The following is a 65,382-nucleotide window of genomic DNA, read 5'->3' as shown; positions in this document are numbered from 1 at the left end:
TGTATGGCAGTAATGGCCTCAACTTCACGGTCTCCTATGCTGTTATTTGGACTCAATATGGGTAGTGGAGTTCGCACCAACATAACTCTACAATCTTTGAGTGGGACGGGCGTACTCCGGTTAGACATCTCGCCTCCGTCCCTTGTATTATCCTTCACATCACCACATCCTACCACTCTTCTCTCCTCATCCTTCTCTTCCTCATGAGTTTTGCCCCCCCCCAGAGTACGGTGGGGCTGAGCCATGGCATCGCCATGGGTGGGATTTAACCCACCTGGGGTAGTTAAACGTGTATTGGAACTCATGCTTGCTTTTATTTGACCAGGGGCCGCTCCCCTGTGGCCCTCTTTAAGACCCATGTACCGCAGCCGAGTGCCCGAGCTGTAGCGAGTCCTCGCCGTCACTCCGGAGGGAACCGGGGACGCGTTTTTTTTTTATTTTTTGGCGCTAGGCATTGACCTGCCCGTCAACGACCTCAATTCCTCATAGAGGGGATTAGGTGTCCGACGCCACGCTCATCAGCGCCGAACCTTAGGGGATTTTTGTATCAAGGTTTCCTTCCTCTTGTTGCCCAATAAGGCCTCTCCTTCAATTGAACACAGAACAATCACAAGCTGAAGAGTATTCGAGCGTTCGCCGCCATACGCTGACTATATCGCCAAAAGGTATATCCAATAATTGCCGGTTCCGCCGGCTATCCATCGTTCCACTGCACTTTGGCCCAAGAACACAACAACAACACCAGATTTAATATTGGTTCTCCCGAGATTATTGTTTGCACCCCGTAAGTTCGCATGGCATGAAGCTACACCGCATCTAGCACGTTTCTTAGAAAAGAAAGAGTCGAGAGCAGATGAGGCCCGGAGTCAAGTACGCAGTAGCGCTATGAAGCAGACCCCTTCCCTGGCCGCCTCCGGCACACTCAAAAGAACACCAGTCGGGAACGTCGAATAAGTAAAAGTCCCTCAGTTTCACCTTTGAGATCAAATGATCTCTCCAGCTTGCTAAGGGCTCACGGAAATCTTTTCCGCTGGGCGCTGATGCCCTCTCCAGAGACTAGCCTTCGAAGTGAAGGCCAGCCTATACCTCCTTATTCGCTTCCCCTTTACGACGGCATTGCTGCAGTCGTTCCAGGTACTAAGCCCCCCCGGCACGGCAAGCCTAGGAGCCGCGGGTAAATTCATCCGCGGAGGGGGGGAACCTAACCTAACCTAACCTAACCTAACCTAACCTTTTTTTTTTTTTTTTAACCTGGGGAAACCCGATTACGGGCGCCCGCGCCTGGCAAGTTGTTAAGTGGCGCGGGGAGTGTGGGGGTCAAGGCCGTAAAATACGATGACCCCATACCCACTAAAACCACCAGGGCCCACTGTTCGCTATGAGACGAGGGCGGGTAACAGCTAGGCCTTTTCACCGCGCCCCGTCTAGCGACTGCCGCTTTCGCGACTCTCTGTTACTCTCTCGACACCACACTAGTAATAAGCCCTTTTTTTTTTTTTTTTATTTTTTTTTTTTTTTTTTTTTTTTTTTTTTTTTTTTTTTTTTTTTTTTTTTCTTAATTTTTCTTTTTCTTTTTTTTTTTTTATTATTTTTTTTTTTTTATTATTATTATTATTATTATTTTTTTTATCATTCTCGGGCTCTCTCCGCTTCCTCCTTCAGCCGCATCACCACGCCACAGAATCTTGTTAGGACGGTCCACTTGTCAAGGTCGTCCACCGCCTTCTTAATAACTTCAGGCAAGCCCAGGTCCGTCCCGAAGGCCGCAACCAGGTGGCGCCTCTCCTCCGCCCACGCCGGACAAGCCGCTAGAGTGTGCGCGGCATCATCGTTATCCCCTTGGCAGTGGTGGCACGCAGGGGTCGGTTCCCGTCTGATGCGGTGGAGGTATTTGCCAAAACAGCCATGGCCTGTTATGACCTGCACCAGACGAAAGGATAACGGGCCGCGCTTCTTCTCCAGCCACTTGGTTAGGACGGGCAATATGGCACTTATTGTATATCCGCCCATCTCTGCCCTGTCTAAGTCGGTTCTCCAGTCTTGTATCACGCGCTGGCAGGCATCCAGGCGCCAGGAGCGTATGGTCTCTGTGTCCGGTTCTCTCCCTGCTTCACGCGTATCAGCCCTGCGCCAATAGACGTCTGCCAGAGCGGTAGCCTCGAGGTGCCAGGGCGCGGAACCTGCGATCAAACACACGGCATCGTATGACACCGTGCGGTACGCTCGCGCAACCTTAATCGTCATTAGTTTTTGATAACGCCTCAGAAGCTGCTTGTTCTTGCGGGACAGCTTATCAGCCCATATTGGGCACCCGTACATAGCTTGCGACTTGACGACGCCGGAGTAGAGTCGACGACACCCCTCGCTCGGCCCGCCTAGATTTGGCATAATCCGGCTAAGAGCCATTGCAGTGGCGGTGAGCTTCGGGGCAAGTGCCGCAAAATGTGCTCTAAACGTCCACCGGGAATCTAGTACTAGGCCCAGATATTTCAGGGATTTTCCTACCTCGATGGACACTCCCGCAACGACGATGTGCGCACCCGCTGGAGGCGCTCGCCCCGGGCCGTGAAAACAGATCGCTTCGGACTTCTCCAGCGCGACACGCAGCCCGAGGTGTCTTATCTGCGCTACGACTTGAGCTACCCCAGCAGTTACGCGACGGCTCGCCTCGACGTAGGAACTGCCAGATGCCACAACCAAGGTATCGTCGGCGTAACAAATGACCCTAACACCTATAGATAGAGATGTCTTAATGATGCAATTGTAGCCTATATTCCAAAGCAGGGGCCCCAGAACGGACCCTTGAGGTACACCACATGTGACTCGGTAGCTTCTCCAAGAATCCCTACCCGGGAACACAATTTTACGATCGCACAGGTACGATTCTACTAGCCTCTGGAGATATAACGGTATCCCATGATGTACTAAGCCTCGCAGAACAGCCTCGTGAGGAATGGTGTTGAAGGCGTTGGCGATGTCAAGGGACACCGCCAGTGCAACTCCACCCTGCTCCGTGGTCTCCTCGCTGATTTCTCGCACCTCTGCGATTGCGTCCACAGTAGACCGCGACCGCCGGAAGCCAAACTGAGCACTGTGCAGATCTGGTCCGATGGTTTCTAGATGTCTATTTATTCTTTTAGCCATGATCCGCTCCAAGATTTTGCCACCCTCATCCAACAATACGATTGGGCGGTAAGCAGAAGGGGATGTTTCGATTTTTCCGGGCTTCTTTAGCAGCACTAATTTCCCAGTCTTCCAGGCGGAGGGAAACTCTCCCTTCTGCATGATTTACGTCAACAAACTGCAGAACCTCCACGCCAATTCTTCGTCCTTAAGGGCGAGAGCCCACACCTTGCCATGAATGCCATCAGGGCCTGGAGCTGTGTTTTTAGCGGCGACCTTTGCCAGTGCTGCTTCTAATTCTTCAGGCGTCACGCGTATTGACTCTTCGCTTGGAATCGAGTACGGATGCGCTGGGGTAGGTGTACGCCCATTCCCACGTGGAAACAGGGTGGATACCACCGAGTCAAGAAGCGAAGGTTGCATGGTGGACGTCAGTGGCGGCGCCCGGGGTCGCAATTTGCTCATTACAAGTCGAAAGGGGCGGCCCCAGGGATCTTGTTGCAACGTGTTAAGAAACTCATTCCAAGCATTTTCTTTGGACCTTGCTATTGCTACCCTTAGATCCTTTTTTGCAGCTTGATAGTCTACGTATAGCCGTTCCTCTTCATCTTGACTGCGACGTGCTAGCGGTCGGCGCCTGTACCGCGTAAACATCCTCCGCGATCTCACACAGATTGATCGAAGACCAGCTAGTTCGTCAGACCACCAGTAAACTTTATCCCTCGGCCTCAAAATTCGTACGCGTCTCATTGACGCCTCTGATAGGTCTGCTAACGCTTTTGCATGCCACCGAACTTCACTTTCTATATCAGCATTAGTGCGGCTGGAACACCAGGACTTAACTATTGTCGCCTCTTCGAACACGACTCTATCCAACGACCTCAGCGACCATTTAGGGCCGATTTCAGACGGAATGAGGCTCTGCTCAGACGATCTAGCAGACGACAATGGAGGGATACGGAATTGGATGTATCTATGGTCCGACAGTGTTTCTACCTTTGTCATAACCTCCCAATCTTCAACGCGACGAGCAAGACAGGAACTCGCAAAAGTGACATCAACGATGGAGCCTCCCGCTCTGCGTACGCACGTGTGCTCGGAGCCTTTATTTAATACTGTCAAATTGTACATTGCGGCCCATCGTAACAAGGCCTGTCCTCGTCCACGGTCATCCAGCGTCCCCCACGCAGTCGACTTTGCGTTGAAGTCACCGGCGACAATTACCTCGTGGGGTCGGGCCCAATCTACCAGTGAGCCTATCTCGACTAAAAACCGCTCGAACTCGGCGAGTGTCTTGTTGGGTGAAAAGTAGGCACTTATTACTACCAGATTCTCCGAGACTCGGACGGCGACACACCCGCGACCCTTTAGGTGCGGTCCCGCAAGTGCCATCTGGTCCCCGTCGAGTATAACGGCTGCGAGGCCTTCCGTATCCACAATCCAATTTGAAGCGGTCCTCAGCTCTGAGATATATGGTTCTGACACCATTGCAACATTAATGGACCACTGTGCCATGCTTTGTGTCAGAAGATCCTGGGCATTGGCACAGTGGTTGAGGTTACATTGGAGGAACCGTACCGTGCTAGGCATTTACGATTTTATCTGTAAGCATTGCTGCCCCGTCCGGTGGGGCGGACCCGGTCGGAACCATGTTGTGCCGCGGCGTCTCTCTTCTAGCAACTTTGGCGCTAGGGGCCGGACATTTAGCGCTCCCTAGCCGATGGTCTGCTTTTCGGCCCGCTTCCGTGCAAAGGACGCACACGGGTTTGCCCTCGCAAGTCGCGGCCCGGTGGCCTGGTTGTGCGCAGCGGTAGCAGAGATTGCTACGATCAGCGCCAAACGTGCACCGGCTGGCTACGTGCCCGCTTTGAAGGCACCGGTAGCACCTAATTTCCTTGCGTTCCAGTAAGGTTACCCTTGCTGCGACCCAGCCTATGAGTAGTCGTCCCTCGGTGATTTTCTTGGCCGCAAGAATTGGACACCGAACCCAGGCTCCAAACAATCCAGTTCTGTCTGGCCGAACCTCACTCACTATTACTTGTTCGCGGTTGCAGCCCCCAATCTCCGCTATCGCCTTTTTGATATCGTCCGACGTTACAGAGTCATCGAGGCCAGCCACTCGTACCTCGGCACACTTCTCCGGCCTCGACACGCTCACCCCGCTAGCATAGATTTCTTTCAGTTTACTAGCAAGGGCATCGGCCTTGTCTCCACTGCGTGATCCGGGTAGCTCTAGTATCACCGCTCCCGTCGCCGCCCGCTTAAATTTGACGGCTTCTATGCCCAGATCACTTAGTTTAATTTTTTCCTTTGCCTCCCGTAGTACAGAGGCGTAGGTCTGTTCTTTTTCGGTGATTGTAAGCACAACGGCCGTGGATTTCGGGGCTCTCAGCTTTGCTCGTGGCCGTTGAGTAGTCGTAGCCGCGGGCTTTACGATGGCAGCGGTTGGGGTATTCTTGGCCTGTTTACGCTTACTTTGCACTGTTATCCACTCTTGCTCGCAGTTTGCCTCTGGGTTGCTCTGGGTTGGTGGAATCTGCGCACTTACTGCATCGGGTGCATTGTTAGCATCAGGTGCCCGCAGCTTCTTTCCTTTCCTAGATTTTCTCTTCTCCCCTATCGAGTGTTCTTCTATGCTCTTTGTCGTAGAGTCCTCAATTGGAATCGGATCCGCGGCTAATGGTGGCCGAATTTTCGGTTCCGCATTTAATCGAGGCTCCAGGTTTGCGAGTCTCGCGCTAAGACATTCGCCCATTTGCCTCATTAAACGACCTTCCAGCTCGGCTAAGAGTTGTGGTAGCTGCGAAGATGGTGAAGAAGTCCGTAATGGCTCTTTATGCACCGGTTTCCTTGAGCACTCTTGTATCAGGGTTCTCAACTCAGCCATTTCTTTTTGAAGTGCTTCCACCTGTCCACGAAGTCTCTCATTTTCGTTCCGGAGCGCCCTCGTTTCCTCGCTGACTGTACGGTCAGCTAGCTCTTCGGCGTCTCTACGGATCGAGGTTACCGCCTGTTTTAGCGCTGAGACAAAAGTGCCCTTCAGGTTACTCGAGTGTCGGGCGACTTTTTCCACTGCAGCGAGACTGGCCTCAATCCTCACCTTTGGATCAGCGTGACGTTCGGTTTGCGCTGTGCTTCCAGTTTTTGTTGGGGGACTGGGGGTCGCCTCTAGTAGTTCTGCTTCAACCCTCTTCTCCCGTTCTACTCGTTGGAGTTTACTTAATGCAGCCCGCGACTTTCTCGTCGAGTGAGGGGTTCCAGCGTCGCTAGAGCTGCATTCTTCCTTCCTTCTTTTCCGACGAAAAAATCGCGCCGGTCGCCCTTGTACATGTGGTGAGTCGATGGAGGTAAACGATACGTCAGCGCTGAGCATCTCACAGCTCGTCTCCAGGCTGGCCTCCATCACTTGTCGTCCGACATTTTTTCCTATGGCAGTAATGGCCTCAACTTCACGGTCTCCTGTGCTGTTATTTGGACTCAATATGGGTAGTGGAGTTCGCACCAACATAACTCTACAATCTTTGAGTGGGACGGGCGTACTCCGGTTAGACATCTCGCCTCCGTCCCTTGTATTCTCCTTCACATCACCACATCCTACCACTCTTCTCTCCTCATCCTTCTCTTCCTCATGAGTTTTGCCCCCCCCCAGAGTACGGTGGGGCTGAGCCATGGCATCGCCATGGGTGGGATTTAACCCACCTGGGGTAGTTAAACGTGTATTCGAACTCATGCTTGCTTTTATTTGACCAGGGGCCGCTCCCCTGTGGCCCTCTTTAAGACCCATGTACCGCAGCCGAGTGCCCGAGCTGTAGCGAGTCCTCGCCGTCACTCCGGAGGGAACCGGGGACGCGTTTTTTTTTTTTTTTTTTTTTTTTTTTTTTTTTTTTTTTTTTTTTTGTTTTTTGGCGCTAGGCATTGACCTGCCCGTCAACGACCTCAATTCCTCATAGAGGGGATTAGGTGTCCGACGCCACGCTCATCAGCGCCGAACGTTAGGGGATTTTTGTATCAAGGTTTCCTTCCTCTTGTTGCCCAATAAGGCCTCTCCTTCAATTGAACACAGAACAATCACAAGCTGAAGAGTATTCGAGCGTTCGCCGCTATACGCTGACTATATCGCCAAAAGGTATATCCAATAATTGCCGGTTCCGCCGGCTATCCATCGTTCCACTGCACTTTGGCCCAAGAACACAACAACAACACCAGATTTAATATTGGTTCTCCCGAGATTATTGTTGCACCCCGTAAGTTCGCGTGGCATGAAGCTACACCGCATCTAGCACGTTTCTTAGAAAAGAAAGAGTCGAGAGCAGATGAGGCCCGGAGTCAAGTACGCAGTAGCGCTATGAAGCAGACCCCTTCCCTGGCCGTCTCCGGCACACTCAAAAGAACACCAGTCGGGAACGTCAAATAAGTAAAAGTCCCTCAGTTTCACCTTTGAGATCAAATGATCTCTCCAGCTTGCTAAGGGCTCACGGAAATCTTTCCTCTGGGCGCTGATGCCCTCTCCAGAGACTAGCCTTCGAAGTGAAGGCCAGCCTATACCTCCTTATTTGCTTCCCCTTAACGACGGCATTGCTGCAGTCGTTCCAGGTACTAAGCCCCCCCGGCACGACAAGCCTAGGAGCCGCGGGTAAATTCGTCCGCGGAGGGGGGGAACCTAACCTAACCTTTTTTTTTTTTTTTTTTTTTTCCTGGGGAAACCCGATTACGGGCGCCCGCGCCTGGGCAAGTTGTTAAGTGGCGCGGGGAGTGTGGGGGTCAAGGCCGTAAAATACGATGACCCCATACCCACTAAAACCACCAGGGCCCACTGTTCGCTATTAGACGAGGGCGGGTAACAGCTAGGCCTAACCTAACCTAACCTTTTTTTTTTTTTTTTTTTACCTGGGGAAACCCGATTACGGGCGCCCGCGCCTGGGCAAGTTGTTAATTGGCGCGGGGAGTGTGGGGGTCAAGGCCGTAAAATACGATGACCCCATACCCACTAAAACCACCAGGGCCCACTGTTCGCTATTAGACGAGGGCGGGTAACAGCTAGGCCTTTTCACCGCGCCCCGTCTAGCGACTGCCGCTTTCGCGACTCTCTGTTACTCTCTCGACACCACACTAGTAATAAGCCCTTTTTTTTTTTTTTTTTTTTTTTTTTTTTTTTTTTTTTTTCCCTCTCCCTTTTTCTCCCTTTTGTTTTTTTTTTTTTTTTGTTAATTTTTTTTTTTTTTTACTTTTTTTTTTTTTTTTGATTTTTTTCTTTTTTTTTAACATTCTCGGGCTCTCTCCGCTTCCTCCTTGAGCCGCATCACCACGCCACAGAATCTTGTTAGGACGGTCCACTTGTCAAGGTCGTCCACCGCCTTCTTAATAACTTCAGGCAAGCCCAGGTCCGTCCCGAAGGCCGCAACCAGGTGGCGCCTCTCCTCCGCCCACGCCGGACAAGCCGCTAGAGTGTGCGCGGCATCATCGTTGTCCCCTTGGCAGTGGTGGCACGCAGGGGTCGATTCCCGTCTGATGCGGTGGAGGTATTTGCCAAAACAGCCATGGCCTGTTATGACCTGCACCAGACGAAAGGATAACGGGCCGCGCTTCTTCTCCAGCCACTTGGTTAGGACGGGCAATATGGCACTTATTGTATATCCGCCCATCTCTGCCCTGTCTAAGTTGGTTCTCCAGTCTTGTATCACGCGCTGGCAGGCATCCAGGCGCCAGGAGCGTATGGTCTCTGTGTCCGGTTCTCTCCCTGCTTCACGCGTATCAGCCCTGCGCCAATAGACGTCTGCCAGAGCGGTAGCCTCGAGGTGCCAGGGCGCGGAACCTGCGATCAAACACACGGCATCGTATGACACCGTGCGGTACGCTCGCGCAACCTTAATCGTCATTAGTTTTTGATAACGCCTCAGAAGCTGCTTGTTCTTGCGGGACAGCTTATCAGCCCATATTGGGCACCCGTACATAGCTTGCGACTTGACGACGCCGGAGTAGAGTCGACGACACCCCTCGCTCGGCCCGCCTAGATTTGGCATAATCCGGCTAAGAGCCATTGCAGTGGCGGTGAGCTTCGGGGCAAGTGCCGCAAAATGTGCTCTAAACGTCCACCGGGAATCTAGTACTAGGCCCAGATATTTCAGGGATTTTCCTACCTCGATGGACACTCCCGCAACGACGATGTGCGCACCAGTAAAGGAACGGCAACGGACTTTTCTTTTAAAAATAATTTATTAAAATGCACAGAGTGACAGCACTTAATTAAGAACTAAACAATAATCAACTTAACTTCTATATGCTTACCAATTTATACATTAAAAATTACTTACTAGGTATTCGCTGTTGCTGACACACAACCTACATTTGGTTTAGTGCTAGCAAAGCTTATATGGGTAGGGTTAGCACACTTAACTCCTCCCTCCCTAAGAGAGAAATTATCCGAAGGGGCTGAAGGTGACTTCGGAGAATTTCTTTTATTGCAAATATAATATAATTTAAACTTTAATACAATAACAAGTACTATTACTACCACTATTAAATAGAGAACTAATGTCCATACACTTATGTTATGTGTCACTACACTTTTCACAACTATTTCACTGTTAATGTTTCTAACATTATTTAAGATTTCTTTTACATCACTAAAATCCACGTTTGTTAAATCTATCCTTTTATCTAATGTTGCTATATCCTGTTGAAGTTCAGGAATCACTGCTAGTGACAACTGCATATTTACATCAGACACATTGCTTGATTCACCGAAAATCATTCTGCCAATTTGCATGCTGCAGCGCTGACTTGGCGTCACGATGTATGTCCCCAGTAGACTGAATCGATGTATGTCGTTTCTGCAGTGTTCCGTCAAAATTATTTTGTCTGCTGTGAATATCAGCCAGCTATTGTTCATAATCTTCTGGATTTTTAGCTTCTCAATTCGTATTTGATGTTGAAAACATAAACTGTAATTATTCTTTATTAACATTAATTCTTCTACACATGTTTCACTTCGTTACTAAAAGTTAACGGTAAATGTTCACAATAAAAAATATCTTTATACTCTTTACAAATTTTCTCAATCATATTCCTTTCTTCATCATTCATATGCTCCAATCTTAACTTCTTTAAATTATCATCTAATAATTTGTCAACCTGACAATGATTTAAAAAATTTAAATTTGTTCCTCGATCTGTATTTAAACAAGCCACATCAAACGGTTCTACTCTGAACGGTGCCGTCACAACTAATTTTTGTTCAGCCTCTGTAACATTTTGTATAATGGTTGATGCAAAACCATTTATACAGTTTACCAAAGCTGTAGGCATCCTAATCCCTTTTTGGAATTCTATGAAGTTCAAAATGGCATATCCATTTGTTAAATTAACTGGTAATGAAACTCTATACTCACAACGAGGCGGCAAAATATACGTTTCCCTCATAGGAGGTGAATAATTTATTGGTATTCGCGTATTTTTTGTAGACAAGACTAAGTTTTCCATGTCAACTGAAGCGCCTAAAGTTTGTAATAATTCGCTACCTATTAACCCGTCATACCTACTATCCACGCTGTATACATAAAATTTATGTTTTATCTGACTTTTAAAAATCTTAGGTAAATTTATATAAACCACTTCACTATGAACACTCGATGCGTGAGTACTAATTACTTCGAATGGCTCAACATGTTTATCTTTTTGAAAAAAAATATTAGCTAGGTCTGGGCTAATAAAAGACCTAGTGCTCCCCGTATCTATCATAAAAACGGCATTTAATTCAGGTATAACTATATGAGGTAAATTTAATTTTGTACAATTTATTTTTATTTTTTCGGTATCATTGAGGCTATCATAAAAAAATTTCCGATCTGTTCATGATTCGAACTAGTCGGGTTCGATTCAAAATTATATGAACATGATGGTTGCATATTATCTGTATCGGTAAAATTAACACGTCTTGAACTGGCTGTTCTCATTGTAACATCAGTATTAGAGGTCGATGGCATGGGTGACGTTTGATATTGCGATGCATTGTTCGTAGAATGCTGACGCTGCTGTGTCGACGACTGTCGAACTGGCGACCTTGATACTGTGTTATAATTATTGTAATGATTTTGATTATTTCTAGATTGCAATGAGTTATTAGTGGAATTTACTGGATTATTTCTATAATTTGAAACATTGGAATTCATCTGTACATCATTATTTGAAAAATTAAAATAACCTGATCGTCTCGGCTGAGAATTTCTATTTTGAAATGAATTAAAATTATTAAAATTAGGTCTAAAATTTTGATTCGACCTAGAATTTTTATTATCATAAACTGTTTGGAAATTTTCTTCTTCTAAAACAGTTTTTAAAGCATCTTCTAAAGTATTCACATTACGCAACCTTACCAACCTCACAAGATAAGCGGGTAAATTGAATAAGAAGACATTCAAAGCTACATTATTATATATTACTTGTTTAGCCTGTCTTATTTCCGAGTTAGTTACGGTACCATTTATCTTTGAGAATAAAATACTCCTTAAATGTTGAATACGGTGACAAAAATCTAAATAACTTTCGTTCCTATTCTTTTTTAAAGAATCTAGTTCCATAGCTAGACAATCTTCTGACCTTGGATCGCCAAAGTGTTGGCTTAATAACAATTTCAGATCTTCCCAAGTATCTATTTGTTCCCTCTCTCCAACTAAATTCGCGGCGTCCCCGGATAATCTACTAGTAATTACATGAAACAGATATTCATTTTGCAAATTGCCACCTTGAAATGTCTGTAAAATGTATTCGCATTTCTTAATGAATAATGGTAATAATCTAGAATCACCATCAAAAACAGGAATAATTTTTACCATTTCTACAGGTACTCTTACTATATTTTCCATTTTGAGGTAAAAAAAAAAAATACGTATATTTTAATAATAATAATAATAAAAAAATAAATAATAATAATTGTTTAATCCTAACTTCTAAAAATTTATTAACAAAATTTAGATTGTTTAATAAAAATATTTTTCCGGCGTTTTCTAATCCGAAATATTTACGTATAATTAATACAAGAGGAAAACAAAGAAAGTCACGGGAAGTGAAAAGTTTTACTCACAGTCCTGTAATCTTGCCCATGCTCCTCCGGGATACTGCTAGTTCTTGGCTGCTCCTCCACCGATGCCTTGATGTCCTTGACTTATTTATTTGTTCGGCGATCTCCGTTAAAACGTTAAAACGTACGTTACCCGGCAAATATTAACACTATTTCACAATGAAACACGTATAAGTTATTCCCGGCAACTATGGAGATCCTACCGGCTGCGCCAGTAAAGGAACGGCAACGGACTTTTCTTTTAAAAATAATTTATTAAAATGCACAGAGTGACAGCACTTAATTAAGAACTAAACAATAATCAACTTAACTTCTATATGCTTACCAATTTATACATTAAAAATTACTTACTAGGTATTCGCTGTTGCTGACACACAACCTACATTTGGTTTAGTGCTAGCAAAGCTTATATGGGTAGGGTTAGCACACTTAACTCACCCGCTGGAGGCGCTCGCCCCGGGCCGTGAAAACAGATCGCTTCGGACTTCTCCAGCGCGACACGCAGCCCGAGGTGTCTTATCTGCGCTACGACTTGAGCTACCCCAGCAGTTACGCGACGGCTCGCCTCGACGTAGGAACTGCCAGATGCCACAACCAAGGTATCGTCGGCGTAACAAATGACCCTAACACCTATAGACAGAGATGTCTTAATGATGCAATTGTAGCCTATATTCCAAAGCAGGGGCCCCAGAACGGACCCTTGAGGTACACCACATGTGACTCGGTAGCTTCTCCAAGAATCCCTACCCGGGAACACAATTTTACGATCGCACAGGTACGATTCTACTAGCCTCTGGAGATATAACGGTATCCCATGATGTACTAAGCCTCGCAGAACAGCCTCGTGAGGAATGGTGTTGAAGGCGTTGGCGATGTCAAGGGACACCGCCAGTACAACTCCACCCTGCTCCGTGGTCTCCTCGCTGATTTCTCGCACCTCTGCGATTGCGTCCACAGTAGACCGCGACCGCCGGAAGCCAAACTGAGCACTGTGCAGATCTGGTCCGATGGTTTCTAGATGTCTATTTATTCTTTTAGCCATGATCCGCTCCAAGATTTTGCCACCCTCATCCAACAATACGATTGGGCGGTAAGCAGAAGGGGATGTTTCGATTTTTCCGGGCTTCTTTAGCAGCACTAATTTCCCAGTCTTCCAGGCGGAGGGAAACTCTCCCTTCTGCATGATTTGCGTCAACAAACTGCAGAACCTCCACGCCAATTCTTCGTCCTTAAGGGCGAGAGCCCACACCTTGCCATGAATGCCATCAGGGCCTGGAGCTGTGTTTTTAGCGGCGACCTTTGCCAATGCTGCTTCTAATTCTTCAGGCGTCACGCGTATTGACTCTTCGCTTGGAATCGAGTACGGATGCGCTGGGGTAGGTGTACGCCCATTCCCACGTGGAAACAGGGTGGATACCACCGAGTCAAGAAGCGAAGGTTGCATGGTGGACGTCAGTGGCGGCGCCCGGGGTCGCAATTTGCTCATTACAAGTCGAAAGGGGCGACCCCAGGGATCTTGTTGCAACGTGTTAAGAAACTCATTCCAAGCATTTTCTTTGGACCTTGCTATTGCTACCCTTAGATCCTTTTTTGCAGCTTGATAGTCTACGTATAGCCGTTCCTCTTCATCTTGACTGCGACGTGCTAGCGGTCGGCGCCTGTACCGCGTAAACATCCTCCGCGATCTCACACAGATTGATCGAAGACCAGCTAGTTCGTCAGACCACCAGTAAACTTTATCCCTCGGCCTCAAAATTCGTACGCGTCTCATTGACGCCTCTGATAGGTCTGCTAACGCTTTTGCATGCCACCGAACTTCACTTTCTATATCAGCATTAGTGCGGCTGGAACACCAGGACTTAACTATTGTCGCCTCTTCGAACACGACTCTATCCAACGACCTCAGCGACCATTTAGGGCCGATTTCAGACGGAATGAGACTCTGCTCAGCCGATCTAGCAGACGACAATGGAGGGATACGGAATTGGATGTATCTATGGTCCGACAGTGTTTCTACCTTTGTCATAACCTCCCAATCTTCAACGCGACGAGCAAGACAGGAACTCGCAAAAGTGACATCAACGATAGAGCCTCCCGCTCTGCGTACGCACGTGTGCTCGGAGCCTTTATTTAATACTGTCAAATTGTACATTGCGGCCCATCGTAACAAGGCCTGTCCTCGTCCACGGTCATCCAGCGTCCCCCACGCAGTCGACTTTGCGTTGAAGTCACCGGCGACAATTACCTCGTGGGGTCGGGCCCAATCTACCAGTGAGCCTATCTCGACTAAAAACCGCTCGAACTCGGCGAGTGTCTTGTTGGGTGAAAAGTAGGCGCTTATTACTACCAGATTCTCCGAGACTCGGACGGCGACACACCCGCGACCCTTTAGGTGCGGTCCCGCAAGTGCCATCTGGTCCCCGTCGAGTATAACGGCTGCGAGGCCTTCCGTATCCACAATCCAATTTGAAGCGGTCCTCAGCTCTGAGATATATGGTTCTGACACCATTGCAACATTAATGGACCACTGTGCCATGCTTTGTGTCAGAAGATCCTGGGCATTGGCACAGTGGTTGAGGTTACATTGGAGGAACCGTACCGTGCTAGGCATTTACGATTTTATCTGTAAGCATTGCTGCCCCGTCCGGTGGGGCGGACCCGGTCGGAACCATGTTGTGCCGCGGCGTCTCTCTTCTAGCAACTTTGGCGCTAGGGGCCGGACATTTAGCGCTCCCTAGCCGATGGTCTGCCTTTCGGCCCGCTTCCGTGCAAAGGACGCACACGGGTTTGCCCTCGCAAGTCGCGGCCCGGTGGCCTGGTTGTGCGCAGCGGTAGCAGAGATTGCTACGATCAGCGCCAAACGTGCACCGGCTGGCTACGTGCCCACTTTGAAGGCACCGGTAGCACCTTATTTCCTTGCGTTCCAGTAAGGTTACCCTTGCTGCGACCCAGCCTATGAGTAGTCGTCCCTCGGTGATTTTCTTGGCCGCAAGAATTGGACACCGAACCCAGGCTCCAAACAATCCAGTTCTGTCTGGCCGAACCTCACTCACTATTACTTGTTCGCGGTTGCAGCCCCCAATCTCCGCTATCGCCTTTTTGATATCGTCCGACGTTACAGAGTCATCGAGGCCGGCCACTCGTACCTCGGCACACTTCTCCGGCCTCGACACGCTCACCCCGCTAGCATAGATTTCTTTCAGTTTACTAGCAAGGGCATCGGCCTTGTCTCCACTGCGTGATCCGGGTAGCTCTAGTATCACCGCTCCCGTCGCCGCCCGCTTAAATTTGACGGCTTCTATGCCCAAATCACTTAGTTTAATTTTTTCCTTTGCCTCCCGTAATACAGAGGCGTAGGTCTGTTCTTTTTCGGTGATTGTAAGCACAACGGCCGTGGATCTCGGGGCTCTCAGCTTTGCTCGTGGCCGTTGAGTAGTCGTAGCCGCGGGCTTTACGATGGCAGCGGTTGGGGTATTCTTGGCCTGTTTACGCTTACTTTGCACTGTTATCCACTCTTGCTCGCAGTTTGCCTCTGGGTTGCTCTGGGTTGGTGGGATCTGCGCACTTACTGCATCGGGTGCATTGTTAGCATCAGGTGCCCGCAGCTTCTTTCCTTTCCTAGATTTTCTCTTCTCCCCTATCGAGTGTTCTTCTATGCTCTTTGTCGTAGAGTCCTCAATTGGAATCGGATCCGCGGCTAATGGTGGCCGAATTTTCGGTTCCGCATTTAATCGAGGCTCCAGGTTTGCGAGTCTCGCGCTAAGACATTCGCCCATTTGCCTCATTAAACGACCTTCCAGCTCGGCTAAGAGTTGTGGTAGCTGCGAAGATGGTGAAGAAGTCCGTAATGGCTCTTTATGCACCGGTTTCCTTGAGCACTCTTGTATCAGGGTTCTCAACTCAGCCATTTCTTTTTGAAGTGCTTCCACCTGTCCACGAAGTCTCTCATTTTCGTTCCGGAGCGCCCTCGTTTCCTCGCTGACTGTACGGTCAGCTAGCTCTTCGGCGTCTCTACGGATCGAGGTTACCGCCTGTTTTAGCGCTGAGACAAAAGTGCCCTTCAGGTTACTCGAGTGTCGGGCGACTTTTTCCACTGCAGCGAGACTGGCCTCAATCCTCACCTTTGGATCAGCGTGACGTTCGGTTTGCGCTGTGCTTCCAGTTTTTGTTGGGGGACTGGGGGTCGCCTCTAGTAGTTCTGCTTCAACCCTCTTCTCCCGTTCTACTCGTTGGAGTTTACTTAATGCAGCCCGCGACTTTCTCGTCGAGTGAGGGGTTCCAGCGTCGCTAGAGCTGCATTCTTCCTTCCTTCTTTTCCGACGAAAAAATCGCGCCGGTCGCCCTTGTACATGTGGTGAGTTGATGGAGGTAAACGATACGTCAGCGCTGAGCATCTCACAGCTCGTCTCCAGGCTGGCCTCCATCACTTGTCGTCCGACATTTTTTCCTATGGCAGTAATGGCCTCAACTTCACGGTCTCCTGTGCTGTTATTTGGACTCAATATGGGTAGTGGAGTTCGCACCAGCATAACTCTACAATCTTTGAGTGGGACGGGCGTACTCCGGTTAGACATCTCGCCTCCGTCCCTTGTGTTCTCCTTCACATCACCACATCCTACCACTCTTCTCTCCTCATCCTTCTCTTCCTCATGAGTTTTGCCCCCCCCCAGAGTACGGTGGGGCTGAGCCATGGCATCGCCATGGGTGGGATTTAACCCACCTGGGGTAGTTAAACGTGTATTCGAACTCATGCTTGCTTTTATTTGACCAGGGGCCGCTCCCCTGTGGCCCTCTTTAAGACCCATGTACCGCAGCCGAGTGCCCGAGCTGTAGCGAGTCCTCGCCGTCACTCCGGAGGGAACCGGGGACGCGTTTTTTTTTTTTTTTTTTTTTTGTTTTTTGGCGCTAGGCATTGACCTGCCCGTCAACGACCTCAATTCCTCATAGAGGGGATTAGGTGTCCGACGCCACGCTCATCAGCGCCGAACGTTAGGGGATTTTTGTATCAAGGTTTCCTTCCTCTTGTTGCCCAATAAGGCCTCTCCTTCAATTGAACACAGAACAATCACAAGCTGAAGAGTATTCGAGCGTTCGCCGCTATACGCTGACTATATCGCCAAAAGGTATATCCAATAATTGCCGGTTCCGCTGGCTATCCATCGTTCCACTGCACTTTGGCCCAAGAAGACAACAACAACACCAGATTTAATATTGGTTCTCCCGAGATTATTGTTTGCACCCCGCAAGTTCGCGTGGCATGTAGCTACACCGCATCTAGCACGTTTCTTAGAAAAGAAAGAGTCGAGAGCAGATGAGGCCCAGAGTCAAGAACGCAGTAGCGCTATGAAGCAGACCCCCTCCCTGGCCGCCTCCGGCACACTCCAAAGAACACCAATCGGGAACGTCGAATAAGTAAAAGTCCCTCAGTTTCACCTTTGAGATCAAATGATCTCTCCAGCTTGCTAAGGGCTCACGGAAATCTTTTCCGCTGGGCGCTGATGCCCTCTCCAGAGACTAGCCTTCGAAGTGAAGGCCAGCCTATACCTCCTTATTTGCTTCCCCTTTACGACGGCATTGCTGCAATCGTTCCAGGTACTAAGCCCCCCCGGCACGACAAGCCTAGGAGCCGCGGGTAAATTCGTCCGCGGAGGGGGGGAACCTAACCTAACCTAACCTAACCTAACCTAACCTCGTCGTATTCGTACATTTTATAATTGACACGGCTACTACCCTATTGGGAGTAGCCTTAGATTAAGTATAGTTTAAGATAATTATTGTTTAAAAGAATATTACTAAAATTGACACGGCTACTACCCTATTGGGAGTAGACCTTAGGCTAAATTATTTAATTTCACGTGACAATCCTAATAGGCGAAATGTTGGGCATTCGCACTCCACCCAAATGCAAACAAACGGCACCTGCTATCAGGCGCAGTATAGATAAGTGGGAGGCGGCCTCCAGCCGGGCCCCTGAGGCAGCAAAAGAAGATCCTCTGGCTGGGGCGGGAGGAGCAGGTAAGTCTCCTGCTCCCGCTCAAGCCAGGGAAAGAGAAGCAAAAAATTGCTACCTCAAGGCAATGGCCCACTTGGCGGAGTCCCGCAATATCAAAACAGAAATAAAGATAGGGGTACAGTCAGCTGTGAAGCGGCTGTACCAACTCATAAAGGAAGCCGAAGTGGAGCTGGCGGGAGGCCCAACAAAAACTTCAACAAAAACTTCAACAAAAATGACAGAAGGAAAAGACAAAGAAACCGAAATATACAACAGATTAGAAACGCAAATTGAAAGACTGGAGGCAGAAAATAGTAAGTTGGAGAAATTTAGGAAAGACATAGAGGATTTGGCAAAAAAGAAAGATGAAGGTATCCTGACTGAGATTAGAAAAGAGTTCGAGGAGAAAGAAATGAAAGAAAAAGAAAGGCAAAACATATGGGAAATGCAAATGAAGTCATACGCAGAAGCGACAAAAGAAAATCTCAGTCAGGGAAAAAACAGCACAGAGGGCCCGGGTCACAAACCTGCACTGCACTCTGTCGTGGTGGCGCCGAAAAACGCGACCGACACGGCAGAGGAAACGGTGCAGAACATCCGGCACTTGCTCAACGCGAAGGAGGAAGGTTGGCAAGTGCAAAAAATAAGAAAAGCGAGAGATGGAAAGGTAGTGGTGGGTTGCAGGACAGAGGAAGAGAGAAGAAAACTTAAAGAAAAACTGAGTAGAGAGATGGAGGTAAAAGACACATCAAACAAAAACCCTCTCGTGAAAATAACAAATTTACTGACCTGCAACACCACCGAGGATATTGCCCGGGCCCTAAAGAACCAGAACAAACACGTGACTGCGCACCTGGAGGAACGAGAACTAAACATAGTGGAAAAGTACAGAAGGAAGGCAAGAAACCCTCTGGAGAGCCACGTGGTCCTGCAGGTCACGCCTAAACTCTGGCAAGCTCTGACATCGGCTGGCAGAATACACGTGGACCTGCAGAGGGTTTGGGTAGAGGACCAATCCCCTCTGGTCCAATGTACGATGTGCCTGGGGTATGGGCATACCCGCAGACTCTGTAAAAAAGAGACAGAGGTGTGCAGTCACTGTGGAGGAGCCCACATGAGGGCCGATTGCCAGATCCTCGGGGAAGGGAAGCCTCCCAGCTGCGTTAACTGCAAAGATATCAAGGGAAGAGACGCAGAGCACGGAGCCTTCAGCCAGAGCTGCCCAACCCGACAGGGGTGGGACAAAGCGGCGAGGCTGAGCTACGCGTATTGTTAAAAAGCCGAGGGCGCAAACAATATCAGAGACGACAAAGCGACCCGCAAAACAAAAAACGCAGACTGGGAGGAATCCACGCGTACAGAAAAGGGCAGTGCATGGAACTTCAAAGAACCGGTGCAGCTGCTGACACAGAAATTCCTCCCGCCTAAAAATCTTGAGTTCGATGATGACATCAACCAAATATTAAGGAGAGCGGAAGAGGAAAAGACTTGCAGCTCACGGGGTAAAAGCCCTGATGAAGTGCCAATAACAAGGGCGGAGCTCATCAGTGCCGCTGGAAGATCCAAACCGAGGAAGGTCCCGGGTGCCGAAGGACTCGCTGTGAATACCTGCTGCGTAGCTATTACGGCGAACCCGGAGGTTGCCCTGGCCATCTATACACACCTAATTAGAGAATGCCTCATCTTTGACTCCTCCAGGTGCGACCTGGAGCGGATTACAGGCGTGGCAATCAATCTTGGGGGACTGCCCGACACGCTGACTTGCAACGGATCGCAGCTGGAGGACTGTAGTTCAAAAATTACAGAAAGGAAATTAATGAAAGAAAGGCCGGGGCGGGGACCGCGAGGCGGCCGGCGCCCACTTGCTAATGGGTATTATGATGATACTTACGGAGAAGTAAAGGCCGCCCGCCTCGCGGGCCACGTCTCAGGATAGAAATGAGAAGAAAATTAGATAAGTTGAAATATTGTAAAGAAATAAAGTTGTAATTGAATCTTGATCTGTGCAAAACCTAATAAAAATTACTACTGTGTTGTCAATTATTAAGAGGACGGATGCGAGAAAGGAAGGAAGTTTAGCTTAGCCAACGGCCCCGGCGATAAATTAGCCGGGGGAGGTAGGCCTATTAGGTGCAAAAAAAAAAAAAAAAAAAAAAAAAAAAAAAAAACTAACCTAACCTAACCTAACCGTCGAAGACGTAATAGATAATCATCGACGTCTTACGTCGTTGTTGCCATGTAACAATATCGCGTTTGTATAACATCTATTTTCCATCTGGCGCCATCTATTATCATGACCCCAAAACATTTTAACTATATCCTATATCTATATTGACTACCGTTCTATTGGCGTACCAATTAGTTTTAGTTCGTATTGGCTATTAGAATTTCAGTTTTATAAATTGACCCGTATATTGTTGCAATCAAGCTAGCTTTAATCTTAAGTATATCACTGACCTAATTATTGACTGTCCTCTTTCTTTTGGGTGAAGGCACTAGTTGTAAGCACTGTTGTAAGCACTTATTAAGTTTGACACGGCTATCACCCTATTGGGGATAGACCCTAGCATAGCATAGTATAAGTAACTGACCGCTTTTAGAACCAAAATATCTTAATCTTATAAAAATAACTTATGACCAACGTATATTAATTAATTTATTACCCTTTTGGGAATAGATTATAGTTTTAAGTATATTCAATTGATTTTATTATATTGACGACCTACGGCCTACGAGACCCCAACCGATAATAAATAGGACGCGCAGGGTATGTTCGGCATACGAACACCAGTCAAGATGCCAGCCACCGCCCCAAGCTCTGCGGAGAGAGAGAGTCAGCCGGATGCGGCCCCTGTACAGCCGCCCGCCCTCGCTTCGATCTCCGTGGTCAGAAAAAGTATTGGAGAGATAGAGGCGTCTATGACGCAAGCTGGGGAAAGTGGGAAAAGGGGCAGAATCTATAAGACAAGGGCCACAGAAGCATTAGCCCTTCAACAGAGCGCGCTACCGCAGCTTGATGCTGCGAGGAATCTAAAGGGCGAAATTAAGGCAGCTGTAACGACCTCAGTCAAGAGGCTGTGCGAGTTGGTTCGCGAAGGGGAGAATCAGGACAGGCAAGGAAAGGAGAAAAGAAAAGAGGAACAACCCGTGTATATATCAAACACCCAGGAACCCTTCAATTCGGATAAGCTTGGGGAACAGCTCAAGAAAATGGAGAAGGGAATATTAAAGACAATGGAGGCAAACGCAAAAAAGTTAGAAGAGTTGAGAGAGGAAATTAGTAAGAACAGTGATGTAAGTCAGGAGGGGACGAGGAAGAGTAAAAGGCAATCAAAAGAAATTAAGGAAATAAAGCTGATGATGGAGTAACAGATAGAAAAAGCAGATGATCCTTGGAGTCACGATCGACAACAAACTCACGTTCTGTCAACATGTGAACCAAGTGACAAAAAAGGCTATCGGTATCTACAAACAGGTCGTAAAAGCAACAAAGGTCGGGTGGGGACTAGGCCCCGAGGTAGTGAGAACGATATACGTAGCAGTGGTGGAGCCGGTCATTTTGTACGCGGCCAGCGTCTGGGCGTCCGCCGCGGACAAAGTTCATATTAAAAAGCGACTCAACTCTGTCCAGCGAGGGTTCGCGGCCAAAATATGTAGGGCATATCGCACCGCATCGTTGAACTCGGTGATACTGCTTGCGGGGCTGCTCCCAATCGACCTGCGTGTAAAGGAGAATGCAAGACTATACGAGATAAAGAGAGGTCTTGCAGTACCTGACGACCTGAAAGGAGTTAAATCACGGCAAACGCGGAAACCGTCGCACAAATATTCACCGACGGAAGCAAAATGGAGGACTTGGTCGGTGCTGCTTTTTCCTGTTGGAAGAGCGGTACCGAAACTAAATGCCAAAAACTGAGGCTTTCGTCGTACTGCACGGCTTTCCAAGCAGAGGCGTTGGCTATGGCAGCAGCCACAAGGCATATAAGGGGTAGCACTGAACGAGATTACGCTATCTACTCCGACTCCAGGTCGGTGCTGGAGTCGGTGGTAAGCGGGAGGTCGTTGCACCCCTTGATCGTGGAGACCAGGCGGTTCAAATAAATAAAAAAATAGTCAAGCTATACTGGATCAAGGCGCACTGCGGCCTTCAAGGCAATGAGAGGGCAGATGAGTTGGCCAGGGAGGCTGCACTGCGACTTAAAACTAGACCTCAATATGATAATATAATAGCGAAAATATAATAGCGAAAACTCCGTGTAAACTCAATAAGAATGTGGCAGACTAGATATGCTGAGGGTACCCAAGCATCTGTAACAAAACTTTTCTTTCCACACGTGGATTTAGCATATAGGTTTGTTAAATATAGGAGGCCTGTTCCGGGACTCGTGCAGGTGGTGACGGGTCACGCACCATTTGCTAGCTACCTAAATAGGTTTAATCTTAAACCAGATCCGACATGCGCCTGTGACGGGATCACGGATCAGACCTCTTTACGACATTATATATACGTACTTATATTCTTAATTTTACACTTCCTCATACCTAAGGACATCCAACTGGCGAGACGCATTCGCGGCGAGCGTACTTTTAATTTTGCGTAGCCGCTACTAAATAATAATATTATATTATTATTACAACAAAAGGCCCTTTTCAGGGCCGCATATAATTCAAATGATGTGCTTCACAGACAGACATCACGTATCGAACGAATAAAACGAACGTTATACAAAATCAAAAAGCTTTTAAAGCATTACTGGAATTAACGTAACGTATATCAAAAATATAAAATAAAAATCATTAATTTATTGAATTTATTAAATAAATAATTATTTTCGCGAACGATAAAACGTAAATTAGGCAGGCGCCTATCGCTCTGTGTCTCTATGATATTTTCTATTATGGCGTCAGCATATTACATTTTCGACTTCAAAGGCAAATGCTGACAACAATATTTGCGAGCCACCTGTTTCACTGTTTCTTAGAAAACAATTGCACAATAATGACTTTCTATTATATGTATTTATGGCACCACTTCAGGAATTTATGACTCTTGTTGACGCGTGCTGTAGCTCGGTGTGTGTACCAGGTGTAAATTTTTTTTTGTTGAGTTAATTGTTAAATGTGTTAAATATTTGCGGAGATTTGTTTTTTTCTGTTATTGCGTATTGTTTTCAATTCATGCGTATCGAATTATTGGAGGTTTTACTTTGCTGGTTTTTATTTTGCTTCTTTATGTACATAGTTATTATAGTTATTTATTTATTTATACATAGGTACATAAAAAAAATTAAGAACTAATCTCTCCCCGCCTCCTCACCCCTCTGCCCCTTAATATACATGGGCCTAGCTGTCCGAAGTCTAAATAATAATATATTTCTATAATCTTGAATTATATTATAATAATATAATTCAAGATTTTACCAGGAAGTGACGGCATAGTAAGAGTGAGTAACTTCAGATGTAAAGGCAACACATTGAAAAGAACAGTATCAGGTATTGATTTTACCAAAGGAGAAAGGAATAACAACAGTCCACTATTCGAAAGGTATATTTCTGTTTCTTATTTATTATAAGCCACTCGTCGTGTATTGGGAAATAAGAAAGTGGCCAAGTTGAGGTCTATTTACAGATTAAAATTATTAGCCTAGTCTTCCTCGTGCAACGAGAACAATTTCGCCACCTCGAACAAGTCTTCGAACTCGCCCCGCGCCAGAACCTGTCGCGCGACGTGCATTCTGTTGAAGAGATTCCACAGAAGGACGCCCACGACGCGGCTCTCGCGGAGATAGAACACCACGCCGCGCTCGTACCGCACGCCGCCGTCCGCTCCCGCCGCCGCGCCCTCCGCTCGCGCCTCCGCGCCGTCCGCCGTCGTCGCCGCTCCCTTCGCTTCGCGCACGGCGTCCTCGCAGAACACCGCGACGGTCGGCAGCTTCGAATCGATCTCACCTATCGCCTGAAAACGAAACCTCGATGAGCCGGCGGCCGAAACGCGAGCGGGGCCGTCGCGTCCGCCGAGCGTCACCTCGTATCCGAGCTCGGGGCCGAGGTCGCTCCAGAACATGCTCCGGTGCTCGTAGGCGCGCGGCCGGCGCCCGCCCGCCATGTTCTCGCCGGCGAGGCGGCCCGACGCCACCGCGTGATCGTGGCGGTCGAGACGCCGCCGGCCCAGAGCCGCGTCGTAGTAGCAGGCCGAGTCGCCGGCCGCCCAGAGGCCCGACCGCGCCGCCAACTCCGCGTTCACCACGAGGCCGCCGAGCGTCGGATGCGTCTCGAGCCGAGAGGCGCTCGCCAGGCGCTCCACGTCGGGCTCCGTGCCCGCGCACTCGACCACCGCGTCCACCTCGAGGGAGCCGCCGGCCGCCGTCGCCAGGCGCACTCGGTCGCCCGACGCCGTCGCGCCGACGACCTCCAGGCCCGGCGCCGCCTCCACGCCGAGCGCCGCCAGCGCCCGCGCCGCCTCCGCCGCGAGATTCGGCGGCAGCGACGTCTGCAGCGGCGCACTCTCGCGGTACACGTGCACGACTCGCGCGCGCTCGGCCAGCGCCGCCGCCAACTCGGCGCCCGGCGGCCCGCCGCCGATCACCGCCACCGTGCGCCGGCCGCCGTCGAGGAGGCGCGCGAGGGCCGCGACGTCGTCGACGGAGCCGAGCGCGAGGGAGCGACCGGCGGCGGCGGCGTCCCGCAGCGCGCCGATCCGCTTCGGGCGGCCGCCGCTCGCCACCAGGCACTCGTCGTACGTGAGCTCGGCGCGCTCGCCGGCGGCGCTCTCCAGCACGGCGGTCCGTTCGGCGGGGTCGAGGGCGACGACCCGCCAGCCCAGAGCGAGGCCGGCGCCCGGCGCCGCGTCGCGGAGGCGCTCCGGCGGCGTGTAGAAAGCGAGCGGCTCGTAGAGGAGGGATCGCCGTCTGCCGTTCCACTGGCGGAAGGTGAGACGCTCGGGGGTCAGCGCGCGCTCGGCGAGGTCGGGCTCGCGCCATATCTCCTTGGTGAGCGGCGGGCGCATGTAGGGCGGCGCCCGCTCGGGCGACACGAGCAGCACCTGCGCGTCGGGACGAGCGCTGCGAAGGGCGCGCATGGCGGCGAAGGCGGCCGTGCCGCCGCCCACGAGCAGGAACTGCGCGTGCGCCGGCAGCTGATCACCGCGCTCCGGCGAACACGAAGGTCGCGCTTCCGACTCGCCACTTTCTGAAAACGAGACCGAAGAAAAAGGCATATCACTTTTGTAAACAACTTCCTTCCTCTCCTTCACCTTCACCTTTATCTCACGGACTGACCTGTACTCGTCTGCGACAACTTATCTTCTCTATCGTGTGTTCTCTTCCGATACAAATAAATCTGTGAATTAGAAAAATTACTTTAAAAGGAAATGCAAATGGCAATTTATAGAAAAAGTACTTAAATATTATAAAGTGACTCACTCCAGCGAGAGAGGCGGTGAAGGTGATGGCCGTGATGAACGTGAAGGCGCGGTTGGAGCGCGAGGGAGGAGGCGGCGGCGTCGGAGGGGGTGGGGCGTGTCTAACGTCTTCTGTCCCCGGTCTCACATTCTTTGTACTCGCATCGCTGACTACTGTCTAAAAAGATTGAAGACAACAAATATAACCCATCCAAAAATTTATGTCTTATAATATATTTTTAAACATTATAAATGGCTGCAAATACCGTTCTATATTTCTTCAATTTCCTCGTAGGCTTGTAATAAAAATTCAATCGACAATAATAAATAACAAATATATAAAACACACTACAATAGCAAAATTTGTTGTTAACTTTACTTACCGTGTCAGACTTTACACTTGAGTGAACCGATAGTTGTGAACCTGCCAAATGAAATACATACATTTTAGATCATACAAGACATTCAGTTCAGAGTAATTTAATTATTACAGTTTCCACATGCTATTTTGCTCAATGACTTGGTTGAAATGACAATTTTCTCTTATTCTTAACCTGACACTGCCTAAAGCATTTTGAAAAGACAGAGGCAGATGAAAACAAGATGTGCAACATTTTCTTTCAACCAAACCAGCCAAACTTGCTTAATTATGGAGTGATTATAAGCATTATTTTGATGAAAGACCACATCCATTTATTAATCAATTCCAACAAAGCAAAAGGTAGCCAATATAGCCAAAGAGATATAACTATGATCTCTAAAGCAAAAAAGCTTTCTTCCTGACCATATATTTCATATATGGTCGTTTCGTATATTATTAGTTATGGATAGGTAGATTTGGGAATATAACTTTAATTTTTTAATGTTTTTATCTAGAATAATTGGTGTGGGAGTTATTTGGAATTCTATTGTATTAGTAATTACTGTTAAGATAGAAAAATGTAGTGAAATAAATAATAATAATAAATATTAAAACTTACTAGATACATAATAATAGCATTGCACTATATTATAATATTCTAAGGTTGCCAGAATGTTTTCCTGTGATAAATGATCTGGTAGTTTTTTTTTTCATAGGACATTATTTGTCTGATACTCATATCATAAATAAATTATAATAAGTATTGATACTTATAGACAGATTTTTTCAAAACAATTTAATCTAAAAAATGATTTCCTTCTGTAATTAAATATCTAGATATCTAGGAAATATTCTGAACTGCCCTAAAAGTTTTTTAATCTTTAAACAATGTTTGGTTAGTAACAAAAGTATTATTTAAAAATTATACTTACCAAAAAGTTTTAAAAAATCATTACGTCGCAGCATTTTACCCTCAACACAAATTAAAGATATTGCTCTTAACATTTTGATTTAATATTTAACAAGACACTAATTTGTGCTAAAATTACAGGTTGGAATTATTACAGTATACTACATCGATGTACAGATAATAACTTAATGAAATCGTATACAGTTCAAGATTTTATTAATATAACTTAGACGGAGATAAGATCGATAAAGTATTTTACAAATTACATGTTAAACTACAAGCAATTGTATATTGTGATTGTCAATATTCCAAAACCCAATTTAAGTATTCAATATTTTTAAATTTTACACAGATTACGCGGAAGTAATAAATGGTCACAATAACTATTCACAGGTAATAAAAAAACAAAGAGTATACTATTCTAGTAGCCGTATTTAGAGCCAGATAGTAACAAAAAGTACAGTACAGAACCGTGTTAAAAATAATATATCATTCTCTTATTTTTTCCGTTAATGCGACATGTAATTTCCACGTATTTTTTAATGAGGGTCGTAAATACGTGACGGCAGGTGGGAAATCCTCAAAAGATTCTGCAAAGCCGTGATGCGCCATAAAGAAGAGGCGGCCTCTCCGCCTCTTCTTTATCAGGGAAGTCGATCCCGCAGCTCATCCACGTCTCCATAGGAGGCCACCTCCTACGGCGGCTTCGCCATTGCACTGTGCAACCCCGTGTGTAATCCTGGGCACGCAGTCGCTTCAGCGGGTAACAGGGGCTCATGCGTCTAAAAGAAGGTATGCGTAAGAAGGTATCCCTGCAAGCATTGTACCCTGCCTCCCCAGCCTCATTAAACAAGGCGAATTGGCCGATGTGAATGGTCCTTAGTGAGCCAAGGTCCATTCGACATCATTCATGACCGAGTACAGAGAGGACCATCAGAGGACCGTGAGTTTTAACAGCTGATCGCGTGACTGGATGCACACAAGGCTAAGCTGTCACCGTGTCCTGCCTCGGGCGATTGTTGGTGGCGGCGTGGGGTTCTAGTGGGTATGCACATTGGTGAGTACCGCCTTCACCACCAAGCAACCGTGCCGTGGGAGGGTATGCGTAACGCATTTCCCCTCGAAAAAAAAAAGTTTGTCCATCGCTGTCGCCGGGGGATGTAACCGAGAATAAAAAGTTATTGAAGGACGAGTTTGAGACGTCACCGAGACACTCTTGTTGTATAACTGGCACATCGGCCAGTCATAAAATGCTGTAGCTTTGAAATAGATAGAAAAAAATAGCTTTGAAAGTACCTTCTGTGACCCCATAAGAAGAGATTTCAAAGCGATTGAGAGATAAAAAAAACTAAATTTATATAGGTGCAATATTAAAATAAAAATTCATAAAAATCTCTAATATGTATACATATAATACCTATAAAAGTTAAGACCTAATATTAGTTCGCATAACTGCCACGCAGTGTCTTATCTAAAGACATTGGCCTACCCTTTAGGAAAAAAAAACATCCGTCATGTTAACAATATGTCTGATGTCAAAATGAAAAAAAAATCGAAATGACTAAATAAAAATTGGAAAAGGCGATAAATATTATAAAGTTTTATATTTTCTTATAAATTGGTTCACCCATTTCTGTTAAAATAATTTGAAAATTTTCTTCGGCCTTTTTGGCTTTAAGGACTTAAAACAGCGAAAACGGTGGATATTTCTTTTTCAATTTTGACGTTAAAGCAATTAGCTCAAAATTCCTCCGGCTGCGATAAACGGAGGTTCACCACTCCGAAAATTTGATCGGTGAGTATCAGTACTTATAAATCTTCACTGTATGTAATAGTGTAGAAAAACAAATATTGCTGAAACACAATAATTTTTTATACGTATCAATAAAGACGTATAAAATATTAATTATTATATGTATATTGCGTATATACATAGATTGCAAGAAAAAATATTCATAGAAACGATTTAGAACTGCTTAAAATCATAAGTTTTTTTTATACTACTAGTACTACAGCTTTAGCTTTACAGCAACTCTATATAAAATTAGTTTAAATATTTCAAACTTTGAAACATGTAAAATCTATTGTTATGGGAATAGTGTGGCAAAGATAAAGCTAAAAAAATTAAACATTTCCTTATAGCAGATTAAAAAGGACAAGTAACAATCACCTATAAGCAGTGCATGACTTAATCATATAAAGAAACTATAGATGGTGTATTCAGGGATTAAAAAATTGAATAGTTGACACAAACACCATATTAATTGTCAAATATTTTATTTAAAGGTTAATGCAGTACTCAAAATGTGATTATAAAGAGTTGTGGTTAAAAGGTTTATTTAATTAACACAGGAATTATTTAACTAGATAAGCCATAATGTTGATTATAAGATGCCAAAAAATATGAAGGGTGTCAAGGAAGAAAGAAAAAGTTTATAGTCTCTCTTTTAGTAAAATGCTTGTATGTAATTATTTTCCTAATGTTTGATGACGTCTCTGTTAATGTAAATTATGTGTTAAGAGCAATACTTACATCTAAAAAATAAAAGGTTTATGATTTTAAAGATATTAAATATATAAATGATTAATTATGTACCTATGGAAATGGTTACAACTACATGCCTGGTGTACAGCATGCCAGCCAGTGGACTGTGAAATATGTGTACAAGAGACCTAAGGTAACAGATGGAGCCCTACAGGTGGAATCAAAGGTTCGAGATGGTGGGATTATTTTAAAACTATCAAGCAAGCTCACAATGATAATTAAGCTCTTGTCGTCTGTCGCATCTTTATCATCGTTGTCACTATTAATGTATAGAATAGCCACGCTTAGCAAATGAGACCTCTCGACATAACACAAATTCCTAAATGAACCTCTCCCAAATCGGGTAGTGGCCAACTGAAATAGGCTTTGGGAAAGTCTAATCAGTGCATCATTGAACTCTTAAAAATAGATTAGATATTTTCTCCATATCTCAAAATACGCGCGCAATAGCTTTTTAAGCTGCTAGCGTGTTTATAATATAAATAATAATAATTATAAAATTTTGTAATAGTCTGAGGGAGTGAAAAAACATTATAATTATTTAAATATTATTTTTAGACATTTAGAATATCATTTTTAAATTTTTGACTCAACTTGTTGTGTTCCCCTTTATTTTTAATTGAGATTAAGAGAGCCTCACAAAGATACGGCAACCTGGCCACTAATTTTTCCAATGTTGCATTTCTTCTTGCAGGTTATTCCACAAGTTTCTGATTTGTGGAATAAACTGCACCTGTCTATTCAGCTAATCCCACAATAGTTCAATATAGTTGAAGTCAGGGGACTGTGCGGGCCATATCATGAGTTTCAACACCTGTTTTTGTTCTTTTCGTTATAAAGTCCTTGCATAATCTTGAGATGTGCTCATCATCCTGTTGACCACTAGCAACTCCCCATCTATAATGGGGAGGTGCTAGTGGTTAGTTTGAGCATAGCGAAAGCCTTCGATCGGGTGTGGCACTGCTCTCGAAGCTTCCAGCATATGGGCTTCGCGATATATTATGCGATTGGATCTCCAGCTATTAATGTATACGAACACGAGCCGTGTCAGCAGCAGTTGGTCAATGTTATAGCGAAACTGATCTTTACTTAAATGATTCTGTTTTTCCCATCAGGTGGTGGGAGATGTTGACGGCATATGAAGCAGACGAGGTGATCGCGCTTCTGGAGGGCCGCGAAGCGCCCGAAGTGGTCGGCGCGCTCTTTGCGGCCGTCCGGGAGTCTTGGCTCGTGCGCGGTCTGCTGAACTATCACGCTCGCACTGGATCCACGCGCGCCCTCGACCTTCTCGCCCGCGCGCCCGAACCCCACGCGCGCTTCCTGCTCGACGCGCTCATCGACCATCTGCGTGCCGACCGCTCGGCCCGCCACCAGGCCCTCGCCGCCATAGCGCCGCTGGTGGCGCGACGTCCCGCCTGGCTGCACCGCCTGCCGGCGCACCCCGTGGCCCGAGAGCTGATGCGCGCCGCGCGTCAGGAGCGTTCCCCGCTGGCTTCGCTCCACGCGCTGCTCTCGCTCGCCGCCCTGCTGCCCGCGGAACCCGCCCTGGCCGCGGCCCACCTGCCCGAGTTGGCGGACGCGCTGCTGCGACCTCCGGCGCTCGAGTCGCCTCCCCCGCCGCCGCCCGTCCGGGACCATCTGCTGCTCGCCCGCCTCGCTCTCTTCCACGCCCTGTACGCCACCCACCCCTGCACGTTGCTCGACACGTTGCGCGCCGAGTGCGCCGCGGCGCCCGCCCGAGACTCCTTCGAACGCGCCCTCGCGCCCCTCCTGCGGTCCGTGCGACTGCACCCGCACCTCGTCACCGGCTCGCGGCAGCGAGAGGCCGACCCGGCGCGGTGGGCTCGCGTCGAACTTCACGACGTGCTGGTGGAGGCGCGGCGTCTCTCGCTGCTCGCTCGCGACCCGCCCGAGGACCGCGCTCCCGCGACGTTCGCTCCGGCGCCCCTCCGATCTCCGGCGCCCGCCTCCCCGGCGCCCGGATCCGGCGCGCACGCCGCGCGAGCCGCCTCGGCGCTCCGGCCCGGCGCCGAGCCCTGGTTTCCGCTCGCCGACCGGTGCGGGGCCGAGTCGGCGCCGAACACACCGCTGCCGGCCGAACCCGAGAGTGCCGAGCCGCCCGAGGCGGCCGTCGAGGCGACCCCGGAGAACACGCCCGCCAAAGACGCGCGCACCCAGTTCCGCTTCCCGAACGACTCGGCGGTCGTGCGCGCGATCGGTCGACGGCCGTCGCCGCCGCGCAAGGAGACGTCGCCGACGGCCGGCGGCGAGGCGTACGCGGGGCGCTTGGCCCGCGTGGCGCTCGAGAGGCGCGCCGCCGAGTCGCCCGTGCCGTTCGGCGGAGGGCCGCCGCCGGCCGGCGCCGTGCCGCGGCCGGAGCCCAGTCGCGGCGTGGCCGCGGCGTGCGACGCGGAGCCGCTCAACGTCGAGGACCGCGAGGTGTTGGAGCTGACGGAGCGGGCGGCCGGCGAAGCCACGTGGGACTCGGGCGACGGCGGAACGCCCGCTTGGCGGGACCCTCGCGCGAAGGCGCCCCGCAGCGAGGGCCCGCGTCGGGCGAAGCCCGCGAGACGCGCCTCGTCCTGCTCGCCGGCTCTGCGCTCGCGCACGTCGGAGGCGGCCGCGCAGACGGTGGACACCTGGCCGGCTCCTTACGAGTTCCTCATCGCGGACTTCTTCCGTTCGCTGCCGGACGCCGAGCAGACTCAAGTGGGTGCGACTCAACGTAGATTTATATTCATCACATACTCTGTCCCTTCCCTACTAAATCCTAGCAAAACAAAGTTTTTTTTATTTGGACCTCAAAATTAGGACAATCACGTGTCAAAATTAACATACAAAAAATAAAAAAACGGTTTCCAGTTTTTGTTTCCGCCACACGACTTTTTTTCTATTTAATATAATGTATACAATAAAAATTAAAAATTAAATTAACACGGCTTTCGTAGAGCGAGAGAGGGGCCGAGTCGGCGTCGCCCTGCGAGCGCCTCGACGCCTATCTGGCCGATCTGTACTCGGGCAAGAGGTCGGCCGGCGCCGGCGAACTCGCCGAGCAGCTCGCGTTGGTTCACGCGCAGCTCATGTACGAAAGGTGGCGCCGCGAGGCACACGCCGAACGCAACCGACGCCTCCTGGGCCGCTGCCGCCGAACGCGCATGCTGGAGCTGCAGAACGCCGCGTTGCGAGAGCGCCTTCGCGCTTCGCAACGAGAGAGGGACGAGCTCGCCTCGCGTCCGCCGCGCGACCCGCCGCCCGCCACGCTCGCGCCCCCCGACCGCCGCCTGGAGGACGCGCTGGCCGACGAGACCGCCGCCAGGCTGCGCGCCGAGGCCGCGCTAGAGGAGGCGGAGGCTCAGAGGGCGATCGACGCCGCCGAGCTGCGGCGCACGCGCGGCGAGGCGTTCGAGACCGCGCGCCGCGTCGAGGCGCTCGCGCGGGCCGCCCTCGCCGCCGAACGGCGCGCGGAGCGGGCGAGGCGTCTGCGCCGCGAGCTGGTCGCGGTCGGGGAGGACGACGCGCGCCGAGGCCGCTCGGCGGCCGGGCCCGGCGACGACGCGAAGAACGCGGCGGAAGCGGAGCGGCTGAGCGGCGAGCTCCGAGCGGCGCGGGCGGCGTTGGCGCGCGCCGAGGCCGAGGCCGAATCGGCGGCCGCCCGCGGCGAGGCGGCGGCGACGCGCGCGCACGAACTCGAGGCGGCGCTGGCGGCGCGCGAGGCGGGCGTCGTGGAGCTGAAGCGCGTGTCGCGGGCCGCGGCGGAGGAGCACGCGGCTCGCGTCCGCGCCCTGCAGGACAAGTACGCGGCGCTGGTGCGGGTGGCGCGCGCCGCGGAGGCGCACTCGCTGGAGCGGAAGGCGCGCGAGCAGCTGCGGCCCGCGGCCGTCGAGTGATTGCGTCGATGGAAACACAGCAATGGGCCCGACGATGCGTTCTCGCTCTTAGATTTTTACACGTTTATCGACAAATATACGTAATCGCTTGTTAGACGAGAGATTTTCATTATTACGATATGGTTTTATTTTACGCTTCCAAAGCTCCTCGACGAAAATATGCCAATATCGTACAAATATTGATGAAAGAAATACATTGTCAAAAAATAGTAAAATAAAATAAAGTATCAAGTGAGATTAAAAAAAAATAATCCACAAAATATATAAAACTTCTTTCATTAGCCAGACTATCCGCGATTAAAAGACACCATCTATAGATGATCTATAGAGTGTGAAAATATTTGTTTCATCTTAATATTGGGTTACAGAGGCATGGTAAGTGGTAACAGAACGATACCTTTTATCGGTAATTCTTTAAGTACTTATTCATAGATTTTTAAATTCTGGCAATGTAACAAGTTATAGTGGTGCAGACATTTGCTGATCAATATTTATGATTTTGATTTCATTTAATTCGTCTTCGGTTTGCATTATGTCCGGTTCGTTATGTTTGAATACATCCGTGAGTGTATATGTCAATGAAATGTGCAATACCAAAAAACAATAAAGGCATCATCACTTGTCATGCTGATGACATGGCACTAACTTTTTCAGTCAGGTAACTATTAATCCACCTAAAAATAACTTCATTACTTTTGCTATATGTAATAAGAGCCAAAAAAGCTGGATTTTTCAGTCAATATTAAGCAGTCATAAAGCGGAACCAAACAACATAATACATAATATATACCGTTTGTACGAGCCAAGGCTGTACATTTTGTTTATTTAGGTTTCTTAGTCTTGTAAGCGTTGTTTGCGATGTTTCTCTATATACGTGCCAAGGCTCATACATCATGCTCGGCTACAAACGTGAAGATTTCCATTGTATGTACGTGCTATGGTATACACTTGAATCACTTATAAGCAGGACGATTTCCTAAATCGTCGGAGTCACGCCCCGAGAGTATAACCGACCGCAGGCACTCTCTTCATCTGCATTAAACTAAGTCATGGGAGTTACACCCCGAGATCATAGCCAGACGTCGGCACTCTCTTCAATTGTTTAATTATAATTTCATTATAATTCTATTATATCGCTCATAGTCTATTGTTATACGGAAGTGGTGAATATAAGGTAATCTACAAATCTTCTATTATTTCTACCACCTGATGACCCAGGATTCGTACACCGTTAATAAAACATTACTTCAATCTGTTATCACCTATTGTATCAAGTGTGGGGTGGTTGTGCAAAACTGTGTTTATTTCCAATCTTCATGGAACTAACAAGAGAGCTGGTGCGGCTTGTGATGCGGCTGAAAAAGCTAAAGTCTGCAAATACAGGGGTCTAGGCTCTGAATATGATTTTGTCCCATTCGGTGTCGAGACCCTAGGTCCGTGGGGTCCTAGCGCATTAAAGCTTTTTAGGGAATTATCAAAAAGGTTAGTCGACATCACAGGAGAACGAAGAGCTGGCAGCTACCTCGCACAAAGAATTAGTCTAGCTATTCAAAGGGGGAACGCTGCCAGTATTTATCGGAACCTTGCCTAAAGGGACTCCTTTTAATAATATTTTTTAATAATTAAATTTTAAGGTTAGTTATTAGATATATTTTTATGTATTATGTTATTTCTGTATTAAATATGAATTATTGTGTTTAATATATGAAATATGATAATAATAATATCTTAAAATAAAATTTATTGATATAATAAATTATTATTATTATTATAAAAATAAATGTTGATGAACAACAAAACAAAGAATAAATGGAAAAATTATCCAATAGAAATGGTCCGATTCAAGGAGAAATGAGTATTAATCTTCCTCAATCTCACATTCGACGACTCGTCGCTCGTAAGTTGAGTTTGCCGGGACGTAAAGCATACTCGTTAACATAACGGAGTTGAAACTGAAAACTCGAAATTCAAACGGCGAGTAATTTTGACCGACATCAAAGCTCTGACCATACTGGCAGACCGCGCGAACCATCAGCACCTTCAAAAAGTAAAAAAAAATATTATTATATTAAGTTCCAAGCGGAACACAGTGACATGAGGAAACCACAGAGAAAACTCACGCCAGTACAATCGGTGATAGGCAAATTTTCATTAATCACTAAAATTCTGCAGGGTAGTGATCAATGAGACTTTAACTTATACCTAACAACAATGATGTTCATGCAGGCCAATCGTATTCTTAAGAAGATCACCCATCAAAGTACTAACCACTCTAAAAGCTGCATAGATTGGGTGATCAACCGAATCATATGCCAGCTGCATAGCTATCACTGCCGCACTTATATTAAATAATCTTATTATCCCCGCAATCCCTATTAGAAATAGAACTTCGTTAAATCCTATTTGAGATGATTTCTGCATGACAAATAAAAGATTACTACCAAATTTAAAGTCTATAGAGCTTACAGTTTGGAAATAGAAATTTCACATTTTAACACCCATTACCGCAATCTTTTTCGGCGGTGGGTTGTTGTAAAATCCGCTCTTAAATCATTTCTGCATCACATATAGACGACTCTAGCTAAATTTGGAGTCTGTAGGATCTACGCCTTAAAAAATAAAAATTTTAATTGTTAAACCACCCCCGTAACCCCCTGTGGGATGAGCTACCATAAAATTCGTTCATAGACTATTTCTACATCTCTTACAGAAGATTCCTACCAAATTTGAAATTTATAGGAGCTATACCTTAAAAACGGGAATTGTTCATTGTTAACGCCCCCGCAATCCCCTTGGGGGAATGAATTTCTTAAAATCCGTTTTTGTTGACCTCTACATAACGAAAGTAATATTCCTACCAAGTTTCACATTTCTAAGTCCTATAGTTCCCGAGATTTCATGATGAGTAACTATAGAAATTGGAATTCTTAGCTAAATGTAAAAGAACATTATCCGTTTAGTAAACTCCGTTGCCATGGAAACAAAAGAATCAAGAGAAAACGCTTGCAATTAGCGGGATAAATGTTCATAAAAGTAAAACAGCAATAAAAAATGAAGGAACGTTAGAATTAGGCATAAATAGCCATAAACCATCTAGGAAAAATTTCGCATCGAATGGTGGTAGTTTCATGTCGATACGATCAGTGGTTTAGGCGTGATTGAGCCTCAAACGAGGACCATTTTCATTATATTATATATATAGATTACATATATATAATAATGGTTTGTATTTTTTAATTTCTATTTTTTGTAAAACTTATGTTTACTTTTATTGTCATACAGTTTATATGAACGATTTTGTAAAATATTTACTACTATGTATGATGTCGTTAGCTAAATGGTAAATATAATACATTACTTTGCAGTTTGCAGACACCGCCCTCTGTTGGTGCCTCTATTATTGTTATTTAGAATTAAAAGTTAAACATTGATTTAGTTAATAAATGATCAAAAATCTGAAAATTTTGTACACTACTGAGATTTAAACTCGATTCTTATGAGTGAGTCGCCGGTAAATGTCTTCAAGGGCGATTCTTCATACGTCACAGTCACGGACTGCGTCAGAGTTTTAGCAGTTTCTTGACACGTGTACCGATACTTTTATGCATTAATTAGTTCACATCACATTACTTCACTATTTGTCTTGATGGTTGTTCTTTGTTTTTGTCTTGAACCCTGCACAATTCTAGGACCAAACTAAACATGGCACTGTCAAAATTCAGAGTTCGTAAAAAATGGTTAACAGCCCTGTCTACCATCTTACCCCGTAAAAGGATACCATAGCGCAAAATATAGTAATGTATAGTTCGTAAGTCATCTGGCATAGTACCAGGTAACAGAGTCAAATGAATTAACTTCAAAGCATCCGTATTATGCATGACCTGGGCATTGTTGACTGCCGATTGGTAAGTTTTCTGTCAGTTATATCATTTCCTAGAGATATTACGAGTCTATTTTTTTAAACTTAGTTACATCAAAATAAAACCAAAATCATAAATAATTAAAAATGTAACGGGCGAGCTAATCGCTAACAATCGATCTTTTCCAGGCAACTCTAGTTACTAAGGGTAAAGAGTAAAAAGTGCAAATCAAATCAACAAAAATAAAATTAATTAAATTTTAATTAAAAAAACACTTAAAAAATATTAATTGCCATATTTAATCTAAAAATAATTTATCGTATTTTGATTTTTCCTTTATTGTAACTTAGTCATCTTCCATTATCAGAAAGAAAACCTCTCGCACCGAAGAGATTCGAATCGGGTAGTTTACAGTTCAGCGCTTCGTTTGACGATGGCACGATGTGATGATGGTGATATCATTAAAAGATAGAATACGTTAATAAAATTGTATATATTAATAATATCTTATCATACAATATCCACAGTATAAACGTTCACAAAAAGTATTTGGTACAAAGTCACAACGTACAATAAATAGGGAATAAAATAGTAACAAGTGGTATGTATAGAGGACGAAACATACAAAACGTAGAAAAACATCAACGAGTATGGCTGGCTGGAGTACGCTATGATATTTGGCGGCGAAGGTCGCTTCGCGGGATGCGCGGAGACTCGGGCTCGGCCCGTCCAAGGTCGTCGAAGGTCGCCGGTCGGGCGACGGAGTCCGGGCTCTCACGGCAGAGGCTCCACGTAGTTCTCGGGCACGAGCCCGCTCTTGCCGTCCAGCGAGCCTCGCAGCCAGCCCGGCTCCCCGGAGGGGACCACGTCGGTGATGATCTGGTTGGGTTCGAAGGACAGTTCGCCGTCGCTCTCGCCTAGGCAGGCGTACAGCGTTCGCACGCGCGAAGCTCCAGACCTCGACACCGGCGGCCCACCGCAGCTCGACACCGACTCGGAGCTGGCCACGCGTCCCAACTGCTGCAGCAGCTGCAGGTGCTGCGGCGAGTAAACACCTGCGCCCGCCTGTCACACAAGCGAAAGAGATGAGCGATAACTATAACATATAAGTGCGGTCTTCGTACATCGAGTGCATTGGGAGAATTATGAACGTACCATATCAGTCCTCGCGTAGGTGGACATGGCGCCGGGGCTGCTTCTGTGAAGGCAAAGATTTTTCGATAAAATTACGATCGGTCAACTGCGCTCGCGACGGGCTCGTCGTTTGTCTGACGGGAAATAATATTCGTATGAAATATAAAACGAGTGTGGTTAGATTTAGATGACACAAGTAAATATTCAAAATTTAAACTAGGCGCTACAGATACAAATCACGCTCGAAGACTTCTAATATAGGCATAGTAATGTTAATTTAAATAAAATTTTAATACAAAAGTGGCTTTCTTCAGTTATTAGTACTAACCCGGCGATAACAAATCCAGAAAGGCAAATGATCATATTGAATATCGTCACAATCACTGCACAGAACTACTGCCGGTGACCGACGAGCGTTCGCCGGAACGTCTCAACTCGGAATGCGCGAACGGTGCCTAGCGGCGCATTATATGTGGCACGTGCGCACCTGCCCTCTGCCCGCTGCCGTCATGAGGCTTCGTAGGCGCAGATGGCCAACCTTATCGTGATTACTTTTTTTGCGGCGGTGCATTTTGCACAGTCTTTCCTTTACGCTACGCACCTAGTTTCGATATCTCACTATTGTTACACATACGTAGAATATAATAAATGAATTGCTCCAGTTTAAACAATTTGTATGATTAATAACAGTGTCGGAAAGTTTCTTGCCCGCTCTACCTACGCCCTTGAGTTGTGGTAGTTTTTTTTGACGTTCATAAATACACTTGTTTACCTATATGAATAAAGTTATTTTGAGATTGACTTTGCATCAATTAATAAATAATTGGGAAAATCAAATCATTCACGGGGTCATCAGTAAACGTTACATAATCGCCTAATCCGGTTAGGATTCTTCCTCTCTTAACGATCTCTTAGGACATTATTTTGCTAATATCAATATTAAAGTAAACCATAATTTTGGAAGGTTCAAGTGTAGAGATGAATAGATAGAAAGTGGTTGCAGCGAGTGAGCATCTGTCGCGGAACACGCAGCTGCCGCTAAGGAATGCACACCTGCGCCTCACCGCGCATCCTCCGCGTCTTATCTTTTGCCCTGCTTTACGACCACGCTATTAAATACAGTAAGTAATTCAATTGGCACACGCGCGACGTTCAATCCACTGAGATGTGTTATTGGCAATCTCGAATGGATGTTTGCATAAAATATGTAAGTTTCTATAAGGTACCTATACAAAGAAGAAAAAATCCCCGACATTCTATAATAATATTATCATGATTGCAAATTAGGATACTATAATTATATTTACGGATAAAACAATCGTTTAATCGCTTTCGTCGAAGAAAAATCTATGCGTTGTACATTAAGTTTGCATAATGAGGGGCCAGATGTTCGCCCCTCGGCGGCCGCAGGTAGAGGCCTTACGAGGACGACAAAAGCACCTCACACAGATGCGACAGATGTTTCGCCCGACACGCTCACAATACCGTCTTATCACTTCCTGCATACGAAGCGAGTATGCATCGTAGTAGGACAATCGCTTTAATAACATTTAGCGGATTTTGGTTTCATTAGTTTTAGTTTATTTTTATGCTCAATGTCATGGTGTTGTATGTTCAAGTCCGTCCGCTCCGTCTTTCATTGTCATAGAACAATATATTTTTATTGTAAAAATATGACGCTAGGTTACATGAATTAGAATTTGAAATGTAAGGCCCTCAAAAATAATTAGTTTTAGTTTAATGAGAGTTTTTGCGCAAGAGAACAAAAATACGAGGTGGCCCAAAAGTCGAGGATTTTCTTCAATCTAAAATTAATCTATCATAAGTCCGAATCGTTCTTTGTTTTTTTTTCGTTCTAGAAAGAAATTATCGCGCCTCATGGCCATGTTTAATACCTTTTCAGAATCCCTATTAACTGCGCTACAACTTGTTTTTCACAGTGGTAAATGTGTGTAAGTGGTTAATAACATAGCATTACCCATCTAGTAAACAATTTAAAAAAGATATACGGGATGTAGATTTTTTCGAATTTTAATAAGAATTAGTAAATAAAGTCAATATTTTAAGTTATAAGTCTGCAAGGGTTCAGCTGACGGGCTACCCGTAGAACAATTTTTTGCAGCTATAAATAATAATAAATAATAAATAAAATTTTTATTGTTTCTCAAATTTTTAACATCATTAAATGAGTATGAGACAACCCCCGTAAGTAGTCAAGAGACACTTGTGTTGGGGTTGGCTCGCTACTTCCCTTAACTAAACAAACTTTAACTAAATCTAAATCTAAATTAACTTAATCTATGAATGTGTGAATGTGTGTGTATGTGTGCATGTGTGTGAATGTGTGTGTATGTGTGCATGTGTGTGCTGTGTGTGAGCGAGTGTGCACGCTGTCAAGTTCATAATACGGCCCGTCTCAAACTAGCGAACTCGCACCAAAATGTGCTCAGTTTCCTCGTATGTTAGAGTTCTCAGCCACCCTACTACAACCTTTTTACAATCATACAAAACTCTATGATGAAGTCGGAGTTTAGAGTTCAATTGGTTGTAAATATATGCAGACTGACTCGCGTACTGACGATCCCCATCCCCCCTGATGTACTGCAGCTGATCCCCTAGTTGCGTTTGATCCACGACTTTTTGCCCATTCTTATTCTTTAATTCTGTATAGACACTAATTATTGTTCCCTCATCTCTACGAAAACTTTATACGTTTCAATTGCGGATTGCGATATAAAAAAATTATGTTCATATATTATATCGCCTGCAAACGAACCGTTCTTTAAAAGATAATTGTTTGGTTGATCTACGACATGTTGTTTGTAGGTATAAATATAACAGTATTGTTGATACTCCGGTCAATTTAGACATCCAAGGTTACAAAAATTCGCACTTGGCTGAATATTGGTAGGATTGCTCAATACACTATTATAAAGGAAATGTAAAAAGTCCTCATCGATCCGGCACGTGCAAAAAAATTTACTCGGGTTCAAAGGTCACAAAAACGGGTTTTTCGCGATTTTCAGCAAAATGGTAAGTTTTATCATAAAATTAGCTCCGACAAAAATTGTATATCAGATAATTATATATAAAAAATGTCTAAATACTTTTTTCCTAAGAGCCACCGTTTTTGAGATATAACGATTCAAAAAGTTGAAAGAGTTGTAATCGTCATAATATGCACACGTTTCCACGCCACCTTTGAGGTGTACTTAGCGCGTTTTTTTAATGTGGTTTCCCCGGTAGGCCTATTCCACTGATCTTTTATGATTCTGTTTAATTTGAAACTATTGAATAACTGTAGAAAGGGGTGTAAATTACAAAAAAAAAGAAAATTTATCCGTCTGAATCTAAATCATAATTAACTTCTGCTTTCTCTTGTTCTTGTTCTTGTTCTTCTTCTCTTCCTTCTCCTTCTTCTTCATCTTCTTAATTCTGGGTGTTAATAAATTGTTCCAATAATGACACATCGCATGTCTCTTCGTCAACATCAAATGAATCTTTAATTGCTGGCAATTCAACATTGGAGCATGACTGGCCTTGACAGTTTGTACATGCTACAGAACAAAACAGTCCAACTTTTTTGCAACCACATTTTGCACTACATCCTTTTTTACAGTTCCAAAAAATGGTGTTGAGTAGTTTTTCTGGTGCAGGTGGAAGTAAAGTTTGAACTGGCTCTAATGAATTGTCGACCAACTTCCAACCCCAGTCTTTTGGGTCTAACTGATTACCAAGCCACACTTGAACTTGGTAATATACCCGAAAAAGATGTTGATGAGCAGCCGCTAAGGTTGGAGGAAGACATGCTAACTGCACTAGTTTTTTATTTCGAGTATTTTTAACGAAACATGCATATCTGAATTTATCTAAGCACGTAATTTTTTTAGGAGCTCCATACATAGCAAGAAGAATTTTCATATTTTATATGTGTAAGTCACACTGACCGATAGAACGATATTTTTGCTTGTATTACGGCTTCAGTGATGTATATACGTGGTGTACTTATACATATTATGACGATTACAACTCTTTCAACTTTTTAAATCGTTATATCTCAAAAACGGTGGCTCTTAGGAAAAAAAGTATTTAGACATTTTTTATAGATAATTATCTGATATACAATTTTTGTCTGAGCTAATTTTATGATAAAACTTACCATTTTGCTGAAAATCGCGAAAAACCCGTTTTTGTGACCTTTGAACCCGAGTAAATTTTTTTGCACGTGCCGGATCGATGAGGACTTTTTACATTTCCTTTATAATAGTGTATTGAGCAATCCTACCAATATTCAGCCAAGTGCGAATTTTTGTAACCTTACCCCTATTTTTTAGTCTAATTTGACCGGACTATGAATATAGGTTTCGTTTTCATTTCAAAATATATTTTTTTCTACTGTTGTTGCGGAGGCAACTGCCGTTTTAAATATTTCGCGAAGAGGCGGCGTTCAGGCCGTTTTGTCAAGAAACGAGGCAGAAGACTTCACATCGGGTCGAGGATTCGGCTGATCAGTTTACGGAAGCCGTGGGGGAAATTAAATGTCATTCCATTGTCAGCCATCTTGCAATTTTAGTGTCGTTTTTAGCCAACAGGAAGCGTTAATTCAATGTTTTTTAATTCATATTTGTTAGTTTGGTGAAACGAAACGTTCGATATTTGAGCATCAATTTATCATTATTGTCAAAAGTTTTTAACATTACGTTTTCGACAAGTGACTCAACGCGTCGCGATCCTGCATTATATTATGTCTTCGTACACTCGTTGCATTAATTTATATTTAATGTACGCGATGGACACTTAGCTGAGAACATTCGCGAAGGCTAGGCAGACGAAACCATTGAATCTAGCTCACAAATACACTCACTGTGTACCCTTGTGGGCGGCTTATCACTCAATCAGCACAATCAGCGTTTTTAAACTGATTCGGTGCATTAAAGCAGCAGTTGAGTTGCGATATGACGTTCATAGATCTTGAAAAAAAAATTCAACAAAAAACATGGGTTGGACTTAGAAATCATATAAACGAATCATATCATTAAGATACTGATGATGTAGGTGTGTCGGGGGACCTTTATATTATTAATTTTTTTAAATAACTGTTTCTGGCGCGTGAAAGTGGTCATTATTCTAAAACTTTAAAGTTAAAAAATTAGGAAACACTCGACAAACATAAAAAATCTGTTATTTTTTATTTATCGAGTTTTCATGCTATTATTAGCATGAATCGATTTCTTATGCAAAATATCACATGACACATCTCTAATAACCAACAGAAAAGTAGAAAATGGACGGTTTGTTAACGAATTTCAATACATTACATAATTTTTTTAAATACTTAGACGCAACTCCTGCAATGACGATCACTTGGAGGTGTTCCAACTTCCAATCAAGGTCACCCGATACATCTACATCATCAGTATCATCAAATTCGGGTATATGATTTCTAAGGCGTCGTACTAAAAACGTGTTAGTGCATTTTGTAGAAAGAAATGTAAGGAACGGTTTACACGAAGACTCTCGGCCAAGGCCTCAGTGAGTTTCTATTGAGAAGAACAATACGTGATCCTTACTAGCACCAGTTTTGTCCATCTATATCGGTTGACCCAATATGTACCCTTAACACCGTCTGAAAGCTGTCGTCCCGTACCAAAAGCATTTCTCCATTGTGGGGCCCGATATTACTTTTAGTTACGATTTCTTGACAAACATGCTTGCATGAAAATTTTGTACTTTACAAAGACTTCAATATCCTGAAAATCCTTTGGCCTGAAGATTGGATAAAAAATGCATAGCACTTTTTTTTAACTTATGCAATTATAATTATTACTTTATTTTTCATTTATGCAGTATTTTTTTTCTTTGATATTATTTCAATACCTACCACTCTAACCAGAATCATACTAACATGCCTATAATATAGTCTGTCTGACTCTAACGCGTACCGGCGGCACCAGCCGCGCTTACGATACGTCACCGATCTTATCAGAGATGTGAATACACAGTATGCGTTCTGTCCCACGCTAACGCGAAATGGCCGCATCGTGTGTTAGGTATATTTTCGTTACGGAATTTCTTGAATCCGTTGCGCTCAAAGCCCGCGACAAAATCTATGCAATAGCTATATAGCTGGCAATAGCCCGCCTAAAAGTTGCGACCTAGCGGGGTGGGGTACGCGTTCTGGGGCATGCTCGCTCCTTATCACTTTTGCAAAGCATCTATTCGGATGTGCAGATCGACGGACCGGAATGGTTTCAGGGTTCTGTCTACAAGATCCAAATCGCGACAAATAACGCCTTAACGGTGGCAGATAGAGGGGGCTTGCTGGAACAAAGTTAGATCGGCTACTTGGGGCGATTTGAGTGTGTGTAGTTTGTTTGTATACTTGAAAATTTGCTTCCATTCACGAGAAAACAAAGGTCAAAGCCTGGGTAGATTTTACCCATTTGTAGCAGGAACATTTTTCAGGTCGTACGGTCGGAATATATCTCATATTACAAAGAAAATGTTCTAAACGATTACTATGGAATAAAAATGGTTTGTGCAACTTTTAGATTTTTCATTCAGGTTCATCAAAAGTATTTCGACTTGGACAGGGGTTGAAATTTATTTTCCAAGTTCCCGACAAAACTTCATAGATTTCAGCTCCCAACTAGCGCACCGCTAAAGTTATTTATTTCAATAGGCACACTAACATATACAAACATTTACAGAAAACACATGACATACAAAAACAAGATACATGCATGTGCATTTGTGCATCAATGACAAGCGTTCACAACATTTATAGGGGAATAATTACAATGAAAAAAGAAAATAACTTAAACGTAAAAAACAAACTAGATTACAAAATAATATCTTCATTGTAATTGTCCCTGGTGACGGATCAACAGTGGCTGCAGCATCTTACGCCTGATGAAGCAGTCGTCGGTCCTCAATGCCCGAACGTAAAAAGGACTGAAGTGTTTCTTGTGGTCCTCTTGAAGAGGAAGTTCACTTGACTTTAAATATCAGGTAAACCTACCAAGTTATTTAAAATTTTGAAAACAAATATAATGTCAATCATCCGGCGTCTATCGCGGACTGATTGCAAGTGAAAGAGAGCTTTTTAGACTCGCATTTATCGCTCATGGTTATATATATGATCGAATAATATCTAGAAAACCCAAAGAAAGTCCGATGCTTTGGTCGAAAGAGTCCTTCACTCATGGGCACATCGGCGTCGACCTTCGTCTCTCGTCGGTACAAAGCGAAGCACTCACGTGTCGGGCGAATCCAGGGGGCGGGGCGTCTCCGCCGGGTCGGGCGAGTCGGGCAGATCGGGCGCGTCTTCGATGAGCGCCTCCACGAGCACGTTGTAGAATTTGAGCTCCAGAATGGAGGCGACCGTCTCGCGCTCGGCGCGCAGCAGGGTGGGGCCGAAGCACACGGCGAGGTTGCAGGCGCCCATCAGGTTGAGCGCGCTGCGGGCGGCCACGCGCCGCAAGTGCGCCAGAAGCAGCCGCAGCATCTCGCGGTTCGGCGGCGGCAGCGCGCGCACGAGCGTCGCCAGCGAGCGCGCTCGCTCGGCGCGCGACTCGCACTTGGCCGCGGCCAGCCAGCGCCCGTGCAGGCGCCACGTGAGCAGCGGCTCGGGCAGCGCCCGGAGGTAGGCCTTCAGGGCCGAGGTGAGCGTGCGGCTCTCCCACTCGAGCGGCGCCAGCGCGGCGGGCAGCCGGCCGGCGCGGCCGAGCGCCACGAGGCGGGCCACCTTGGAGGCGACTCCGGCGACGCGGTACAGGCCCTGCTCGTCGAGCCCGCGCGCCTCGAGGGCGGCCACGAGGCGGCGCACGAAGGCGAAGCCGGCTTCGTCGAGCCCCCAGGCGGGTTCCGCGGCTGCCAGCGGCGGGCGGGCGGGCGGCACGGCGGGCGGCAGCGTGTCGAGCGCGCGCATCCAGCGGGCGCGGTCGCGGTCGCCGAGCGCCTGGAACGTGAGCGGGGCTCGCTCGCCGTCGGCGGGCACGGCGTCCCAGCAGAAGCGGCGCTCGAGGGCGGCGTCGGCGGCGCGCGCTCCCGCCACGGCCACGGCGTCCGGGGCGCCGCAGGACTTGGGGTTGATCTGGTTGTACGGCAGCAGCGACAGAACCCGCGAGGAGCGCTCGTAGCCGCAGTAGTGCTTGCTCCACGTGGTGCCGAACGCCTTCTTCTCCATGAGGAAGAGGTATCCGCGACGGGCGCCGGCGTCCTCCGGCGCGTCCTCCCGGTGCTGCGGCGAAACGTAGGCGTGAGAGGACGGTCGTCCGATCGTCTCGATAAAAACAGTGACGTCACTCACCGTCTGCCTCATCTCCATCATCTTCTTCATCAGCGACTCTGTTTGCTTGCTCGTTTCCTCGAAGTTGCTCCGCGTCTGCAACGTGATTTAAGCCATATTATCGGTACGGGTGCGCGAGATTCGCCGTGCATCAAACGCAAACGCACACACACACACACACACACACACACGCGCATCAAACCGAGCAGCGTGTTAGTGAAGAACAACGGGGGAGGCCAGTAGTGGTAAAGCGGCGGAAGAGGGAAGCGGACACACAACGCACTCGGTGTGGTGCGGCGATTGCGAAGGCTGACAGCCGGCGACGCCCGCGGCGTTCGGGGGCGGAGCGAGGCCGCGTCGGCGCAGAGGGCTACGTAGACCTGCGGACAGAAGACGGGTGAGAGAGAGCGGGGCGGAGGCGGCGAGGGGACTCACCCGTTGGATGCGCAGCTGCAGGTCGCGCACGAGTGGCTCGGCGTCGTGGTGCACGTCGTGCGCCGTGTGGTGAAAGGTCCACCAGCCGAATACGAAGCCCAGCAGAGTCTCCACCAGCTCGAACTTTTCGCGCTCCTGCACGGCCTGCAGCTGGAAGACGTACTCGAGCGACGCCTGGCAGAAGTCTCGCTCCGCCATCTCCAGCGCCGCGTCGGCCTGCGGATAGTGTGCGGAGCGCGAGTGAGACACATTCGGACGTCGCGGACGCGTATCGACCGCCGAGGCAAACGGATTACGGACCTCTTGAAATACGTTCTCCTGTTTCTTGGTCGACAGCGACAGCGTGCGCTCCTGGCTCTGGCAAAATTTGGCAGTTTTTTTGTCGAACTTTTTCTTTCCCTCCTGAAATACAAATGTCACATATCATTTCGTGCCTGAATCGAAAGCCACGTCGATACCGCGTCAAGCCCAAGCAGTCGGGCGTGATTCGTTTCAGTTCCAACATCTTTCGCTGAAAAGCCGGCGTTCGACATCCTTCATCGTTCGAGTTTGCGCGACTCGTTGGCCTCGAGCGAAGTCTTGTCTCAGGCCCATTGTGCTCATTTCGTTCAGAGCAGCGCAAATGTCCCATTGAAATGGTTTTGATTTAATTTTCTCTACAACTGACAAGCCGAAGTTCGAAGGCTCACCTTGACGGCGCCGATGTGCTCCTTGCGGAACTTCTCCAGCGGCTGAATGATTTGCTCGTGGGCGCGCCCCAGCTGTAAAGACACAACAGCTGAGTGATTTTTTTGTGCAGACGCGAATTAAATTCGATAGTCTCGTTCACCTCGACCGTTTCAGAATGGGAAAGGAGCGAGGCCAGCGGAACGAACAAAGCACTTTGAGCTTTCGCAGCTCATCCCCACGGTACAGTTTGTACGCGTATACTAATTTCTATATATAGGTAAGCGCTTCGTCAGAACATCCTACTGTCGCCCATATCTTATGAATCTTTGTAACATTTTGCGAAAGATATATCTGTTTTGTTTAATGAAGAAAAAGGTGACGTATTAGCGAGACCGTCACGTCCGCGTCACAAGACGTGACCGCCGAGCGCAGACCCGCCACGGCGGGCCGCTTGACGTCACGCGTCTCTATAGACGATACTCTCTACCAAATCCGTGCACGTACTAAATACGGTTGAATTACACCACGTCCAGCGACGTGAGCGTACATACATTCTACACTAATGAGCAAATACGTCATCGGGCTCCTTAATCGTCGACATTATAAAAACTTTTTTCAAAGTAGCTTAAATGGACAAACATTCGCTTATTAAGTAAATAATAAAAATAATAAAAAAATACACTATGTGCATATCTTATCATGCTTTGTTTTTTACGCTATTCGTGAATGCGCAGCCTTATTTACGACGCATACGGCATAGCGCACAACAAGGTAGGACGTGACGTAGTCATCACTATGCAATCGCCGTAATAAAGCGTCGCCGGAAGGTCGCGAGGCCTCACTTGCACTATCGATACTCAATCATTAAACGACCGCTCACCTCGTTACTTTTCATACTATTCATTTTGAGAGTACATATATACTTAGTGTTTTAATTAGCACAACTTCCTAACTTTGCTTCTAGTAATTAAGACTTTCTAGTCTTTCGACCTCACCATGCGGTCCCGTTCATCCTCGATGGTGCGAATCAGGTGCGCAAAGTGCTGCAGAGAATGGCTTATGACGCGCTCGTCCTCCGTCATGGAAGCCCCGATACATGCGAACTCGAATTGCTCCATACTGGTCGCTAACGCCAGTTGTGCCGCACCCAGACCTGCGTGAAGCGAGCATTATGCACATGCGTGAAATATCATTTATTTAAAATATATAAGTACGATGTTCTTGTGATTTACATCACACATTTGTTGATATCTTATCATCTGATGGTGATATCATATCATATATCAACACCCATTTACTTTCAATAATTTAACATTGTTTTAAACTATTTTGATTATCTAGAGACATAATATCATTCATAGCATTTTTTACGTACGTTTTAAAACAATATTGTAGATAAGATCTCTCTTAATTCAAACATTTCATTCCAAATTTTTAAAGTGGGATATCTTATAAATGGGTAAACCAAATGATGACAAAATAGATTTTGTTTTGAGATTGGCTAGAGGCAAGTAATTTCTTTGTTACTTGTCTTAAAAACAAATCAAACCCTGATTGGGACCTATCATGACACATGCAACATTATTTATTTCATAAGGTATAGTACTTTAACATTAAATTATATCAATAGAAGCAAATTGAGTATTTTTTATAGTAACTCATATGCTTGTTTTCAGAAGGCATGGATGATGAAAACCATGAATTCGGCATATGTAGTTGAAATATGTGTTAAAGACACCAGTTCTAAACTTAAGTAGTTTTCTGACATATTGTGCATAATTCATAAAGGAATTAATTTAATTAAAAAGGAATTAATCTCATGAATGAAATAGCATCTGTTAATCAAATATTACTTCTTAAGATGATATATAATTGATCGATTACATACATACAATAAACAAAACTTCAATAACATTCAATAAAAAATCTTTCTGTTAAATATAGATAAAATAGCAATTACTATATATATGTTTTAAAAGAGTGCTAACATATTGCCTCATGGACACATTAAGCACAAATATTATGACTCTTGGATTGTTAAATCAAATGGTTTACACCTAAATCTGTCACAATTAATAATATAATATACAGCAAGTACATGTGCGATGTTACACCGGCTTTTTCTCTTTGACTACACCCTCTGTCTTCTTTGCTGATGAGTAAGGTACAAGCTTCAAGTTAAAATTTTATGATGTGCATTAAGTGATACCTGTCTATTGTATGTTCTATAATAAACATTTTTTTTTCTATGGTAACTTTTGACAATAGATGTACAATTGTATATAATTGTAATGTTATTGTTAGTATGCACACTATCACATTTTTTGTCAAATTTCATGATTATACATGAAATTTTATAGAACAAATTAATTAAGACTGTTTAATACAAATTGTAAAAATGAGTTATTAATTTATAAAAAATATAATTTAAATTGTTTAATACAGGTATAATAATTAACAAAACAAACATATAATATTGCATAGTAGCATAATATATTAAGTACATAGTAAGATAAAGGCATATTGGTGTAGCTTGTTTGCATTCTTCACTATAATATTGTAAACCCTAGGTATACATATTTCCTTTTTAAATATAATTATGTTGTATAATTTGTATAAGGTAGTGAATGTGTCATACTGCAACTTATCACATCTTTGTTAATTGACACTGTCATTGACACAAATTCATTTGTTCAAGTCTTGTTCTTGCATGCATTTATTGCAGTTATTGCATGAGTTTTTCAACATTTATCAGAGCTATTTTATCCATAAAAGCTATCACTTTGTTAAAATATTTACGAAGTAAAAACAGAAAACATTATGTTGTAATACTTAACATATTTTTTGTTGTAGAACTGACATAGTGATTCACATTGTAGAGAGATAGAAATTAGAAAAAGTGCTTAGGGTGCAACTCACGTTTTGCGGCTTGCACGACATCCTTGACCTCTTTAATAAGTCTTTTAATTTGGTGACTGGTGCGCTCAAGTTCCTTTTCGTGGCGCTGCAGGTTCTCGCGGAAGTGCGGGCTATCCGCTAAGCACTCAGTAAACTCTAGTGGCTGCAGACCTACACCCATCCTTGTGTAATGTACTCAAACTAGGCCTTTAATAATCACTTTCACCTATACTCTGACAACATTGCTGCTTGCCCGACGCCCCGCAAACTCAAAACACGAAAATGATAACGAGATGTGCACTTTAATAAGAAAACTAAAATCTACAAAGACCTACTTTGCAGCTACAATTTTGTTTAAGAAACTACAAAGTCGGTTTTTCATGCTATCAGTCGAAAAGTTAAAAAAAATATCATTTTTAGAGAGAGTAGCGCGCGCTCACTGGTTATAGGCTTACAAGATAATGAATAATATTTATTACTTTTGACTTCCATAACATAGACTACAATATAACTATGAAGTATAATGTAGAATTCTATAATGTGACATTAATCAGACACACATCTGACATTGGCGTTTTAACTTTTCACAATAACAATAATTTCTATGGAATGATAGAGGATATGGTTCTGGGTTTGGATTCTATGAAATATATAGGATATGGTTAGATCAATTATTGCTGTGTAATTTTTGCAGATTTACCTCCAAAATTTTGAATAGTTGAAACAACTTTTTATATCTAGTGACCCGCCCCAGCTTCGCACGGGTGCAATACTGATGAAAAGCAGGTTTTTAATATATATAGCAGACTCGGCCAACCGTTGCTGTGGCTCAGGTCTTTGTTATATTACATAGTAGAAAACTATTCAAGGGAAACGGTAGGAGAAATTATGTGAATTGTTGGTACATTTAACACAGCGCCATCTGTTAGAATTGTATCAAATAATTTGCAATAAATAAAATTGCCACTATAATTTGAGATTTAAACTATCCTATCTCTCAAGTTGGATCGAACTGCACATGATGTGCGAATTTTATTATAATCGGTTAAGTGGTTTAGGAGTCCATCGAGGACAAACATTGTGACACGAGATTTATATATATTAAGATAGATAACCGTTGAACAACAACAGACCCAGTATGAGGTACACCAGATGTCACATTTATAAATGTGCTCTTATGCCCACCCGTTACTACCGCCTGCCTTCTATTAGTTACATACGATTTGACCCATCTGTATAAATCTCCACGAATTCTTTTCGAAGTCCGTATAGATAGCATCAATTTGTTCTTCTTCGTCCATTCCTTTTAATATATACTCGGTAAAAACAGTCAGGTTAAATTTTTTTTTTTAGGTTTTTAGTCACGTTATAAATTGTTAAAAATAAGAAACGTAGAGTACACTTACTAACGTCAACAGAAAAGAATATAAACTAATTTTTGTGAATATTTTTTTCACAGCTTGGTGTATATTATTGCATTTTAATTAGAGATCCATAGCCAATGTCAGTAAGTGAAGAAGCAGCTTTCTCATGATGAAAGAATTTTGGAAATCGGTCCAGTATCTTTTGTGTAAAAACATTTCAAACATACATACAGAAACAACATTTTTTACTCTTTATAATAACTTAGTATAGATAGTTGGACAAGTGGAGCGGGCTGGGGTGTGCCCCAATTTTGCTGCGTACTTGCGATCCTGAGTGGGGTCTGGTCATAACGGCCCTTTTCCGGAACCTGTACTCGCTCGGCGCTGCCCGAAGGGCTAGTAGACCGCTTCGATACATCCGATCCTATACCGATACTTATACATAACTTCTTTGGAATCTATTTTAAACCTTTATAAGCTAACATCTTGGAATCAAGCATCGTTTGGCGGATTAAGAGTACGCAAGATAACAAATTTATGTCTTCCAGCGTTTCTCTCATTTGCTAGCACCAAACAAGTGTAGCAGTCAGTTAGCTAAATTCGACTCAAGAAAGTGTCTCAGATATGTATGATAGCAAAACCGGGGAAATCCTCCTGGAAAGCCTTCTCCTGTTGCTATCAACAGTTATTGAAAAGATTTTTCTTACCAGACTTACACCTATACTAGAGAAAGAAAAGGTTTTCACCAAGAGCATTCAACTGTTGAACAGGGACAGAGTGGTATACAATATGAGGCAGTCACTTGAAAAGAAACAATATTGCTCTGCATTTTTAGACATTCAGCAGGCATTTGATAAGGTCTGGCATAGAGGAGAATTGGGTAAACTGTAAACACTTTTAACCTACTTAGATGGATGAAAATTCCAATTAGAGTAGGAAGAAGAAACTTCAAATTGATGTAGTATAAAAGCCTCAGTCTCACAGGGGTCTGTACTTGGCCCTGTGCTTTACACAATATATACCTCACACCTCCATAAAACTAATGAAATTGATTCTTGGCTATGCAAATGGAGTAAAAAATCTAGCACTACGAAATCCACACAAATTACTTTCACTCTTAGAAGCGGAGAATATGCACCTGTACATCTGGGAGGCAAAGTACTGACAAAAAAAGAAAAATAAACTGTGAGTAAACATATGTATTCACAACTATATATATATACTATACGGAATAAAGTTCGAATAACCTATTTAGTTTATTGCCTTTAGTGCTTAAAATAAAAAAAAATCAACTAGCACTAGGTGTCTGTGGGGCCAGGGGTCGAGGCGTTGTCGCCCGCCTGTTCGTCTTCCGAGCTTTCGTCCTCCTCCTCATCGTCATCGTCGTCGTCGTCATCGTCGTCCTCATCCGACCCATCCTCATCTGAATAAGTGTAATCCCTGCCTTCATCATATGCAGCTGAAATTTTACAAAGTTTTATACCATTACAGTTTAGCATTTATGCAGTTGTCAGTATTTCCTATGAAGAGCAACAAAATTAGTTACCCGAGTGAGAGTACGAAGGGTAATCATCGTCGTCGGGGACGGCTGCGCCTTGCCGGCCGTAACGATGCGAGCGAGTGGAGAGCGCGAGGTCCGAAGTTACGTGCAGAGCGTAGGAGCAGCGCGGACAAGGCGGCGCTCCTCTCGACGGCTTGGTGCCGCGGCGACGTACGTGCTCCTCGCAGAAACAGGTCTTGCATCGCATGCATGAGTACTGGCCCAGGCGGTTGCACGACTGACCTAAAGGGCACGTCGTGCGAGGTTACAGGCAGTTCGCGAAAATACTACTTGTTCATCTGTTAACTTAGCAGGTGCAAGTGCAGTACTTACATTTGTATGTTTCAGACTCGAGCACCTGACAAGAGGCCTGATGTTCAAACTGGTCATCTTCACAGAGGAAACCTTGACAGAAGCAACATCTGAAAACTCGTCCTCCGTGCTCCCACACACCTGGAATTACGTTATATTTGATGAAAACAAAATTGAGGCATTTAAAATTCCAATTTGCACACATTTAAATAACAGTTACAGAATGATCATAACCTCTTTCACATTCCAGACAGACAGCATCTTGAAGAGGACAAGTGCAGGCGTGTGACTGCAGACACTTTCTCCCGTGACATACCCAAGCCTCACAGAAGTCACAGATGGCACCCTTTAAATATCCCATAAAAAATTAAAGGTCAAATAAAATGATTGTGTCTACCTTCATTCTGCAAATTACCGCACATTAAAACACATTTAATTTATAGAATAACATTCTTTAAACAATGCATTGCTTACCACCATACCCAATCCAGTAGTGTACACACCGGGGTGCCGAACCACACAGTCACCAGATTTTAGCATACATTTCACCTTCCCGCACTGCGCGCAAACTGGCAGGCGTTGAAGCGCCGAACAAAAGTAGCAGAACGCCCGACTCTTCTGCTTCCTTCACAATATAAAAATAACAATTTGAACTGGGAAATTAACGTTTTAATGAAAAATATCAATTATACTTACTTTTGACACTTATCACATTCCATAGGAAGGTTACAAGGGTGTTGTGCTAAGTCAATATGCCCTCTAGCATTGCGAATTTCTTTCTGCCGAAGTTTTTGCTTCTCTGCCTTCTTGCGTTGCCCTGTCTTTTTCTTCGGCATATTTATAACCTTTAATAATATGAAGCAGGACAATAGAAATTAGGATCCCGCTTGCCAGTCAATTTCTAACTTGAATTACAAAATACAAACTACATAAAACAAGCACTGATAACAGATCAAGACAGTATGTAGAATTAAAATCTAAAATCACTAAAACCATTTTAGAACACAGATAAGTGTCCCTTAAATCTACACAGGCAATAACATATTACATAGTACATACGTCTTAATTGGATTGAAAACGGCAAAAAGCTGAAGTAAATTTGACAATTTTGACAGAGAGTCATCAGTCATATATTTTTTTATCGTTGTTTAAATACGGATGTGGAAAAAACGCGGGAAGCTTCGAATTTGGCGGGCGCGATTTTTGTTTGAATTTTCTGTAAAATAATATTTTTAAAAATTTAGTGATCAGAATAGTTAGTTATGTGCCAGCCCTTGCATCAGTTATGTGCCAGCCCTGCACCTAACGATATAGGATTTCTGCTGATTAAGGACGCCACCGGCGACGCTAGATATAAGACTTAGTTTTAAGAATTCATTCTTGTAAGCATCGCGCTACAGATCACTCTATTAATTTGTAATTATAATAAATTAGTTTGATATTAAATTGGTTTTTTTTGGAGTGCACCGGCGGGTGAAATATAATTGGCGCAGTCGGTAGGATACTCGGGTCGCGCCTCGCGGGCAAGATTTTCCGGAAAATTAAGAAAATATAACGGTTTCGAGGCCCCGCCTGGCCGACCGGTTTTTCTAAAAACCGCAAGCGAGTATCGAGTTAAGAAGAAAGCCCCTGGAATCTAGAAATCGATGCAGCAGTCCAGAAAACCAATGTGAGTTGCACAAATTACTTATTGTGTTGTTATATATCCTAGTTTCCTAGTTGTTCCAAAATTTTCCATCCGAGGGAATTAAGTAATAAGGAGGCTGTTACTTACCAACAGTCTTCCAGAGGTAATTTTATTGATAGATTAAGAAACATAGAAGAAATGTCTTTCGACCCTGATATTATTTTTAAAGCTTTACGGGTGGTGCCCGAATTTGACGGGAACCCACATGTATTAACTAGATTTATAAGAATTTGTGATGAACTGGTGAAAAGATATTTAAAAAATGACGCCGAATCAACTCTATCGAATTTATCTTTGATTAACGGCATTTTAAATAAGATAACGGGACCGGCCGCTTGCCTTATAAATAGTAATGGCATCCCTGAGAGCTGGGGTGGCATTAGGGAAGCGTTAATTAACAACTTCTCAGATCAGAGGGATGAGACGGCGCTGTACAATGACATTTCTTTGCAAACTCAGGGTAATAGTACCCCTCAGGAATTTTATGATAGGTTGCAATCCCTATTTAGTACAATGATGACTTATGTCACCTTACACGAAACCCTTTCTACTACAATAGAGGCCAAACGGCACTTATACAAAAAATTAACGAAACAGGCATTTATTCGTGGCCTTAAGGAGCCACTTGGGTCTCGTATAAGGTGCATGAGGCCCGAATCTATTGAAAAGGCTCTCGAATACGTTCAAGAGGAATTAAATACTATATATCTACAGCAACGTAACGATGCTTCATCTAAGCCAAATCACTCATCTAACTATAACAGTAATGTACCTAAGCCTACATATAACACTAACAATTCGTCAAACAGATTTACTCTACCACAAGTACCATACACTTTTCCGCCACAATTTAAACCTAACCCACCTTACCAATTTAGAATGCCTATTCTAAACCAACAATACCCACCTAGAATGCCCACACGTACCCAACAAATGTTCCGTGCCCTTCCACCTAATTATAATCCTCAAAGTAATGTATTCCGTGCACCCCCACGTCCTCAACCGAAACCCCAAACTGGCCCAACTCCAATGAGTGGCGTCAGTCATTATGTGACAAAGGAATCCGTACCTAGACACGATTGGCGTATACACGGAAATCCACCACCTACAAATTATTTTAAAACTCGTGACGTAAATTTAAATGAATGTGCAACCAATAACTTTTACCCAAATTATGACTATTATGAACCTGAGTATAACTATTACTATGATCGATATTCTGACGATTACAACTACTATTACGAAGACAGGAATCAAGAGTACTATAACGAACCTTGTGACTATAACGAAGATAACGAATCAAATCCACAAACTGACCGGAAATTTTACCAAGGTCAAGAGTTCAAAAGAACCAAAATAGAAATTAATCTTCAAACTCAAAGACAGTTGCCCTATATACAAATTGAGAATCCCCCACTTAAACTTTTAATAGACACCGGGGCAAACCAATCCTTTATTAGCCCCGACGCAGTTAATACTTACTTTTACCATATCCCATTGACATACGATCCGTTTGAAGTCACTAACGTTCATGCAACATCTCGAAATAAATATTCGATTACGATACCTTGTTTCCAAGAATTTAATAGTGATAAAGAAATTAAATTATTTATGTATAAATTTCATGACTACTTTGACGGTTTAATTGGACTTGACTTGTTGACAGAATGGGAGTCTAAAATAGACCTTAAACATAAAACATTAGTGACTAAATTTGCAACTAACCCGATTCGAATGTACGATTCTAAAAATTGTAATTTATACGAAGACATAGTGCCTGCAAACAGTTCAAAATTAATTAGAGTTCCTATTAATACATTAGACGGTGAAGTCTTAGTGCATGAGCAATTAATATGTAATTGTATTATACATGAGTGTTTAACCACGGTTAAAAATAATCGCGGATTTTTAGAAATTGACAATCCCACAGATAATGACGTAATTATTTCATTCGATCGCCCTGCAACCGCGGAATTATTTAATATTGAAAGTTTTGACAGTCGTTCACCAAATAAAGTCGAACAGGTTATTTCAAAATTACGTACCGACCATTTAAACCCGGAGGAAAAAGCGAATTTAATTTCAGTTTGCTCTAAATATGCAGATGTTTTTTATATTGAAGGGGAATCGCTTACTTTTACCAACAAAATTAAACACCGAATTAGAACAACCGATGAAATCCCCATATATACAAAAAGTTATCGCTATCCGCAAATACACAGGCAGGAAGTTAGGGAACAAATTGAAAAAATGTTAAATCAAGGGATAATTAAACCTTCTGATTCAGCTTGGAGCTCACCAATTTGGATAGTACCAAAAAAGGCAGATGCTTCTGGAAAACAGAAATGGAGATTAGTCGTCGATTTTCGTAAATTAAATGAGAAAACTATTGATGACAAATATCCTATACCAAATATAACCGATGTCCTTGACAAATTAGGGAATTGCCAGTACTTCACTACTCTCGATTTAGCTAGTGGTTTTTACCAAGTGGAAATGGACCCAATCGACATTTCAAAGACCGCATTTAATGTAGAACACGGGCATTTTGAATTTTTGAGAATGCCCATGGGACTTAAGAACTCACCATCAACTTTTCAAAGAGTTATGGACAATGTTTTACGTGGCTTACAAAACGTTATTTGTCTAGTATACTTGGATGATATAATCGTATTTAGCACTAGTTTACAAGAGCACATAATTAACCTTGAAAAAGTATTTCAACGTCTCCGCGAATCTAACTTTAAAATACAAATGGACAAATCAGAATTCCTTAAATTAGAAACAGCATACCTAGGACATATAATAAGTAAAGAAGGAATTAAACCAAATCCGGACAAAATTAAAGCTATAACAAAATACCCAGTCCCGAAAACTACAAAAGAAATAAAACAATTTTTAGGTTTACTAGGCTATTACAGAAAATTTATTCCAGATTTCGCACGTGTTACCAAACCATTAACTAAATGTTTAAAAAAAGGTAGTAAGATTATTTTAAATTCAGAATATATGGATTGTTTTGAAAAATGTAAAGCTCTTTTAACTAATGACCCGATTTTGCAATACCCCGATTTTACAAAGGATTTTATACTGACCACAGATGCATCTAATTTAGCTATTGGCGCCGTTCTTTCTCAAGGCCCAATAGGCTCAGATAAACCTGTCTCATTTGCCTCGCGTACTTTAAATGAAAGCGAAATTAATTATAGTACGATAGAGAAGGAATTGTTGGCTATAGTTTGGGCTACAAAATACTTTAGACCCTATTTATTTGGCCGTAAGTTTAAAATCGTTACAGACCATAAGCCTTTACAATGGATAATGAATTTGAAAGAGCCTAACTCACGTTTAACCCGTTGGCGATTAAAACTTAGTGAATATGACTATACGGTTGTGTATAAAAAAGGTAAGTCGAACACGAATGCTGACGCTTTGTCACGTGTAGAATTAAATAACGAGATAGTAGAATCATTAGTAGTTAATATATCTGACTCCGAGTCGACCGTGACATGTCCTGACGATAGACCTCTTATTAGCCTTTCATCGACTGATACTGCACCAACTTTAAGAGCCTACAGCACTGACGGAAGCGACGACGGAGCTGATATAAATCAGGTAGGTACAAAACATACTAGTCGCGAAAGTCCAATACTTGACATCCCCATAAGTGAAGACCCTCTTAACTTGTTTCGAAAGCAAATCCTAATAAAAATCACAAATAACTCACCCTCAACTAAACCCGTTCTTAATAGACCTTTTGAGAATTTTTCGCGCGTCTCTGTACAAATTAATGAGAACAGCCTTCAACAAGAAATTATCGCCATAATTAAAAAATATGTAGATCCGAAAATACGTACTGCTATACTCGTCGAACCCTTAGGAAAAATGTTGAGTATAGTACCTATTATTCAAAACACTTTTCGAAGCTCATCTATGAAATTATTACTTGTTAAACGGCAAGTTGAAAATATTAGAGATTATTTAACCCAACAGGACACGATTAGAAAATATCATGAAGGTAAAACCAACCACCGCGGAATAAATGAAACATATATGTCCTTATCCCAAAGGTATTTCTGGCCTAAAATGAAACAAGATATAGTTAATTACATAAGCATATGCCCAATCTGTAACTCCGCAAAATACGACCGTAATCCCGTACGCCCAGAGTTTAAAATTGTACCGCCGCCTTCTCGACCATTTGAAACAGTTCACATAGATGTCTTGACCTTAGAACAAGATAAATTTTTGACTTTCATTGACGCATTTTCTAAGTATGCTCAAGCATACCAACTTAATGACTGTACAGCTCCAAACATAATTAATAAACTATTAACTTTCATGACACATCATGGATCACCTATGACTTTAATTTCCGATAGAGGAACAGAGTTTACAAATCAAGTATTTGCTGAATTCCTACGCCTACATAAAATAAATCACCACATGATAGCACCTCACAGTCCTAATGAAAACGGAATGATAGAGCGTTTACATAGCACCCTTATAGAACATATTAGAATATTAAGATTAAAACACAAAAACGAATCGGCAGCCAATTTAATTTTATACGCTATTTTAGCATACAATAGTTCTATACATAGCTTGACTAAATGTAGACCATATGACATTGTTACTGGACATTATGACCCTAGAGACCCTACAGATTTAAACTTAACAGAAAGACTTTTGCAACAATACATACAATGTCACCGTAACAATATGCTAACAGTGTATAGTATGATACATGACTCATCGTTCGCAGAACGCCAAGCGATAATGCAGAGACACAATTCCCGTAGGGAACCCGAGACTGATTACACACCTGGACAGGATGTTTATATAAGTAATCCGATAGCTGCGAGACAAAAGTTAGCTCAACGTTATATACAAGACAAAGTTGTTACAAATTTACCCATACATATATATACCTCTAAAAAACGATTACCTGTATCGAAGTCCCGACTAAAACGTGTTCCAAAAAGTAGTAAATTGTTACAGGATGCTGCTGACAACCCTGATGTTGTCCCTGGACATAGCAATGACCCAGGAGATAAGACTTGAGAATATGGACAACGGACCTGGACTATTACCGTTTAATATCGGACTTACTGACATAATTACCCATTATCATACCTTTTTGCATTTCATTGACTTGGATGAAATTGGCCTGAAGATTGAAACATTAAAGACTCAAATTCATGACATTGAGGGTTACTTTGACAACCACAGTTTACCTATTTCTAAAGCTCGTCTTCAACATTTAACGGAAAAATTAGATAAAGCATCGTTGTTATTAAGTACATTAAAACCTGGTCGCGTTAAAAGAGGTTTAATTAATGGTTTAGGCTCTATTATTAAAAGTGTAACCGGTAACTTAGACTACAGCGATGCCATTAAATATGACGAGGCCATTAAAATTCTTCAAAATAATCAAAATAATATAATTTCCGAATTTAATAATCATATAAGTCTTAGTAAGGCGTGGATGTCCGAGCACGCGAAAATTATTGATAAATTAGTGGAAAATCAAATTGATTTAAATAAAACAATGTATTTTATGATTTCGAAATTTAACACTGAACATGTAGATACAGTAGTCTTCGCAGAAATTTCCCAATTATTAAATTCATTTGATGATAATATTAATGAGCTACTATTAGTTATAAGAAATATCGAAGATAGTTTAGCTTTTACGCGCACTTATACAGCGCACCATATTATGTTAGATATAAGTATGTTACGTAGTATGTTAGGTACTTTAAGTTCTGTTTATAAACCGGAACAGTTATTAGATTTAGAACTCCGCGAATACTATAGCGTAATTCGCACTGGGTCATATTTTAGTAATAATAGAATAGTTATAGTGTTACGGTTTCCCATAATATCCCCTAATACTTTTACCCTTTTTAAATTATCCATCTTACCAAATCATTACCAACACATTATTATACCTCCCTTTCCTTATATAGCAACCAATAATGATAATTATGTGTACATAGAGGCTGAATGCCCGAAGTCAAGAAATCGGTTTCTGTGTGAAGAGACACTTAATCATCATATAAAACGCTCACCTGATTGCATAGCAGACCTTGTCATCAGCCAGCAAGTGTCAAATTCATGCATACCTACCACGTTGACACTCGCCAAGCCTGCCATGGAAAAATTAGACGACCAACATTACTGCGTTACGTTTCCAAGTTTAACTAAAATATCCCTGTCATGTAAACGAAGAGAATATCTGAATCTGCAGGGCAGTTACCTTGTAACAGTACCGCCGAACTGTTCTCTGCATACTAAGGACCTCACCATTGTTAACATAAATAATCAATTAAAAGGGGAGCCTTTGAAGATTTTGCTACCAATGAACTCTACCCCTACGACACCACAGCGATCCTTAAAGATACATACGATTGATTTGAATGGATTACATAATTTAGAGAAGCAAATCGAAGTACAAATGCCTATTATTCCGGAAAATCCAACCATCATCTACCACACCACTTTACCCTTCTACGTAATGCTCCTGTGTTCAGCTATTTTTGTAATATACATCGGATATCGTCGACTCCATAAAAGTACCCAGAATGCTGGAGTTCAAGAGCAACAGGTACACCCAGAAGGTGATCCAGCCGCAACATTTTCCCTCAACGTCCTCAAATAGTTGCGGATCTGCGGGGGGAGGAGTTATGTGCCAGCCCTTGCATCAGTTATGTGCCAGCCCTGCACCTAACGATATAGGATTTCTGCTGATTAAGGACGCCACCGGCGACGCTAGATATAAGACTTAGTTTTAAGAATTCATTCTTGTAAGCATCGCGCTACAGATCACTCTATTAATTTGTAATTATAATAAATTAGTTTGATATTAAATTGGTTTTTTTTGGAGTGCACCGGCGGGTGAAATATAATTAGTTAAATATTGTATATATTTATAATTTGTATTATTATTTATATTTTTCTTCTTCTTTCTTCGAGTTTTGGTAAGCTTTTCTGAGTTTTATGAACGAGCCTCCGGACCCGGGGGGCACGGCGCCCCCCGCGGTTGCATTTATCACCATATCTAATGAATCCGGTATGGATTCTGACTGTTCTTTGGCCTCTAAAAGGAAGCTGAAGCGCAGTCACAAGCAAAATTTACACAAAATTTGCAAACATTGCAATAAAAGGAAACGCAAAAGTACTACAGAACACTCTAAACCCTCAGACAGTCATTCTTGTCAATGCACAGATGAATTTGCTGAAACCACTGTGACACCACCAACCAACAATTTGCCTCCACCTAGTCCTTCCACAAATAATACAACAATGCCTCTTCTTTCCACCAGTATATCTTCTAAACCCACCACACAAATTGGTAGGGCTAGTTACGATGCCAATGACCACGGCCCGTTTGTGGTACATGTGCAGAAAGTACAGTCTGCTGAAGATGATAGCACAGTTTTACACCCAGTTGTATTCGGGAGATTTTTAAAAAAATTTCTGTTTAAAAATATTGTAGATGGTAGTTTAAAACGTATTGGCAGAAATAAAATGACATTAACTTTTAGTAAATATACAGACGCAAACAGCTTTATAAATTCAAACTGCTTACCAACTAACAACATGAAAGCTTTTATCCCTACTTTCAATATTACAAGGATGGGTTTAGTTAGGGGAGTACCAACGGAATGGTCTCCTGAAGATATTATGGAAAACACTAACATACCCATTGGGTGTGGGGAAATTATAAAAATCAGGCGACTTAATTATAAAATCATGGTCAATAACTCACCTACGTGGAAACCTTCACAAACAGTTGTTTTTACATTTGATGGACAAGTTTTGCCTAAACGGATATTTATGTGTTATAATTCTTTGCCGGTTAAATTGTATGTGTATCCCACAATTCAGTGCTTTAATTGTTGCCGCTTTGGGCACACCAAGGTCCAATGCAGGTCAAAGCCCAGGTGTTACAAGTGTGGTCAAGGCCACACCGGAGATACTTGTAATGTAGAGGAAGACCATGGTTCTTGCTGCTTATGCTCTGGGCTGCACTTTGCTTCAAGCAAAAAATGCCCAGAATATGTGAGACAAACAGATATAAAAGTAACAATGGCAGAGAATAGCTTATCTTATATTGAAGCGTCAAAATTACATCCCCCAATTTCGAAATCATTTGCTGATGTTGTATCCTCTCTCCCAAGTAAATCTCTTCCTGGTGGAAATACAGTATTGCCTGGTTCACCACCTCCACGTACAATATCTTATAAAAAAACAGTCTTCACTAAACCCAGAACGCCTCCTCAACACAGTAAAGGTTTCGATCATGTAGCACATGAGTCTCTTGTAAGAGACTACAATATGCCAGAGCCTTCTAATGGATGTGCATTACCATCATCGCCTAATGCAAATTCACAACAGACAATAATAGAGTTAATTACTACATTAATTAAATTACTTTCTCAACCTAATTTATCTATACCGTCCCACGCTGCTAATTTAATTAATTCCTACACTGATAATAATAATGGCCAACATGGACAGGTTAGTTCAATGGAACTGCCGCAGTATTATAAACAAAAAGCATGAAATTATACACATTATAAATAATTTTAATCCTTTTATTTTTTCTTTATCTGAAACCTGGCTAAAGCCAGATCAGGTATTCAAAATCCCTGGTTATTCTTGCTTGAGAGAAGACAGGGCTGATGGGTATGGTGGTGTATGCCTGCTCATCAGAAACTCAAGCATCTTTTCTTCCTTCCCTCTTCCTTCACATAGTAACAGCTTTTCTATCATTACAGCTATTGTTGATGGTATCTGTTTTGTCTCTATATATGTCCCTCACCCCTCCTTGCAAATATTCAATGAAATTAAAAACTTAATTTCAGTTCTCCCTCAGCCTTTCATGATTCTAGGTGATTTCAACTCTCATCATACATCGTGGGGTAGTTCAGTATCAAATAGGTACGGGTATGAATTATTGGATATCTTAGACATGTATAACCTGTGCATTTTAAATACGGGTTCTCCTACTCGCCTTACAAAGCCTGGTGAAGTAATTAGTGCCATTGACCTGTCCATCTGTACTCCCAATTTAGCATCTTCTCTCTCTTGGTCTACTTTGTGGTCATCTTACAATAGTGATCATTATCCCATAATCATTTCATTTCCCTGTAAAAAAAATAGTAATATGTTTATTAAAAAGTCTCGCCTTAAACACAAAATCATAGACTCGAAATGGAGTCAATACAGTTTATTAGTAGAAGAGAAACTGAATAATTGCTCAGAAGATAATGTCACAAATAGTAATTATTTACAAGATGTTTTGTTAGAATCGGCTGATAGTGTTTTTCCTAGGAAAAAGCCGAGTAGTAATAAGTTGTCATCTCCACCATGGTGGGATGAAGAATGTACCACAGCTATTAAAAAACGCAAGGCAGCTGAGCTTAATTATCGCAATGATATGTCTATGGAAAAATACGAGGTCTTAATGAATGTAATGAAAGAGGTTAAAAAACTATTTAAAAAAAAGAAATCTGAGGGTTGGAGGAAATATTGTAGCTCTTTATCACCTGGAATAAATTCTTCTGTCATTTGGCGAAATATCAAAAGATTTAGGTCAGCTATCAATCCTTCTAACCCGTCGTTGCTTCCTATAGAATTAGCTGATCAATTCCTTGATCGCTTGGCTCCTCCTTCTGCTCCAGATCTCATCCACTCTTCTACACAAAATAACTCTGATGTTGTCCCTTCCTCATTAAATCTACCTTTTACGCTATTAGAATTAAAAGGTGTATTAAATTACGTTAAAGACAGTGCTCCTGGGGAAGATGGGATCCCATATTCCTTTTTGTCTCACCTTGGCGAAAATGGATTAAATTACTTTTTAAATTTAATAAATAAAGTTCTTTTGAC

General features: G+C 43.9%; 5 protein-coding genes across 6 annotated transcripts; 2 read left to right on the top strand and 3 right to left on the bottom strand.

The window, feature by feature from the left end:
- The first annotated feature begins 18,075 nt into the window (after nucleotides 1-18,075).
- LOC123689886 (protein BCAP-like) lies at nucleotides 18,076-21,560 on the top strand. The gene is made up of 2 exons (XM_045631784.1): nucleotides 18,076-19,188; nucleotides 21,360-21,560. The coding sequence occupies exons 1-2, from the start codon at nucleotides 18,076-18,078 to the stop codon at nucleotides 21,558-21,560; spliced, it is 1,314 nt and encodes a 437-aa protein (XP_045487740.1).
- Nucleotides 21,561-23,723: 2,163 nt separating this feature from the next.
- On the bottom strand, nucleotides 23,724-27,211 carry LOC111000912 (apoptosis-inducing factor 1, mitochondrial). Its single transcript, XM_022270516.2, has 6 exons — nucleotides 26,884-27,211; nucleotides 25,974-26,014; nucleotides 25,613-25,768; nucleotides 25,469-25,529; nucleotides 24,217-25,379; nucleotides 23,724-24,147 (listed from the first exon to the last, which is right to left on the bottom strand). Exons 1-6 carry the CDS (start codon nucleotides 26,954-26,956, stop codon nucleotides 23,836-23,838), a joined length of 1,806 nt encoding a protein of 601 aa, XP_022126208.2. The 5' UTR covers nucleotides 26,957-27,211; the 3' UTR covers nucleotides 23,724-23,835.
- A 1,192-nt stretch (nucleotides 27,212-28,403) lies between these two features.
- LOC111000914 (hamartin) lies at nucleotides 28,404-33,408 on the top strand. 2 transcript variants are annotated; one of them, XM_045631693.1, is made up of 3 exons: nucleotides 28,404-28,656; nucleotides 30,522-32,119; nucleotides 32,355-33,408. In XM_045631693.1, exons 2-3 carry the CDS (start codon nucleotides 30,532-30,534, stop codon nucleotides 33,386-33,388), a joined length of 2,622 nt encoding a protein of 873 aa, XP_045487649.1. In that variant the 5' UTR covers nucleotides 28,404-28,656; nucleotides 30,522-30,531; the 3' UTR covers nucleotides 33,389-33,408. The 2 variants fall into 2 exon arrangements, with proteins under 2 accessions (XP_045487649.1, XP_022126209.1); XM_022270517.2 differs by having other exon boundaries at nucleotides 28,406-28,656; nucleotides 30,522-32,115.
- A 4,219-nt stretch (nucleotides 33,409-37,627) lies between these two features.
- LOC111000915 (rho GTPase-activating protein Graf) lies at nucleotides 37,628-51,071 on the bottom strand. Its single transcript, XM_022270518.2, has 9 exons — nucleotides 50,601-51,071; nucleotides 48,677-48,834; nucleotides 47,702-47,773; nucleotides 47,313-47,414; nucleotides 47,013-47,228; nucleotides 46,599-46,673; nucleotides 45,547-46,529; nucleotides 38,309-38,351; nucleotides 37,628-38,218 (listed from the first exon to the last, which is right to left on the bottom strand). Exons 1-9 carry the CDS (start codon nucleotides 50,758-50,760, stop codon nucleotides 37,928-37,930), a joined length of 2,100 nt encoding a protein of 699 aa, XP_022126210.2. The 5' UTR covers nucleotides 50,761-51,071; the 3' UTR covers nucleotides 37,628-37,927.
- Nucleotides 51,072-53,124: 2,053 nt separating this feature from the next.
- LOC111002986 (zinc finger protein 330 homolog) lies at nucleotides 53,125-54,807 on the bottom strand. The gene is made up of 6 exons (XM_022273304.2): nucleotides 54,492-54,807; nucleotides 54,270-54,420; nucleotides 54,030-54,141; nucleotides 53,817-53,936; nucleotides 53,490-53,726; nucleotides 53,125-53,402 (listed from the first exon to the last, which is right to left on the bottom strand). The coding sequence occupies exons 1-6, from the start codon at nucleotides 54,629-54,631 to the stop codon at nucleotides 53,242-53,244; spliced, it is 921 nt and encodes a 306-aa protein (XP_022128996.2). The 5' UTR covers nucleotides 54,632-54,807; the 3' UTR covers nucleotides 53,125-53,241.
- Nucleotides 54,808-65,382: the final 10,575 nt, after the last annotated feature.

This window comes from Pieris rapae, chromosome 16, assembly GCF_905147795.1.
Source record: "Pieris rapae chromosome 16, ilPieRapa1.1, whole genome shotgun sequence".
Lineage (NCBI taxonomy): Eukaryota > Metazoa > Arthropoda > Insecta > Lepidoptera > Pieridae > Pieris > Pieris rapae.
This window is presented reverse-complemented; position numbering and strand designations above follow the sequence as displayed.

Excerpts from the sequence above, each read along its gene's own strand:
- LOC123689886 (XM_045631784.1), top strand. The coding sequence starts at position 18,076 with ATGTTGGGCATTCGCACTCCACCCAAATGCAAACAAACGGCACCTGCT. Across the intron at positions 19,189-21,359 it reads TACACGTGGACCTGCAGAGG|GAACCCTTCAATTCGGATAA; the intron begins GTTTGGGTAGAG and ends TCAAACACCCAG.
- LOC111000912 (XM_022270516.2), bottom strand. The coding sequence starts at position 26,956 with ATGTTAAGAGCAATATCTTTAATTTGTGTTGAGGGTAAAATGCTGCGA. Across the intron at positions 26,015-26,883 it reads TGATTTTTTAAAACTTTTTG|GTTCACAACTATCGGTTCAC; the intron begins GTAAGTATAATT and ends TTCATTTGGCAG. Across the intron at positions 25,530-25,612 it reads TCACCGCCTCTCTCGCTGGA|ATTTATTTGTATCGGAAGAG; the intron begins GTGAGTCACTTT and ends TCTAATTCACAG.
- LOC111000914 (XM_045631693.1), top strand. The coding sequence starts at position 30,532 with ATGTTGACGGCATATGAAGCAGACGAGGTGATCGCGCTTCTGGAGGGC. Across the intron at positions 32,120-32,354 it reads CGCCGAGCAGACTCAAGTGG|AGCGAGAGAGGGGCCGAGTC; the intron begins GTGCGACTCAAC and ends CGGCTTTCGTAG.
- LOC111000915 (XM_022270518.2), bottom strand. The coding sequence starts at position 50,760 with ATGGGTGTAGGTCTGCAGCCACTAGAGTTTACTGAGTGCTTAGCGGAT. Across the intron at positions 48,835-50,600 it reads TGTCGTGCAAGCCGCAAAAC|GTCTGGGTGCGGCACAACTG; the intron begins GTGAGTTGCACC and ends CGCTTCACGCAG. Across the intron at positions 38,352-45,546 it reads CCCCTGGATTCGCCCGACAC|AAGCAGCCCCGGCGCCATGT; the intron begins GTGAGTGCTTCG and ends TTGCCTTCACAG.
- LOC111002986 (XM_022273304.2), bottom strand. The coding sequence starts at position 54,631 with ATGCCGAAGAAAAAGACAGGGCAACGCAAGAAGGCAGAGAAGCAAAAA. Across the intron at positions 54,421-54,491 it reads GAATGTGATAAGTGTCAAAA|GAAGCAGAAGAGTCGGGCGT; the intron begins GTAAGTATAATT and ends TATATTGTGAAG. Across the intron at positions 53,937-54,029 it reads CTGTCTGGAATGTGAAAGAG|GTGTGTGGGAGCACGGAGGA; the intron begins GTTATGATCATT and ends ACGTAATTCCAG.